The 71,342-nt window shown below is 40.0% G+C and overlaps 3 protein-coding genes across 7 annotated transcripts; 2 read left to right on the top strand and 1 right to left on the bottom strand.

The window, feature by feature from the left end:
- The first annotated feature begins 13,172 nt into the window (after positions 1–13,172).
- Positions 13,173–17,127, top strand: CIMIP1 (ciliary microtubule inner protein 1). Its single transcript, XM_059862506.1, has 4 exons — positions 13,173–13,456; positions 14,014–14,095; positions 14,820–14,918; positions 16,740–17,127. Exons 1-4 carry the CDS (start codon positions 13,419–13,421, stop codon positions 16,866–16,868), a joined length of 348 nt encoding a protein of 115 aa, XP_059718489.1. The 5' UTR covers positions 13,173–13,418; the 3' UTR covers positions 16,869–17,127.
- An 11,770-nt stretch (positions 17,128–28,897) lies between these two features.
- Positions 28,898–50,557, bottom strand: LOC132335685 (serine/threonine-protein phosphatase 4 regulatory subunit 1-like). 3 transcript variants are annotated; one of them, XM_059862502.1, is made up of 21 exons: positions 50,376–50,534; positions 50,236–50,280; positions 46,416–46,459; positions 45,608–45,740; positions 45,175–45,281; positions 44,431–44,573; positions 43,752–43,898; positions 42,083–42,190; positions 40,894–40,959; positions 40,164–40,322; positions 39,508–39,701; positions 38,740–39,173; positions 37,834–38,066; positions 37,188–37,280; positions 36,491–36,676; positions 36,051–36,212; positions 35,357–35,457; positions 34,133–34,253; positions 33,497–33,631; positions 32,682–32,823; positions 28,898–31,992 (listed from the first exon to the last, which is right to left on the bottom strand). In XM_059862502.1, exons 4-21 carry the CDS (start codon positions 45,703–45,705, stop codon positions 31,838–31,840), a joined length of 2,784 nt encoding a protein of 927 aa, XP_059718485.1. In that variant the 5' UTR covers positions 45,706–45,740; positions 46,416–46,459; positions 50,236–50,280; positions 50,376–50,534; the 3' UTR covers positions 28,898–31,837. The 3 variants fall into 3 exon arrangements, with proteins under 3 accessions (XP_059718485.1, XP_059718482.1, XP_059718484.1); XM_059862499.1 differs by lacking the exon at positions 46,416–46,459 and having other exon boundaries at positions 50,376–50,557; XM_059862501.1 differs by lacking the exons at positions 46,416–46,459; positions 50,236–50,280 and having other exon boundaries at positions 50,376–50,557.
- Positions 50,558–50,617: 60 nt separating this feature from the next.
- RAB22A (RAB22A, member RAS oncogene family) lies at positions 50,618–68,558 on the top strand. 3 transcript variants are annotated; one of them, XM_059862505.1, is made up of 8 exons: positions 50,632–50,753; positions 51,271–51,491; positions 52,582–52,661; positions 54,799–54,880; positions 58,843–58,914; positions 59,040–59,146; positions 60,934–61,043; positions 62,395–68,558. In XM_059862505.1, exons 2-8 carry the CDS (start codon positions 51,462–51,464, stop codon positions 62,490–62,492), a joined length of 579 nt encoding a protein of 192 aa, XP_059718488.1. In that variant the 5' UTR covers positions 50,632–50,753; positions 51,271–51,461; the 3' UTR covers positions 62,493–68,558. The 3 variants fall into 3 exon arrangements, with proteins under 3 accessions (XP_059718486.1, XP_059718488.1, XP_059718487.1); XM_059862503.1 differs by lacking the exon at positions 51,271–51,491 and having other exon boundaries at positions 50,618–50,753; XM_059862504.1 differs by lacking the exon at positions 50,632–50,753 and having other exon boundaries at positions 50,998–51,491.
- Positions 68,559–71,342: the final 2,784 nt, after the last annotated feature.

The following is a 71,342-nucleotide window of genomic DNA, read 5'->3' as shown; positions in this document are numbered from 1 at the left end:
TTTCTTAAGGTCTTCCATGTATGCAGAAGTCATGATGCTTAAAATGCTCAGGTTAAAATGTTACAATAAAGCAACATTTGTTTATTTCACTCAATATGGTTTTAGGACCTGATTTGAATTTGCAAACTGAATTTACTCCATCACCACAAAGCAAATTTCATAAAAGTGAGAAGTTTGTTCTTCCTGTTTTCCATTCTTCTCATGCTTATTATTTGCAGCACCCTGAGATCTGAACAAATTGAGCTTCATCAGAAAATTTCCACTTTGCAGAGCAGCTTTTCTGCCCCCCTCAGGGAACACTAATGTGAAAATGTGTTTTCCTCCAACTTTTTTCCTGTGCAGAAAAGTTAGATTTGAGCCTCCACACCAAAATGTGATGAGTAGGAATGGAATAAATGGGTCAGGTTTCAAGAGATGTCTAGCTGCAGTGATATTTGAGGCTCAGGAATGTAACCTGGCAGACAAGCTGTCATTGGAAAAACATGGAAGATCTCAGCATATTAAGTAAAAGTCTTACCACAACTCTGTCTGCAGCCTTCCCTTGCCTCACCTGCAGCTAACGAAACATAGTGAATTATAATAACCTCAGCAGTTTCATGACTGTAATTAAACCTCCAAATTATGTGACAAACCCAGAGTAAAAAGACTTCTAAATTCTGCAGAGCTTTGTGTGCTTATGTGACATAAGCAAATTTCAAGGCCTTATGGGTTTGTGCTGAGTCTGAAATTCAAGCACACAAGCCTTTCGTGCAGAATCAGATGAAAACTTCGCTTCTCCACTTGCACTTTACTCTGAGCCTGGGTCCACTAGAAGCTACAAATGATAGCAAAATTTGGGGGTGGGAAGTGATACAAAAGGAATGAATTTACATAACACAGGAACTGAAGGCAACATCTGCATGAGCCCCTGCAAAGCCCAAATGCCAAACAGTCAGCATGTGCTGAGAAACACAAAATATTAATGACACTACGACAAAGCTCATACACTACAGCTCAGGAACAGGACTCCTACTGGTCATGTTTGTATTTGATTTTTAAAAAGTAAGAGCATGCACCACAGATGTCGGGAATTCTGCAGCTCTGATTTGACTTGGAAAGCCATGATACAAACTGATAAGTGAATTCCCCAAGAGTGACTGTCCCACAGAGACTTTTTCATCTTTCAAGACCTATCACACTTCATGGGACTACACTGTGTAATGTAACAATGTGATGTGTCTGAATACAAATCACTGTCTTCCTGCTGAACTTGTAAAGAAATAAAAAACAGACCTTGCCTTCCTTTTTCTTTGGTACATATTCTGAAGGAAAATCGTAAGACAGTGTCTGAAGTCAAAGGAGTGACAAAACTTCTCTGCCAGCATCCAAATCACCAAGGATACAAATGTTTCATTTGTCTCTCTGTACAAACAAGGTGGGCTGTTTTCATTTATTAATGCCAGCATAGATCTCTTTCACTGCAACACTCTCACATGGCTCATCAGATGCACGCTCTACTTCAAAAACTCTCTTCTGATGTTTAATACTGATGTCTCTGCAGACAGCTCTCATTGCATCAATTAGGAAAGGAACAACAAAGCATCTCTCAAATTACAGTATAAGGAGTCTTAATGTATATTAAAGGTAGTCTTGTGTAATGAGCCAGTGTCAATGTAAACTGAGTCCCTGGAACAGCAGAAAACAGCAGACCAAAAGGAGGGGGCAAAGAACTGGAGACAATTACAGGACTTAGCAGCATGGTCCCATGCCAGTGTGCCCAGGGGAAGCAGAGCTGGAAGGTTGTGCAATCAACGTGCTCTCACCACTACAACCTCCAGTACTTCCAGCTGCACAGAAAAAAGAGCTCAGCCATCTCTGAAAACTGAATGCCATCTTACCTCAGATCTGTCACTCTCGAATACTTTACTCATGATTTATATCTTGCTCTTGATTACCATCTTCTTGACAGCAGTGGACAACTTCCTGCTCTTCTATAAAAAAAAACAAACAAAACAAAAACTGAAAAACAACAATGTTTCAGCTGAATAAACCTTCCTCCAACTTCAATAATTGCAAATGAGAGGACAATCTTATCTGAGCCCAATCTTCCAAACTAAAAATATTAACAAAATTTCAATATATCATATTCTTCCTTCAGTCCACAATACCCTTGCAAGCAATCACTCACTCCCTATAGGATTACACCAAGCAACTCTACATGGATATGAAGCCAAACCTCTAATCTCTGCTCTGCTTCCAGGCCTCTCTTTGAAAGGTCATCAGCCCAAAATTTATTATATGGCTTCATCTCAGCCTCTTATGAAAGCCTAATCTCTTAACTGAGCTGCTTGGCTCTTCCCTCTCTACTCAGTTTTCCTGTTTCAAACAAGGACAAGAAAATAACTTGATTTATGCCCACAAAAAGTCACCCAAGAGGCTTCTTATTGTCATTATATGGGTCTAGATGTAACTGGACTGCAGTTTCTGACTGCTTCACAAGAAAATACAACAAAGACTACCTTTTCAAAAAGCAATGTACAGTCAAACTGACTTTATTTGCTCTGGCCCATTTTCTAAAGGCCACTACCAGCCTTTAGGAACACCAGTAATTATGCCAGTGATTTATTTTACACAGTGGGAACAGGATTAAAGGCATTCAAACAAAATTACAAAAACAACTGCCACAGAGAAAGTCTTTAAATTCTGATTTTTTACACCAACCACTGCTTTAAAAAACCACCACTCTTCACCATCTGATACCACACAGAACATTAAGATTCTGTTACTATTACTGTGCTGAAGTATTTTCTTCCGAGGAAAAAGATACTGGTTGCAGAGACAATTTTTGGAAAAACCCCAAATCAGGAAGAGCAGAACATGCCACTTTCACGATCATCTATGATATTTTTCCAACCCTATGACCTTCATTAAAAAGTTTCCTACCCAGCCAAGTGATTAAAGTGATAAAAGGTCATTTAGCACTTTCTAGTCCTTAAAGGCATTTAGTCACACTTTGTGCTGCAGGGTGTTTGTCTTCTCTCAGTGTTTACCACCACGGAGATGGCGACCAGCAGTGTCATGATGGAAGAGTTGTTCATTTCTCTTCCATCAGTTACACTTCAGTACTAAAAGCTTCTACTGGCTGACTCTCTTTTGCTACATGATCACAGTGAAAGAGAAATCTTAATCAAAAGACTTCATGGATTGGGTCAGTCTGACACTCTTATCTTCCACTTGGCACCATGTCTGAGCTGCCTTAGGGCATTTCCAGTCACAGTACCTGTGTTTTGATATATTTTTTACAAATACTGATGCAAAACAAAGTTTATCTTACATTGGTGTTAATTGTCAAATTATTCCCAACAACAGTGTATTACTATAACTACCAAGCTATTGAAAAGAAAATCTCATTTCTTATCACAAAAAAAAAAACAAACCACAAGTGTTTTCCAAATCACCTGGTTCACTGCCAAATTGGACAGCAAAAGTATAAATAAATAATCTTAGAAGCAGAGTAAACTGCTGAGCTTACCTGGCTGCTGGAATAGGGAACTGCCAACATTGTGAGGGCTGGAAGGTTTACTTGTTACTGATTATTACTATTATACATTAACACCCAAATGTTCTCTCTGTCCCCTCACAATTCCTCAAGTCTAAGATTTTACAAAACAGAGGTCAACCCAGAATTCCTCTCCTGAATACCTAAGAAAGTATCAGGTAAATGACAGAAGTAAGGAAATACTGCTATACACTCTCTCTAGAACAGAAATGAAACCTTAAATAATTTAGACAGAATAACACAGCAATTATCCTAAGCTCCAATGAGATCTCAGCTTCCCTGAGGTTGATCCACAGGATCCAGACCCATAATCTACGTGCAAGACAACTTTTCCACTCAGAACACAAATCAGTCATTATTTCCAGGTAAACTTAGAGGGCAAACAGAGCACTCTTCTCTCTGAACATGTCCTTCCCAGATTAAAAAGAAGAACACTAAATGAAACCTAATTCTATCATGAATTTGAAACTGGGGACAGGAAGAAAATTGATCTAGAACACTTTTTTCCTTGATCTTTCCTCTTTTAGGAATTTTACTACTTTTTATATTTTAATTGTTGACTCACAGATTACTTTAAAGCTTATCTAACTATTTTTAAAAAAAAATCTAACTATTTTTTAAAAAAATCCTGTCACTGTAGACTATATGTGGGGCATAAACGTATACACTTTAAACTTGGCTTGGTCAAGCCATCATTCTAATTATGGGGAAAAAAAATTAGGTTTATAAGATCATGGAAGCTGGTAGTTACATGTGCATACTGACTAACCTTTTCTTTTTCCACACAAATTGTTCTATTCCTTGGGGGAAAAAATATTCAACAGATTACTGGAAAAAAAAAAAATTCTAATCCATGCTTGAGTACAAACAGTTTCCTAACAACAACCGCCACTGACATATGCGCACGTACTCTGATACAAAATTGTGATCTCCCAAAAGTTTCTTAAAATTGGCAACACTGCCTCTCCTTACCCAGGACACACTTATCAATTCCAAATCAGATAACTTAGGGCTCAGAGGCAGCACCTGTGTTCTAAGCAGTTTTAAATTTCATCTTTCTCAGACCAGACACTAAATTTATATGATCTATACTCAGCTTGCATGATGTGTTCAATGCTTTTATACAAAAACATCCTTCAATAATGGAGAAATTCTTTTCTCTGAAAGATGGAATTCATCTCAGTTACACAGTTGAATGAATTAGGTACCCTACCTATCAGTGTCCAAAATAAAATAAGGAATTAAAAGCTAATAACTCCTGAACTGGCAACAGCCTTGCAATTTGGTATTTGTTGGAGAGGCAAAATGTACCTGACATTCCAAAGATTCCTAAAATAATCACCCATGATTAACAGTGCTGTGACAAGCACAGAAGGAAGAAAGAGTCAGTAGGATACAAACAGCACCATGTTCATTCATAACAGCATTCAATGTGTTGAGAGAAGGTTTGGGCTTGAAATGAAGGCTCATAGTGGATGTATTCTCACATACAGCAAAGCATGTACAAAAAAACTCTGGAATCATCCAGTTTCTTAACTGGCTTGAATCCTGAAGAATGTAAGTAATTTCCATCACTGCATTTCAAGGCAATTTCCCGTAACACAGACTTCACCTTACAGTTTTCTAGATTATCTTAAAATGCAGAATTTGTAAAAGAAAAATAGCTACCAGAAAATTCGACAGGAAGGAAAGAACTCATACAGAGTAGGGCATTTTAATGTTTTCAGATATTTACATCCTTTTCTATTTGTTGGCTGATTTGAGCTGCAACATTAAACACTTTGGCAGAAGAGAACAGAGAAAACAGCACCTCTCTCATTATTGCTGCCACGCTATGGACCTCACCTCACAAGCATGAAGAATCTCACCCAGATGAAGTTCTGTCACCATAACCAATGACAAAGAAGCCACATCACTCTCACAAATTAAATTGGCTGGAAGAGTAGCAAAGAAGAACAGAGTGCCAAGCATATTTTTGTTTTGCTAAATGAAAGGACGTTCTATCATTTCAGCTAGAACCCATATGTCACTCATACCAAGGGATATCAGTAACACATTTCCTTCTGAAGAAAGAACACAATGAACCAATTAATCAAACCTTAAAGTGAGGATGAAAATTATTACAGCCATTTGTTAAAATACAAAAGGGCATTAAGAAAATAAACAGCAATATCTGCTATGGTTAATACAGTGATATTTTCAGTATCCTAGGCTTGCAGAAAATTGGCACCTCCTTTCTGGGGCTTGAGTGCTTCTGAATGCAGGAGTTTCTTAGCACTCTTTCTGATTCACTAAAAATCAAGACATAAATTTTGTCTCTACCTAACATGAGTAAGGGATAAGACAATTTAAATAAATGTGTCTAATCCTGCACTGACTCAAGTCTTTTTCTAGCACTTTGTGAGGGCATTTTGAAACCCTCCTATTTATGTACTTAGATGACAGGCAGCAGAAGTAGTTTTGAGCCCGCCTAACTACAACCTGAAGCTATGAATTTATTTGAAGCTGGCAGCCTGAATTGTCATCAAGTCAAAGAGGCACCTCCAAGGGGTTGTGAATCCTATGATGGTGGATAGCCCAGAGCAAGTGTCTATTATTAGACACATAAAACAGGCAAGGTAAGCTATACAAAATGCCAGGAAATGGAGAAGCAGCCTCTATTAATAAGTTTACCTAATGTGTTTCACTAATTTAAGAGTCTCAAAGAGGTCCATGACCCATGACATCAAGCCTGGTGTACTACAGAGATGGAAGGAGATGAAAGAGAGAAGAAAACAGCTGTAGAACCACAGCTCCACCTCCTTCCCCATTTCACCAGAAGTGCAGGTGGGGCATGTGTGAGGACTTTCAGTAGATTTTCCTGAAAACCCATAATGTGATAACATTGGCCCAGCAAATTTCACAGACAGAGATACAATCCCTCATTTGAGCAGTGAGTAAATCCTAGTGTGTGATGTCTGGAATCAACAATAGATACACAGATAGGTGAAGCACATCACTGCAGTCATTTCTGATGTACAGCTCTATCACTAGACTTTTTCCTCCAGCAATAAAATAAAACTGAAACATTTACAAAAGTTTTTCTGCCCTTTTCACTGTAATTTAAAATTTTTTCAATGACAGACTGAAAAGCTGTGCTGATTTCATTAACAATTAAATATGTTCCTCTTGAAATCTTTTTTCTCAGCAGTAGTAAAGTAAAACTGAAGTGAACCAAAAAGCATGGTGCTGCTCAAGTAAGTCCTGGGCAGTTCACAGCCCAGAGCAGATAACTTCATTTTATTGCAACACTTTTGTTGACAAACAGAATGAGAATGAATAACCCTTCCACAAGTGAGAGCACTTGTGCCTAGTGTTAGTGCCAACAGCTGGGCAGCTCACAGGAGTACTGCCCTGCCTCTTTGACAAGACCTTCCTCAGAAGGGGCACTTTCTCACAGAGACACCGTTTAGTTCACTCCTGTGAAGTGGTGAGGTATTTCAGACTCACTGAATGGGTCAGGCTACAAAGGACCACACTGAGTCATCTGGTCCTGCTTCTGTCCCAGAGCTCAGTGCAAATAACCAAGAGACTTCAAGATTTTAGCACAGAAAGGTGTTCCATTGGTTTCAGCAGAAAATCCAGGTGAGTGCTAAGGATTCCAGTCCAAAAGAAACTCAAATTAAAGCCCTCATTCCAAACAGTTAAGCATCTGCATTGCCTGCTTGAATGAACAGTACAAGTGACTAAATGAGATTGCTAAATCTAAAGTTATACATGAGCAGAACCTTTGCAAGAACTAACCCCCAAAAACTAAAATTATCAAATTGGAAAAGCAACACTCAATTTCAATTACACAGGACAAAGCACTGGTGGTAATTGGTCTCCTTATTTAAATGGTGTTTACTAAAAACCATTAATTAATAGAACCCTGAGATCACACATAATGTAGCCTGGGTAGAATTTCTGTTTCCACACCATATACACATGAGATTCAAAGTGAAAGGCTTAAAAGCTTAATGCAGTAAAGACAGAAAATATGAAACTTTTCAAATTCTCATTTCTCTGGCCTTTTGCTCACCCCAGTCTCCTATCACTTTTTTTTTTCCTTAAAAGACATTATGTGTTAGGAGAGCAAAGCAGCCTGGGGAGGTGATATTTTACCATTGTCTGTGCCATTAATGCAGTTAAAAAATCCTCAGACTGGAAAAATCAGACAGATGCATCTTCCAGGTTCACATGTGCCAACTCCATCTGTTAAATCATTAAAACACAGGCTTGGCAGATTCTGGAGAAAAACACATTTGTTTTCACTATAAAGAGGAAGAGTAAACTTTCTTTCTGTTCTTACCACTCCCCCCTCCCCCATAATTACTTTAATGTGAAAGTCTGCATGAGTGGGTACTATTTAAGATGCCACCGAAAGAGGTTTTGATTGAATTGGGATGTGTATGTGTCAAATTATATGTCATATTTCAGGTTAGTCAAAGCACTATTAAACCAAGGTCTATAGATACATTAAAGTGCTTAATCATTTACCATTTATTGCATATATCATGTTATACCACCTATTTAAACACTGATTTTCCTTACAGCAATGAACCTTTCAGGTTAGTTTTAAAGGTGCAGTTTGCATAAGGAGCAGCAAATCTGATCAAAGAAAGCTACAAAACCTTGAATGAAGAAATTAATAACAATAAACCTTTTTTCCAAATCTATATTGAAAAAAATATTTCCTACTTTCAGGATAAAGAAAAGCAACAAGATCCTAACCTAAATTTAATATTAACAGCCTATATTTTTCCAATATCAATACTACTGATACTGGGAAAAGATTCATGCTGTTCCCTACTACAGCACTGTACAACCATTTTCACTATGGCAACATTACCTATAGTGCATACATCAAAAAGCTGAGCATTTTGAGTGCAACTAAGTATAAAATAGGATGAACCTAGACACGAGTATGACAGTGTGAATAATTTAAACCCCAAGACCTCCCATGGCTGCTATTAAAACAACAGATTGCTGCTGAATGCATTTCTTTCCCTTTGTATTCTACAACAGAATGGAATTTCATTCTCCTGGCTTGTTACTCTAGGTAAAAGGTATCCTATTTAAAGCAAATGTTTGGAATTTTTGTCTTTTTTGCATTTGCTTACAGTTTTGCAGCTATTTTCTATCTATATGCTTCATCATCTAAATAGATATTTTCTCTGTACTGTTCTTAATGGCAGAGTACAGAAATTGGAAGCTATTGGAGATCAAGGTATCTACCTTTGCAAAATAAATACATTTTCATAAAGAATATTCCATTGCAGTACCCTGAAGTTTCACCAAGTCATCATCCCTGCCATTCTGTGCAGCAGAGCTCATAAAATAGACTGGAAACCGAGATCCCACTTTGTGTTACATAACTGCAACCTTTCCTTCTGTCAAAGTACCTACTGAGGGGCTGTAGGAGCTGCTTCTTTCCCAAGAAGAGGTTGAAACATTTCTTTGACTGGATCTGGAAACAAACATTTCTTTGACTGGAAATTCTCCTGCTTTTGGTCATGGGTGGACTGCACCCTCATGTTTCACCCTCCTCCTCTTCCAAACAACTTCTGAAAAACCTGATGGGACTTATTCCAACCAGCTCTCTCTGCACAGAACTGATGGTGCACTCTGTACTCCACTCCCAACTATGATTCTTTTACTTATGCAGTCCTAGAAGTGTTCTTAGAACCTGGGAAAATTGCAGAACCATTGCTTTGAGTCATCCAACACTTTCCCAAATGTCCTCTTTCACATTACCTACGCACCACTCCCATATGGCTGGGGTCTCTCCAGGGAACTGGCTACAGCTTCTCCACTGGAGATCAACTTCAGTTCAGATTTAGTGGAACAGAAAATTTTTCCTCCAATATTGAGCAACATAATATTTAGATTCTTATCATTTTTATAGTACCAGCATAATTTCAGAGCTGCTCTCAGGCAAGACCAAGCAAGCAGAGTACAACATGAGAGCACCAAGGAGAAAAAAGAAAACACAGGCATATCACAGAACACAAAACAGAAAGGGTACTTAAAGTGCTTCCCAACAAAAAACTGTTATTCCAAGAATGTACTTTCTTTCTAGCAAGTATTTTAATTTATATGCTCAGAGAATGCAGAGGAAAATGTATCCAAAAGAGACAATGACTTCATCATGTGATGGCTACAAATAGAGAAATTTCTACTTATAACAAATACACTCTTAAATTAGAATACAATTAGATGCTGATATCCCTCCACTGCCTGCAATCACCCTCAAGGGAAGCAAAATTGCATGAGACTAACAGAACATTCACTTGTTTTAAAATTTACAGGAGAGTCAAGAAAGTTTCACATGCATTTTACCTCAGAAACAATGTGCTACTTATTCTTCCTAGCAATGATTTTTTACACAGCATTCTGGGATCAAAATGTAATTTTCAACAATAACATATTTTCTGACATTCTCTAAGGAAAAATTGCTGGTTTCTTCCCTCTAAAAGGATTTCGATGGAATAACATCTGTGTTGAGATTATTGTGAATATGTTAAACTGACAGCAAGTCTCTAAGGGGCACTGCTCATTAATGTTCTGTGCATAAAATTAAAACTTGAAATATATTTTCCAATCCTTTTTGAATCATTTAAGCAATTCTCATGCAAAGAAACTATTGTGCAGCAATAATATATTTGCAGAGTAGGCTATGAAAGCTATTAAAATGTCCCAGACCCCCTGCCTTTCAGGCAAAAGGAAAAAAGGAGACGCTTTCTGATTTCAAACATGAGCTGCATTGAAACAAAAAAATACTTTCAAAGACCATGAAGAGTTTGATTTCAGTTTATCCAATGCAGCAAATTTAAAATTGTGTCTTTCTCCTTCATCTTTAATTCATATGGTGCCTAGGTGGTTCTCATAGCAGCAGGAGAGTTTTGTTAAGTGTTGCTCATTGGCATTTACAAGAAATTTCTCCAGTGGCCAAAAGTGGTGGCCATATTCTCTGAAACTGCAGCAGGGCAGCATTCTGCAAACTCCCTGCAACCACAACGGGGGAGCTCTGTGCTCTGAGACAATGCCTGGGACTCGGGGATTTTAATGCAAACACCTTCTCCAGTTTGAAAGTGACAAAGGTCTCCAGGTCCAGAGAACAAATAATTTTGTTTGGAGGGCATGTATACTTCTTCTACCCAGTACAACAGAAATATAAGTGTATCCATGAGGTTTACTGTAAAGCAGTCTCTCATGCAAATCTTTAGTTTGAATAAAAAAGGAATGAATCTGCTCAAAATCAAAAAAGAATCAAGGAATTATTGAATTTTTCAAGCACAGAAATTAAGCTGTAGCTCTAAGTGCCATTTTATGGATTAAAAAAGGAATATATTATCATTGGAAAAACAAACATGCCCTCACTGTTTCAAAAGCCACTAGATAATTACAGCCACAATAAGATGAGAGTTCTAAATTTTGCCACAACATATAATGATTCTAACCAGGCTGTTGGATTACGTTCATAAATGGAAATTCAGGAACTCCAATTAACATGTTCTTGATGTGATAGACTTTAGCAGGGCTTTTTTAAATGCAACCAGTCTGTGTCAATGGGACTTCATTACTTAAATCACAGTAATCATAACAAGGCAGTCTCAGGCTGCCTACATCTGAAATATTATGTAAAAACATTACAAAAAGACACTGAATTTATGCTCAAATACTCCTCTTTTAGACTTCCACACCTGACATTGCAAAGTGTAGAGCAGCAAACACAAAACTGCCAATACCACCTAATATTTTTTTGGTAAATATTTTTAATGCAAAAGCCTAAGCACAGATACACATGGATCTATAAATGGATATATAAACACCTCAGCAGAGAGCATCACTTTCAGAGGTTCTGACATTACTGATGTAGAGGGGAAGACACCAGATTAGAGCAGCTGAAAGAAAATAACAAAGCTGCTCTTCAAATTTCAGATGTGAAGATGAACTTCTGGGTGTGAGGTGCAGGCCTTGAGAAACACAGGGAACACAGACTGGTGCACCCCACTGCAGTTCCCTCAGGGACACCTTCACTCCCCTCCCTCACTGCTGCTAAGTGCCATCAGTGGAGGGCTTTTGTTGCCCTTTTCCACCCCCACAGCCCAGGCAGAGCCCTGCCAGCTCCTCTACAGAGCTGCCAGACATCCAGCCAGAGCCAAAGCACCACGGGAATGCTTGGGACTCACTGTCACACACTGAACTTGAACACAACCAAGTTCTGTTTCCACTGTGTCAATATAAGAAGTTTCATCTCTCATTTCTTCTCGACAAATGCTGGTGCACTTTAAGCCCTGACACTACAGATTTTACTGTTTCATTAACAAATTATCTTTTTCAAGGAAAGCATCAAAGCAATAAGAAAACTCCTGAGATAAATGTGACAAAGCAGCAGGAGTTAATTAAGTAGGACAATGAGTAAGCATTTATGGGTGTGATAGGAGACCCAGCTGATTTAATTGCACGCCTAATTATCAATTAGAGAATCAAGAAATGGCATGTGAGTGAAACATTCCATTTGTTGATACTTTAATGATTTTCAGAGACTCAGAAGAGCAGTATTAATTGCTATTTTAGAACTACAGAAGGCATTTTTATTCTCCTCTTACTCAGACAGACATTCTTAGTACTTTTAAAATAACTAAGAAATGTATATAGTCTTCTTGTACTCAAATATTTTAAGTGCTTTAGGTACTTTGGATTTTTTTAAGAAGTCTAATAATTAAACATTCAAACACTTGCCTCTAAACCACTCAGCTGAAGTCAAAACCTTTCTGCATTTATTTTCTAATAAGGATAATAAGTGCACAGTAGTGTGAGAGTCCCATTAACTATTTCCAGGGTGTTTACACAAGTCAATTTCAAGACAACATGAAAGAGGATGGAAAACCATTTAAACCCAGGAGGGCAAAGAGCCAGCTGGCTACACTCATTGAAATATTTTATCCAGGAAATGCAAGAAAATAAAATTACAAAAAAAAATTAATATATTGGAACACAATGAACCTTTTTCAAGCTGTGAATATATTATGAGCTCTCACACAGAAGCCATAAAGTACGTTGAGATCTTTTTCAGAACTTCTGACATATGCATGTAGATTGTAAAGGACATTTATGAGAAAAAGAGACCCAACAGACACCGTATCACAGGACTGGTGTTGTTTCCCAATGAAATTATCAAAAAACAATTTCGGTGTGTAGGAAGAGGAACCCAGAACAGGACAGCAGACTAAAAAGAAGCTTTCAACCACCTTAACCCAAACGTGCTTTCCTTTCATTTAAAGACACACAAAAAAAATTACCTAACACTTCCTTGGGCCTACTGAGGGGCCTCAAGAAAGCAGGGAGTGGGAATTTTTTGCTTGTGCTTCCCCTGAGAAGTGGCTATGGTGCCACCTAAGAGCTTCCAAAAGACAAGAGAAGGCAATCCCTCCCCTCAAACACTAAATATGCACTTTCCGACATTAATTTATTACGCGTTATGACACGCCCCCTCATTACCTTGGGTCCGCCCCTCCGCCATCTTGTCCCGCCCACACGAGTTCCCGCCCTTTCCGCCCACCTTGTGCCCGCCCACCGGGGCTCCCCCCGCCGCCATCTTGTGCCCGCCTGAGGGGCCTCGAGCAAGCAGCGAGTGGGAATTATCTCCCTTTTTCCCCCTGAGACATGGCTGTGGTGCCACGGGAGAGCTCCCAAAGGACGAGAGAAGGGGATCCTTCCCTTCGGAGGGTGTGTGGGCACCTCCCAACATTCCATCGAACACGTTCCCGCCCCTCCCGCCATCTTGTGCCCGCCCACACGAGTTCCCGCCCCTCCCGCCGCCGTTGCCCCGCAACGCCCGAGCGGCCCCGGCCCGATGGAGCCCACCAACTTCATAGCGAAGGACAACAACTGGTAACAACCCGCCCGGCCCCGGCAGTACCGCTGCTCTGCAGCTGCTGCCGTCCAGCTTCCCCTCCTGGCCCCAGCTCCGCGCTGAAAGAGTTGTGCTGTGTTCAAAGAGCTGTGCGCTGGCTGCAGCGTGCCTTGGTGTCAGAGGCATTTCGATTTGGAGGTGGCTCCAGGGCACCCCTCCTGCCCCGCCGGCCCTGGGGTCGGGGCATCTCGTCAGCCAACACAGTAAATGAGAGTCTATTTGAAAACATCATTGGTGCTTACTTTTCAACCTCCTGCGCTTCTTAACATGATTTTAAAAGCGTTTACATGTGTAAAAGCAGTGTTTACATGCAGTGTTCACTGTTTCACATGCAGTGTTTCCAACGTCTGGACAGTATTTTCCCATTAGCTCGAGTCAGATAACGATAATTTGTTTATACACGTGCTGCTTTGAGATGGAAGTTTAAAGATTCCAGCTAAAGTGCTTTGTGACATCAGTAGTTCGGGTTGGCGTGTTGGGGTTTTTTTTAATGAAAGTTTTCAAAGTAATCTTAAATATTTTTTGTTGGTTTCAGGAAAAACCGTGTTGAAAACGAAAGAGACGCTGCAAAAAGATGGGCTGAGAAATGGGGATTTTTGAAAACACCTCTTGAGGAGGTAAAATTGAATGGCATGTAATACGGCTTATAAGATAAGCAACACATGAAATCTACTTGAGCACAAATTTATCTGGACACAAAATTATGAGAGCACAGAAGACCAGACGTGTACTGAGTATGCTTTACTACACTGACATCCAAGGTAGCAGCTGCCCTACTTTTGAAATGGTTCAGATATTCCAGTTTCTTCTGAATAAAATACATCAAGTGGTAATTTATATGCTGTGCATATTCTGATACATTTCTCTTGAGAAGCATGACTCCTAATAGTGCTAACAAGTACTAGATGCACACTGACAGGAAAATATTTCCCCTTTGTCTCTCCATATGGTATTTTAAAAATCTAGGGGAAAAGGTTCCAGCTAATTAAATTGTCAGTGGGGGAATCTACAACAAATGAAAATATTTGGAGTGATGTCTCTTCTCAGTGATGTTTAGATATTAGAATACAGTAGCACATGATGTTACATTTGCAGTCACAGTGTTTCATTGCTAAAGAACAGGATTGATGCAGCCTCTGCATAGTTAGAAATGAAGTTTGCATGTCTCCTGGAACAAAAAAAAAGTCCAGTAATTTCCAAAGCACTGAAATAAATAATCTGCTTGAGGTGGAAAGAACAGGAAGTTCATCTGCAACAATGAGGGGAATGGTGTGGATTTCACATATTATAGTATATTTCCAAAGATTAAGAGTCCAGTTTTAAAATGTGTTTTGATTTTAGTTGCTTGGACATGAAAAGAAAGAAGCTGCAAAGCCCAAGCTACAGCTTCCAGATCACCTGCAGGTTCGACCTGTGACACCCGTGGAAAAATACATTAAGGTTAGAAAATTAGATTTTAAAATTGCAATACAGCAACATCTGTTTTAAGAAACCACACAAGCTCTGAAAACCAGTTGTCTTATAGAGGGGGGTCTTTAACTAAAGGTCAAAGTAAACTGCATTTGCAAGCCAAACTATGCTTTAAAAGCATTTGCTTAAGACAAGGAATTGCCCTTTGGATATGGTTGTAATTTTTCTGTCTTTATTTAAGAGTCTGCTTTTTGTCAGAGACAATACCACTGTCCTCTTCAGTGCCACAAATTAATTAGAAGCCAGTTCTAATAAGCCAAGTCATAATTCTTTTGTTTTATATGATTTATATGTATATTCAGGGTCTTAAAGCTGTCAAACAGCTGGAGAGTAGAATGTGACTGATGGTTTAATTTATAAATACAGTGTGTCAGGATCACCAGTGAATAGGGTGAGTCCACAGGCAGCTAAAGCAGTGACATTGGGAGAGGAACTTACAAAAGGGGAAGCAGAATATGCTAATGAAAAGGAAGGTTAGTCCACTTAGAGAAGATTAGGGAAATAAAGGAGATTGGAAGTTCTTACTTGCTGAACTAGGTTCCTTTCAAAGGATTCCAAGCGTGGGGAGATAAGGTGTGGAAGTAGTAAAAGCTTTTATTGAGATTAAATGAAAATAAAAATTAGGAGCTAGTGCTGAGTGTGGTAAAGCAATGAAAATGGCACCATTTCTGCCATTGCTCCCACTTGTTCTTCAGTTTTGCCCCAAATCTCCAATCTCAGTCCACTTGCAGTTCCAGTTGAGTCCCAGCCCTGTGAGGGTGTTGGTGCATTAACAAATCCTGCAGATTTCAGCTGCTCCCCAGGCATGCAGAGCCTGGTGCACGTTGGAACAGAGTTTCCATTTCACCTCAGAGCTGGGAGGAAGAGAAGGGCTGGCTGTGATTTAGGTCACCCTTTACATATTCAGAGTGAAGTTTCATACATCCTTTTCAGAACTGTCTTTCTGCACATTTACCTTGTGGTAACAGTCAGATCTGTTCTCTCTAGGTTAGACTAATAAAAGCTCCTGCATAGTGCCCTCCCCCAGACCAAAAGTGGGACATGATTTCCTTCATTATCCTGCTCAGTGGGTGGCACTTTTGGCCATAAAAATTATCTTTTCTGAGGAACTGCTCCACCTAAATATCATAAACATTTTCTAATCTTGGCCAAAGAACAAAGTGAAGCAACTCTGGCAAGAGAACTGAAACATTGTTCTCTTGCTGTGTATTTCTCTGCTAAGTCCCCAGATGCTGAAATGATAGAACGTGCCCAATTGAGATGATTCAGCCAAAGTAAGCACAGCAGTCACTGAACAGACTCTGTTGGCTTTGGTTTTGTTTCCTTTTTAGCTAGATTAGTTGCAGATTAATTTGCTGCTCACTCATCTTTTAAAGTAGAAGGAAGGTAGAATGAATGAGTAGTTCTTGATGTAAAAGCCAGCTTGGTCAGTAATATCTTCGGCATTTGGATTTTAAATTATTATTTCATAGCTGCATTGCTACCAAATATATTACAGCAAGGAGGAAACACTATTTCTCCTGTTTACTGAAGTTAATTTGTTTTAAAGATGATGATGATGATGATCTTCTGCTTGAGCTTTTTCCATACATAATAATAATAATAATAATACAAAAATTCTAATAATGTTAAGCAATTAAAGTCCTTAGGATTGAACCACACTTGGAAAAAAAAATCCAACATACACTACTAAACAATGACTTAGAACACTACAGCACAAAAGGCAATGTTGCAGAAACTTCAACCAAAAACCTTTTCATCATTCAGTTTTGCATGTTACTTTGATTTTAGGTGCTTCCATCTCCTCCAGTACCTAAAACTACCCATGGATTTATTGGCTGGAGATCAGGTGTTCCAGCACTGGCACTTGAACATTATGAAATCCAAAGCTGCAAAGGAGCTGTCCGTAGAATGAAGTGACCATGTGAGTCCTCTGAGTGACATTATGAAATAAAGAGGCACAAAGATCCATCTGCATTCCTAAGGAAATATCCTGGAGTGGACTGTTGGACTGTTGTGCATTTCTCTTCTTTATGTAAAAATCCACAATCATTTTGGTAAAGTGTGAACATTTTCATTTTACTTCATTGAATCTTTGGCATCCAGGCTGCTAACTCTGCTTCAGAGCTTCTGCTTGTAACTTAGAAATAACAATGAATAAACTCAGATAGATCACAGAGCACATACTATTTTTATTATCACTAATAAGATTATAATTTAAAAATATTCATTGGAAATTGGAATGACAGTGCAGGTTTTTATAGGTGTTTCTCCATGAGAACCTCTATTGATAAAATACTCATAAAATATACTGGGTTTGTGTTGGGTGTGCTTTGCAGGTATTTTGTGCAGTTACACACATAAGTAAGTGAATAGTTCCTAGTACAGAAATAAAGTACACAAGGGCCACAGTGACCCAAAATCACTTTGAAAAATCAGTTTTGGTATCAAAACAGGGTTTTTCCATTCAGTATGCAAATGGGTTACAAAGGATTGCTTCAGTTTTGTGTATAGCAATATTTGCACCAACCAGGGAAAGATGCTCAGAGCCAGCAGAGATTGCTCTGGGAGTTACTGGGGCTCCCTCAGTGCCCTGAGTTCACTTTTGCTCTTCATTGTGCACCTGAAGGTTTGCCAGGATTTCTGGAAACCCAGGAGGAGACTCATTGAGCTGCAGCAACTGTTTGCATGATAGAATTCTAACTGACCAAGGTGCTCACACCAGAAGGTTGTTTAACCAAAAAAGAGCCTCCAGGAAATCAACACAGGCAGCTCCCTCTAACTCCTTATCACTTAGAGGGAAAAGGTTTTCCTCTTTAGGCCTGCTGCAGGATCTCCTTTGTGTTCTGCAGCCATCAATATCTACTGCTTGAGTCAGCACTAAGTCCTTGGCATTCACAGCAGTAAGGCAGCAGCCAGTGTTTGTTCTTTCCTTCTTCCCAAGAAATGACTCACAATGATCAACATCCCACCTTTTTTTTTTTTTTTTTACATCCATTTCCAAATGCCCACAAAATAATAATATTTTACTTTTTTCCATACTCTTTACAAATAATGGAGAAGTGAGTCATATCCTTTGGAAAGATTACCCAAGAAGGAGAACACATAGCAGAAGTAACTTCAGACACTTTATTTAAAAACCAGAATAAAGAATAACTTGGAATCAGACTCTGGAAATTGAAGTTAAATTGTAGTTTAGCTACTAACCATAACCTGTGTACACTGTTCTTTGGACAACCAAGATAATTGTAAGAACAATATTTAAATTCAGTGTGCTTTCTTGTCATTGCCAGGTTTGTATGTCTTGCTTATTTTAATCATGTGGTATGTGGTTCTTCAGTTTATTTTGAGGTCATAAGATCTTATTCTTGTCTGATTTATATAAACAGGTATAATGATGATTGATATGTCATTTAGTAGCAATTAAATGACATTAATTCAGGCCAAATAAAAGGGGAATTCCACTGGCTTTTAAAGAGTTATATTAAAGAAACAAAGCACCACATACCCATTGGATGTTTGTATGAAGTGAAATCGAAATCCAGATGAGCATGGTTTGATTCTGAAAACCAAAATAAATTCTTTGTCCAGCATGTACAGTTGGACATTCCTGACTCTTATTCCAATGTCTGAATATTAACTCTGGCCTGACATTAAGGGTTTTGTATTGTACATTCTACCATTTACAGGACCTTTACTGCAGGAGATACTTTGATAGACACTCATTTGGGATGTGCAAAGAATATAATCTAAAATTTTAAGTAATTTCTTTATCATAAATCTGTCAGTTGTCCCATGTATTCAGGGTTTTGGTGTTATGTGAAACTACAAACCTGACTATTTTTTTCTCAACACTTCTAACATTTTACATGAAAAAAAATTTGTAGAAGTTGCAGCTGACAAAGGACTGCCCAATCATCTGCCCCAGTTATGAATCCTAAAGATCATTACAGAATTATTGTATCACCTTGTTATGTTTGAAACCTGGCCATTAATTTGTGGAAATTAACCTATTTATTGGAGCCAGGTTGGGTACATAAACGCCACTGCACACTGTAATATATCACATGTCTCCAAGGTCAGGACAGTGTCAGTAAACTCTTCATACACCAGAAAATGCTTCAAAACAAAATTAAATCACTTCAAAAGTGCAACAAAAGTCTAAACAATTTTAACTCTGTATAAAAGTGTTAGACCTGTGTTTCTGTGCAAGTCAGAGCAGAACCAAAATATAAGAACAGATGGAAGTGTATTTAGATGCCTTTGATGCTCCAACCAATATTTCATTTGGTCTTCTGCAAAGCTTCTGGGGAGCACAGGGAGCTGCAGAGCAACTCCTTGGTTGACAAAAACTTCTCAGAAAGCTGAAGCCATCTGGCCTTTAGTGTTGCTTTCAGGTAAACTTTGCTAACAGACTCATTTTACAGAAGAGCTGTGGATGGCCTTTCAGAACTGCACACACAGAAATGTTACTGGATCTGATAGCCAGGCACCAGTGCCAGAGGTGGAAACAGGTCAGCCCCACATCTGCCACCAAGCACCCTGCAGGTGCTCTTCTGGGTGTGTGATGAAATAACAGCAAAGGCTTAAATGGCAGCTGTATTTAAGGTGATAAAGAATGAACTCAAAATTATCTTTTTCACATTTAACAAACAACAAAATTGGGGGACAAAAACCTGGTGTTTTGCTTCACAATGTGTTCTTTTCTGTGCTGTTAGAACTGGCACAGAACTGGCACTTGCTATTTATAATTTCATTAATATAAGATACTTTACCAGGAGCTCAGAGTCAAAAGATTGCTATTTATTTAAAATGCATTTTGCAGAGAATTAAGTTTTTTTATTAGATCATAGTTGCTGGTGATTCTGAGTAAGTAGCACTGCTGAGGTTGCGATCACCCTACAGGAGTTGCTGTACATTTGGAAAGAACCAAAGTGAAAAGCAGCCACAGCCTGTGCACAGACAAGTGATCCAGTGCCTAAAAGGGTGCTTGGAGAATAAACCTCAGTGCTCTGCATGAGACATCTCTGTAGTGACATCTGTGACATCCCAATGACACTCAGTGCAGTCCTAAGCCTGAGCAACAAACTCCTGTTTCCAGCTCATTCTATTAACTGCCTGAGGTAACTTTAGTTCTGAGATTGCTTCCTTACAAAACAGAGAATGTAGATTACATTATTATAATTTTCAGAGACATAAGGCTCCCCATTCACACACATCATTTTCCTCCTTGTACAAGGTAGCAAAGTGGCAAACATTGATCTAACAGAGTCACTGGCAACCAGACCAGAAACCTCTGCTTCCCTGTGAAGCCCAGCCCAGCCCAGCCACTATCTCCTTGCTTTAGGTTCCTCAGTGTTGTGTTTTGTTCCCCTTGAAGCTAAGCCCTTGTAGCAAGACAGATAAGGGCTGCTCACAGACTATTACCTTCTTCCTGACTCCTGTGGTTTTCACATCCCATCAAATTGTCATTTAGCTGAAAGCATGTCAGACCATTTCACAGGACCACACTGGAGTAACTTTAACTGTACTGGAAATTGCTGCTGTTGTGCTGTGAAACTGATTGGCTTGGAAGTGAACAAAACATCGTTCCTCAGTCATACATGGAAAGACTAATGGTATTGAGAAATAATTTTAAAACATAACAATTCTGTAAACCTCCTGTGTCCTGTTTTAGGTGAGCTGCAGTCTGCAGTTCCAGAGGAGATCTAGCTGAAATTTGGAAGTGATGGGTCAATACAATGTGCTTTTATTAATGGAAATTAACACCTTTACACCTTGTGGTCACAAGTTGCGTATTTGGCCCAAGTGACTCTGAATTTAGCCCCTTCCCTCATATTTTCCCCCTCACTGCTTTATTTGCCTCACTAAAGAAGTGAAATAAACTAAAAATTCACAAATATTGAAATAAGCCTGCAGATTTCAAAGCACAAAAACAGATGCAACCATGAAGAGATAAACAGAACAAAGAATCTTCACTCCCCCACCACTTTCAGTTTGCTGGCTCCATTGGCTGGCTGCAATATCAGATGCAATATCAGATTTGCAGGTACCAGAGTGGGATTAAATGTGGACACAACTCTTGTTAATCTAAGTTTTTAACAGCTCTAATAACAGGATAATTTAGAGTTCCAGTACAGGGCTGAAGAAGTGGCCATTTTCTCTGCTTCCTTGATAAAGGGCTCTTTATTCAGTCCATTTTCCTGACTGCTTTCCCAAAAGATCATAAATGTGGAGAGCAGCCGTGCACCCAAACGAGCCATGGCAGCCCTCGCCCCCAGCCCCTGCACGCACATTTCTGATTTCTGTCTGCGGCTTTCCCAGCGATGCCTCCAGGCTGCCGAGTGACACCCGGCTAATCCGCGATGCTCCAGCCCGACCCGAGCCTGACAATGCCTTCTCACTTCCCGCAGCCCCTCCTCCTCCTCCCGAAGTGAGAGACGGGCAAAGCTTTTATTCCTCACCGGGGAGCAAGACGAGCCCAGCTCTTCTCGTGAATCTCCTCTGCTCGCTGACACGCGTCAGACACAACATTCTCATCCTTAAAAGCTGGAGCAAAACAAAAACAAAGCAAGAGCCCAAAAACCCCCAGTGAGCTCCAGCCCCTGTCTGGAAAAAATAAACAGCCATTATGGTCCTCTTGCCAGAGCCCAGCCATGTCCTTTGTTTCCTGAAAGCTGTGTGATTTCTCTGCTCCCATCACGTGCCTTACAGATTCCATCTTGGCACTGCACTGGTTAAAGATCAAACCCCACATATTTACAGTCTCTCAGGAGAAGCGAGATCCAACTGACTGACACGTGAGGAAGCATGAAGGGACAAGGTTTATGGGCTCACTTGGGCATGGAGACCTTCTCCCTCACCTCATTTCCTCCCTGGCTGTAGTCACAGGCCAAGCTGGGAGCTCTCTGTGGCAGCAAACCAGCCCTTGCTGCTTAAGGGCAAGGCCTGAGAAGTCAGGCTGGCTCTGCTGCTTCTGCACTGGACAATGGAGTGCAGGGGCACTGGTGCTGCTGGGTCAGAGAACTCTGCTCCAGGAGATGGGCCCTGAATATTTAAAGTAGGAAAATTCACTTTAACCTACAACTTTTGGGAGTGTTGAGCCAGGTGCCAGGTAAAGGGAACACACTGCAGTGCACACTGGACAACAGCCTGGCTCCCAAAGAGTGCTGCTGATGCTTTTGTTCTCCCAGAAGCTGTCCCTGCAATAATTCCAGTTACTTATGTGCAGATGAGAAAAGCTCTTGCCATAGATTTGACCAAACCAGGTCTCTCACTATGTTTGTTTGCCCTTCTGCTTGTTTAAAGTAGGAGTGCTGAGCAAATCAGTATTTTACTGGGATAGCCACAAGCAATGGACAGCTTGAGCCTTACTCCTTCACCTTGGGCCAGAGCTGTTTAACTTGAGAGGGAACCACCTTCTGCAAACTCAACAAATCTCAGTGAAAACGCCCTGCAGGCATAGATGCAGAATTCTACACTTAAAGGACTCACAAAGGAGAAAGAATTTCCTAAATCTGCTTTCCATTTCCTTTCATTTGCACTGTTGGAGTCACTGCTAATCCATCCCTACCTGGACGCAGTGACAGGCAGGACCTGGCTGGTTCTGCTGGGCAGCCAGACCCTGGCACTCCCTGTGCCCCTCTCAGCTCACTGGTCCTGCTGGGGTTGACCAGCTGTTGAGGGTTTCTGGAACACACAAAACACCAAATTACATAAATACTGCAATCTTTTGGAATGTATTTTACATTCATCTCACGTGTGTGTTTGGCAGTGTTGGTGGACTTGTTTTGAAGCTGAATAAAGCACATGCAGAATGGTCATGGATGTGTAAAAGCATCCAAATATGAGAATGGCCCTTCAAACCTAGTGAGCCAAATCTTTATCTTTTGAAGAAGGGCTCTATAATGAAGATTTATCCAGTTCTATTGTGGAAAAGTAGATAAATACAACATTGTCTTGTAGGCCTCCTGAACAGTCCCCTTAAGGGCAGATTGCAAAGTTTATCCTGTAGCTCAGGTTCCAAACTGTTGGTTTATTCACCTGGTCTTGCCCAAACCCCATGAGACATAAAAATACAAAGTCTTACAAGACTCTAGTCCCCGTTCAGGTCTCTCACAACACTAACAAAACAAACAAGCTTCACTTTCTCTCCTGATGACTACAGCCTTCCCTGAAAAATTACAGCTTTATTATGCATAATTCAATTTCATCAACTGCTTTTCTTTATTGTCCCTCCTAATTATGCACACATATACTTGTTATTTATTGCAATACATAAATTATGCCCCAAGCATAGCACAGACGTACAGACACATTTCTTATGCAAGAAGAATGGAAAAATCAGTTAGGCCAATTAGGAATTTATTTACTCCCCTGTCCCATTCTGGATTTGTAGGTGTTTGTACAGATTCAGAAACCACATCTGAATTCAGCCTGAATTCTCCCTTTGGTCGTTACAAGGGCATTAATTACCTGCATTCCATAATGTATCACACCAACTTTAAATGCTTTTTTATTTCTGAAAAACAAGGCCAGATGCACAGAAGTTTTAATGCTTCTGTCAGCCTAATGTTGACAACACAGTAACTCAGTTTGTTGCCTGATTTTGGCTGAGAGGCTCAGGTCAGCAGTGTTTGATGTGCCACATGCATTACTTTTAAACTCTGGTCATGATTCAGGACTGCAGTCCAAATTCAGACTTTAAATGATACACCACAGGATCCTTGCTCTCCACAAAGCTACAGAGGGAGCTTGGGCAATGAGATCTTATCTTTAGACTTCAAAGGTATTGTCTGAAATGAGTCCCTGTGGATAAACCCCTTCAGGGCAGGACTTGCTCCTCCTGAGCCCACTTTGACTGTGCTGACCACTCACCTTCCCTGCAAGAACATCTGCATACAACCAAAGTAAGCCCAAAATGTCAGGTTTTTACCAGCACATATGGAACCACCTATGGAATACAATTAATCTCAAGGGTACATTCTCTCTGCAAGGTGTCAGGATAGCACAGAGTCCAGAGGCATTTGTGTCAGTGAAGAATGTGATGCCTGCAGGTCTCCCTTCTCCCCCAGAGAGGACTTGAGAGCCCCCTGTAATGGATGTTTATTTGTCTGTGGCATCGATTTGTTAATTTGTTACTAATCATTAATCAGCATCTGGTGCTCAGACAGCACAAGGGGTCACACAATCAGCCATGCAGTGTCACCCACTGCCCTGCCAGGCCTCTCCAGAACCCGCAGATGCTAAAACACCAAACTTTCATTTCATGAAGTAAATGCCAACACTGCTTTGCAGTCCTTGGATTAGCCCAGCCATGGAAGCTCTCCTACCCAGCCAGGGAGCACTCCCCTCATGTCCCTGAGGTCACAATTTGGCTAAACATATGCAGAACATGCTTGGCTCATTACACATGTGCATATCCAATCCACACTCAGCAGCAAGGGAACAGAAGACAATATATGGCAAAATACTGGAACTGCACTTCAAAGATCAGGATGCAATTCCAGGGACTCCCAGGGTGACTTTGGCCACAAAAGTCACCTCCCCTGCTTCAGCTCCCATCTGTAAAAAGCAAAATAACCATCCCTCATTTTTACTTCATCCATCTTTGCAATTTAAACTGAGTTCTTTGTAGTGGTGTCTCTTTTTTCAAAATACATCCAGCTCCCAGTACACAATGTCCTCCTCAGAACAGCCTTATGAAAATGCATCCAAAAAATAAAATAAAAAGAACCATATCATCAAGAACATCCACTGATGAGATAAGACCACCAGCATAACAATGCAGTGAACAGCTGTAATCTGTGGGAGGATTATTTCTCTTTGCCATAAATGCCATCTATTTTTCAAGACAAGCTCTTCTCTTTCATAGATCAGGGAACTCAGTATCTGCAGAGAACTTCCCTTCCCACCAGTGTGGTGTTTAAAGGCTCACAGTAATTTGTGACATTAATTAGAAGATGTCACATCTTAATGACAAATATTAGTACTACTCTGCTTGATTAACATAATTTATTTCTTCATTGGACATTTTATTCCAGATGAGCTGCTTTTCATCCATCCATATTTGCTGGGGGAAAAAATGCATCCTGACATGCAATGTTAATGTGCCCTCTGAGCTGACCTCTTATCTCTTAACTTTTCATCCTCACCCTCCCATTCTCTGCAGTGCCTGGAATGAGCTTCAGCAGCAGCTCTTGGTCAAGACTCTCACACACTGGACCCCTGCCAAGGCTTTTGGGGTGTTTAGCACTGACTAAAGGTCTATTCCTATGACATACACATTTAAATTTAGCACTAAACTGGTGGGGAAGAAAAGAGAAAAATATGTAAAATGCCACTTTCTGACAAGCAGAAAATTAGAATTCATTCCCCTGAGAATTAAATGGACTTTTCTGCTTCCAGTCACTAACTATGACAAGGTTAACATTTTTCAGTCTAATGACTAAGGACATTAAGTGTGCATGTGAATAAGAAATAAAATTACTGGAGGGTATTAGCTAAGTGTGTGACAACAGCCCAAGCTGACAACAGAACTCTGAGGCTGCAGATTGTAGGCAACACTGATCCTTTGCTGTGGAGAACCAGTGGATATCACAACATGGAGGGCATCCTTCTGTCCTTATTACTGTAACAACATCAAAATCACAGCAAGAGCCACGTCTGGCTGGGGGGAGAGCTCATCTCAAAGGGCATCCAGCACATTCCCAGTATCCCAGGCAGGGGCACCATGTCAATCAGAGGCCACAAACCCCTGAAAATACTCCAAAAAGAAAAATCCCAAGTGCATCTCTTACTTCCCCAAGGATTCTTTCCCCACTCCTGATTTAATTCTGATATGACATGAGGATTAGGGTAGGAGATTAAGTTGTTATTTGTGACTTGCCTTAGATTCTGTCCTTCCCAGTTGTGTTTTCTCTGTAGCTCCTCACTGTCTTACTCAGCTGTGCCTTCCAGACAATAAAGGATTTCATGGGATGCAGCATGGAGAGCTCAAAGGAAGAGAGAAGTCTCTGTGTTATTGATATGCCCTTAATGATAGACATTAAGATACTGGAAATTATGGACTATTGGAAATCTTCCAGGATATATGTAAAACTGGGGCACTAAAAGGTAAAACAGGAAAATTATATTTTCAAATATCTAATTTCTTCAGTGAAAAATAAGTGTAAAAGGTCAAGTTAGAGAAAGCCCTTTTAAACAGGGACAATTAATATGGATTTTATCAGAACAATAAAAGCTGTGAGGACATTGACAGAATTCAACACAGAGCTCTCCTTTTATTCTTTCTGCCTTTGATTTGGTTTCAAAAGCTGCTGGGCCACAACTGAGAAAAATCCAAAGCTTACAATTTAGGAAATAAATGAAACATTTAAAAAAATTAAAATAGACATTAGGACTAAAAAGGAGGAAAGAAAACCAGAAGAAAACAAGTACTTTCAAAACCACAGAATCTACCTCTAGATTAGCCAACTGGAAGGATTCACCAATTTCTCTTTGCTTTCCTGTGGCTGTCAGGGTGCTCATCAGCCCAAAACAATGCTTTTTTTATCTTTTCTAGTCTGAAATCAGTGTGATGAACTGTAAGGCAGCTCTGTACCAGACCGTGTTTGCTGTAACATCAAAAGCTGGATTCTCCTCTCTTCATGTACAAAGCAGCAGACATCTCAGCCTCTGGAAGGTTTGTGCTTTGCCAGAGCAGTGTGAGAGGATTCCTGCATGTTTGACACCAATGACAAGAGCTGCACCTGCCCTCCCACAAGCTCTGATCCACATTCCACACCACTCTCACTCTGCACTCTCATTACTTTTGGTCCTTGGTCTCATTACCTCAGTTATTCCCTACAATAAACTGCATGAGCTACTTTCCCTGCCTGTAATCCTGATAAATCCAAATCATTTGGAATGAGTTTGTTTTGTTCCTCTTCCCCTCCACCTTCCCCAGCCTCATTTCATATCATCAGCATATTTCAGGCACTTTTGAAATTACATCCTGCTCGAGGTCACTGCACTCATTTTAATTCCAACCCCCCAGCACATCAGTGCTTTAACTCCCTTCTGATTTATTTATACTGTTTATTATCAGAGCCCAATTCAATCAATAAAAGCTGGAATTCAAACACATGCACACGTTTGAATTATGCATACAAACACTCATCAGGGGACAGAAGACAACTGCTACGGTCTAGATCATTCCTCTAACATATGGCAGCTCATGGGTAAGGGGGCTCAGAGCCATCAATTTTTATACCTTGACTTCTGCTTGACCCTAGTGGTTGTGTGGCTACTGGAGACCAAATGAATTGAAACAGCATCAGAAATTCCATGGAAGAGGCTTGGCCAAGGGATCTCTGCATTTCTTATCCCAAGCCACTAGAACTGTATTTATGGGCTTTCTGAGCTGACAGTTCCTTTATTAGCTCCTGTACACACAGGAATTCCAGAAAAACACCAGCAACCCACACCAGACAGTGATGTCCAGCAAATGCTGCAAACAGAACAGTGTACAGAGAACTGGAACCTAAAGGGAAACCAAAGCACAAACCTCAATTGCAGCCTGGCTTAGGCATCAAACCAACCTAAACAGGCTGCTGGAAGCAGAGTAGGAAATTAATAACTTTTGGCTCCCCTCTGCAAACCACCACCCTCCCCAAACCTTACTGGTCAGCAGATCCTCAGGCACAGCTCACTGCTGGCTTCTGCTTGCCTTTGAACACAGTTGGTGGTTACAACCCAACACTGCAAATTCAGAAAATGAAGGCAGAGAATGTGTGGACATGCTACAGACAACCTTTGGAATTGTGTGCCCCAGTTCATCTGCAGTTCCATTTCTCTCAGTCCTTTACCATCTCCTCACTGCTCTTCCCTCCCCATCCTCTCCCTGCCATGGATCCTTAGCAGTCATCCCTCATAAGCAATCATCCTCCCTGCTAATCACTCTTCTGAAAAGCTGTTTCTATTTTTCCTTACTGCTCCAAGCTCTTGTGCCACAGCAGAGCAGCACATGGAGGCATGGCCTGAGTGCTGAGGGCTAAATCACAGCCCCTCTGCCCCTCCTCATGAATTTGACACTGACAAAATTCCCTCCTGAATCTTCTCTGGCCTAGAGTTATGTGAATTCCAGGAGTCTCTTTGAAATCCCGTTTTAATATTTCACAATTTATGCACAGAGTATTTCAGCTTTTCTATCAATACATTTCTGCTTGGTAACTCCCAGTTTGAATACTGATTGTGTTTTGCATAAATTAACTAAATTGCAGCCCTTCTGTTTCATTGGTACTTTTTGTCTGCTTCCATCAGGAACAATGTCAGGGAGATTGCAAGCTGACTACAATTCTCTTTCCTAAGCAACAGGAAAACATGCAAGAGCCCAATCAGCACCAGTTTCCTGATGTCTGTTGGGCTTTATAAGCTGAATTGTCCTCTGGCATTTAACAATTTCTGTTCATTTGGTTCACTTTAAGAAGGGAATGTAACAATTGCCACAGTGTTCTGAGCCTCTGGTGTCTATTGATAAATATGGAACAGGTGTAACAACAGCTTCTCTTTCTTTCTCCTTAAAAATTCCCTGAGCTGAAAAGTTGTTTGTGCAATGCCAAAACAAGAACAGGTCTCTGCTCCCAAGTTCCAACACTCAGCTTCCACAGGGAGATGTGCAACAGACTGGAGTTCACAGGTGACACAAGACCAGCCGTGGTGTGAAGCTGCCAAGAACACAAAACTCTGCTCTGGTGCTGCCTGAGCCTGGAAGGAGGCTCCCTGCAATTCCAGATCCCCACAGGCAGGGGAAGGTTCCAGCAATTGATGGCACGTTTTAAAGATTCTTTTACTACACAGCACAAAGAATTCCACACTCAGCCCTGGTCTGACAGCCAACAGTGCTTGCACCTGGACAGGTTTCATTAAGCAAGAAATGCACTCCCACAACAAAAATCAGTTACCACCAGTTGGTTTATAAAACAGTCACAGGATTTATTGAGATAAATACAAATAGAAAGTTACATAGATTCTTTATTCTGACAAATGAATGACACTTCCAGAGTGTCCCCACTTAACTGGGCTCTAAACACCACGGTGTAGTGACACAGCTGCCACATGCTCATCCCACCAGGACCACAAGTGAGGCTCAAACCTAAGCAACATGACCAACATGCTTTGGATCACAAGTGCTGGATCATTCCCTACAGCATCCCAGCAATATTGCACCAACTACTGTTATTGTCATGTTCCTTAGCTAGAAATGCTGAGAAGACTGCTGCTGTGAAAGTGGATGGACTACCTAACTTTGCTCCACCTGGCTTTTTAAATACATATTTTTGCATAATTTAAACAACCCAGAGAACTGCACGTGAACACACTCATTGCATACATTTGTCTAGACAAGACGTAAAGTGCAGCCTTTTAGTCATGCTGAAATCATTTCTAGTTTAAAACTAAACCAAAAGGACAAACTTGCAGAGGGTAAATCTGGGTAACAGACCTGCACATTGTCTACAAAAAACCCACCCCAGAACTATGCTGGCCCCCATGAGGACATGCAACTGTGGAGGTGTAACAGGAGGTTTTAAACACTCGACTGAAATCGCCTCGCTCCAAACCGACCTGAATTTGGGAGCCAGAGAGGTACCAGAATATTGTTAACAAACAAAGGACTTGGTTCAGCCTTTTATGAACTTTTATAGCTGGTGGCTTACCCTTTACACACATCCTAGTTAAAAACTCCTACTGAACACTAACCAAACATGCTAAACCCTATGGAAGCTTGTGTTTTCCAGTGGATTATTGCAAGTCAAGGTAATTATTGAAGGTGATCTGACAAACAGCAACCTGGGTTGGGTTAACGTTCAAGGTATTTAATTTATATACAGTATATTTCAAACATACTTACATATACACACACTTAAAAAAATCTGTTCAGTGCCGAGAAATTTAATGAACTGATAATAAAAAACAGAAGTGAAACCTTGTCAGAAAGGCCTTAGAAAATCTGAACTGTTAGAAAATATCAGTATAATGCCAGCATTAGAAAAAGATATTAGAACTAGAAAAAATTAACTTGAGGGGTCTTTTTGTTAGGAAATTGCAATCATAAAAAGTCTGTACTGAAGAAGCATTTGTTTTAAATTATAAAAAAAATGTAAAAAATTAAATGTAGAATATTGCAGAGTTTACACTTTGCTGCAATAGCAGTGGTATATTTCTGCCTGCAACTTCCAAAGAGCATTTTGTGACCCTACAAGAAAACAATTTGCTACAAATACTGTACATATTATAATACATGACTGGTTAACTCATACAAAAGTGAGCCCTCCCAAAATACAGAACCTGGCTGAGGAACCTACTCACTGTATTGCCACATTCACACAAAACCAAAACTGGTATTCTGTGAAAACCTTCCCCCATGTGAGCTACTTACTATGGAACAAGAAATAAGGGTGAATATTTACACAGGTCTGCTGAGGGAAAAGGACTCTGCTCTCAGAAAGAAAGTAACTGTTATCACATGAAACCATTTCTTTAGTATTTAAGCATTAGTTTTTGAGCAGGACAAAGTTTCAATCCACAATTAAAAAAAACTTTTTTTTTTCCAGGACCCACATTATTGCAGATTTGGGATCCAAAAGAAGACAGGGTCCAGCAGAATTATAAGCTTTATAATTTTTCTGAGGCTACTGAATTTGACTCACACAATTCTGCTCTTTCTTCCAAGCCCCTGTTCCAACAGACAGGAGACATCCCACATCACCTTACATGTCTGACTTGGTGTTTGCCCCAGACCTTGCCCTACAACCCACAGAGGTTCAGAGCAAACTGTGGCACCACCTTTCCCCAGAACATTTCCCCACTGGGGTTTTGCAGAATTTAGAGCTCCTTTGTTGCTTAGGAAAAGCTGTTTGGGGTTTAACCACTGGGCAGGTTAAAAGGTGTTTGTTAAATGAGGTGTGCATGTAGAACAGACAGACTCAAGCCTGTATCTCTGTAATACCCTTGTACAGCTCCAGCTCCTGTTGCAGAACTGCATCTCTCAACTCAAGTGACCTTTGCTGGGGCAGAAGGAGGAATTTTCCACTTAGGAATTCTCCAGCCTGCCTGCTCCTGGGACAGGCAGCAGCAACAAAACCTGACCTGTGAACACCTGCAAGGGCAGTCAGAAATGTTGCTATTATGATCTGTTAACATTGTAAGGGTATAGCTTAGAAGGAACAAATTAATAGAAACCTCACAATATACAAAGAATCTTGAGCTCTCTGTGCATTGAAAAATATCACACAAAATGACCAACCAATGCTTAATTCTAGCAGTGTAACTACTTTAAAAAATGAAATTATTTTTGAACTATTCCCACTGATACAGAATTATGTTCTTCATTATTTTTTGTTACAATTCCAAACTATTCACATATATACACTTTTTTTTTTTCAAATAAATGCAGTAGGTGGAACAATACGAAGATTTATGATAAAAGTGAGGAAATAACTCCAGGAAAGTTTGCTATAATCAGGTTTTAAGATTTAGCAATCTTTTAAAGCTTATAGCAAACTTGTACTAATGGAAATATTTTGTTAAAAAAAATGAAATGTAAATTCCAATTAGGCTTAAACACAGTGTGGTGTAAGATTTTACAGACAATACTGAAGTGCAGGTGAGGTCAGAGTTATCACCTCCATTTATAAAGGGAAAACCAAAAGGAAGGAATTATTCACAGGAATCAAACACACTGCTGTAGATGGAACAAGGTCATGAAATGAAGACTCTAACATTTCTCAACACCCCCTTTCCTGCTCAAATAGGTAACAAAACCCACCTTATCTGTCCTCATTACTCACACTAACAGAAACAAGGTGAAAAACCATCCTGCTGTTCAGCCTTCACTGCACAACAACTCCTTAGTTTTGTTTTTCAATGGTGATATTGTCCATGTTATCCTGTTTCAGTTTTATGGTGGCAAAGAAAGACACATCTTGATCTCTGTCGGACTGCAGGGCTAGAATGGTCTCTTCTGCAGCTTCTAGATGAGGATTGCCAACACTTTTAAAATAAGCTGAAATAAGGGGAGAAAAAAAGAATTTTAATCAAATCCAAAGGAATAAACCTTAGAGCATAAGTAGTGCAGAAATACAGAGAATGCCAAAACCATCTGGGGCAGCTTATCCAGCTTAAAGTCTCCTTACAGAAACTACAGGAAACTAAGGAAGCTGACAGAGAAAGAGAAATATGCTGCTTCTGATTCATCTTATTAGGTACTTAAATACTTCTAAGATAAACTTTTTTGCCAAGCCCTAAATAGAAATGTATCAATGAGCAACAAGAACTGCTACTGTACAATGCATTACAAACCCTTCTCCATACTTTATTCTGAAAAAAAGATAGGAGATTTCTGTGCTTCTTCCTCTGAATAATCAGAGGGCAGCACACAAATTACATTTGAAGAAGGGCCCAGATTGGTGCTCAGGAGGAAGGCTGGGTCCCAAGGGCAGAGCTGCCTCGGGCGCGGTTGGCGGGGCCGCACTGCCCCCGTGTGGGGCCGCTCCGCACCTGCAGCAGCGGCCAAGGCAGCGCCCCGCGCTCCGAGGCTGCAAAGACACTCGAGTACTCTCAAATCTGAATTTAAATCCTAGATTACAGGGCGTGACTCTGTGTTACAGCCTTGCACCGAGTGAGCTACAAGAGCTGCTCTGCCAGAGGAGAGCCCAAGGTGCTGGATCTTTCCAAGGAAATGAAGGACCACACCTTTCTCCAGCAATGTCTGCCTGAGAGCCTTGGCGAGCAGGACCCTGACGTTTGGCACAGGATCTGATGCAAGGCTTAGAAGGCTGGGGAGTAAGTGTTCAACAAACTGGTCCACAGGCATGCACTCCTCTTCTACTACAGCCTATGAGACAAACACACAACAGAAAAAGCAAGATTAATGTTAAAAATACACTATTTGCCATTCCTTTCATTGCTTTCCACCTTGTCCTTCATTTGGCCTGTTAAAAAAAGCTCTGAATGAGAACACCTCACCCTGTATCTCACCATTTTGAATTTCAGCCAAAGATGGGCCAGGAAGAGCAGATTAATTTCTTTCAAGAATATTTTAAGAAATGCTGCTCTCTTGCCTGTCATCACCCTTTCCCTTTTAATGTTCAACCCTTGCTCTTCACTGCTACCCAAATAAGCATTTTTGGTTTGGAGGGGGTGAGTGGTGGCAATAAAGAGGGAAATAGTTCCTGGCATCCAGCCCCCGTTGGTGTTGTGAAGAGCTCTTGTGATCCTTTAGCCTAACATTTGTTTAATCCTTGGCCATGCATCTCTGTTTGGGATTTAACTCTTGGCTTTGCCACTGGGATACCAGATAGTCCAAGGACCAGCTGTGGCAGCTGGAAGCACAGACCCAGACAGGGATCCAGCCTGGAGTGGAACAGCCTGATGCCAGCACTGAGACCACACTGACTCTGACCAAACCAAAAATAACCAAAAAACTGAGTCAAATTTCAGTTTTGCCCACACTGCTGCAAGACCCCAGAATTAATGAACACAGAGAAACAGAGAGAGAACATTCCAACCTGACAAATGAAGGCAAAGGCTTGTCTCCCAACCCACTTGGAGCAGTGGCGAAACCGCACTACGAGCTCATTGATGAAATTTAATCCCAGGGCATTGGCACTGTTTGCATAGAACTTCTGTAGTATTGCTACAACCTGAGAGCCAAAGGAATGGGAAAAGGAGGGGAACAAAAAGAAGAAATGAAACTTCAGCTTCTGCCCTTAGACTTAAAAAGACAATTTCATTTGAATTCTACAATGGACACTGTATTCAATGTAGTCAGCTCTGCTTGTAGGCTTCATAACAAATTAAATTAACTTGGAGGAAAGATCAGTAGTTGGTTGTTCTGTGTTTGTTGTGGGCTTTTTTTTTTGCCCAGAACTGGGGGAAGGTTTTCCAAAACACATATACTGCCTTTAATTCACTTCAAAGGATTTCTCATTCACATATAACCACAGAGAAAAATTTCAGTACCTGTGGCAGTCTGACAACCCAAAATATTTTATAAACTTTCCACTTCACTTTTTTCCATATTGATTCCTGTGTTTATCAAAACATCCCTATTCACCCTACTGATTGAAAATACAATGATTTCAGGTACCCTCTCCAGGACCATTTTCCTGCTCTCCTGCCAGGAAGTGAACTAAATCCCCTACCAGTTTGAAGGAGATCCACCGAACTTCTGAAACTTTATCGGAGCACAGAGTTAGTGCAATGTGCCTTAAGTAGTCATAGACATCATTGGGATTGTAGAGCTCCAGGATCAGGATCAGCTGCCTGGAACACAAAGGAAACCATTAACTGTACCAAGTGCAGCACCAGCCTGCTGCCATTCACCAGCTCTTACAGGTGGGGAAGGAGCACCAAAGCACCAGGGTTACTACAGAGCCCTTGAGCAGTTTGATCTTCTCTTCACTTGTTACAGGTACAGGCTTTAACTCATCAAGGAGGCCCAGAGAAACTGTGATCCAAACTACACCAGTGTACCAACATTATCCAAAAGAATAAGCAAAAGCTACAAACAGAAGCATGAGAAGCCTTTTTCAGCTTCAAACCAATACCCTGTACATTCTTGCAAAGCAAACACTGAATATTTACCTCAGTGGAGAAATCTACATTTCAGAAAATTCCTATCACAGAACCACACAGAACTCATTCCAGCCACAGAACCAGCAGCCACACAGAGCCCAGGCAGTGGCAGCTCCCCAGCAGGGCTCAGGGAGCTGCTGTGTAACTTCTGTACCACTGTGAGTTTGTTGTGCCAAACTACAAAGGGAGAGCAAGTCCTCAACAGGCCAAACACAGCAACAAAATAAATATAAGTGTCAGACTTTGTCTGCAAACTATGGCTACAATGGTGCTGCAAATTTCTACAGGGCTTGTAGAAAAACAACTATGGGATGTTAATCTACTTCTGTTATATACCCAGTCTTATAGAAGGACCAAAAGAAAAACCAACTACTTTTTTAAGAACTGTTTTTTCTTTCCTACACATTAAAACCATTACTTTTTACATGCATTTCACTAATTTTTGCAAGAGAGTCTTGAACTAATAAATTTTCACTGAATAGTATCTATCAGATCGTCATGTTTCATCAGCTGCAAGTGAACCAGATCCCCATTTTAGTAAATCACAGGCATTTAAATTTTACTCACACATTACAAGACAACTTGTGGGGAAAAAAAAAAAAAACAACCCAAAAAAACCCAAACATCCTCAACTCCCCCCAGATAACCCTAACAGCCAGTGGCTTTTTCCTTCCTAAAGAAAGGTTGTAAACTTTTAGCTTCTAATCAAGATGTGCTAACTTCTGAATGTAATTACTTATTTCCAAGTTAGTAATACAGGTTAAAAATCAGAAGTTAACAAAATTACATACTCTGCCAGCTCGTAACGAAACCTCCAGTTCCTGCTGTTATCAGTCACCACAAATTCTTGCAGCTGGTAAAGATACTCTCGCCTTTTGTCTGCATGAAGTAGCTAAAGGAAAAACATTACTGGTATAAAACTGATAAAACTTCAGACTTGCAGTTCTCTGGTGTGTCACTATTCACACCTGTGTGCATTTTCCTACTTGAAAGCAAGTGACTAATGACAAGGTGCTTCCTAAAAACTGTGCACAGTCAGCTGAGTGCCTGGACACACACAAGTGGCATCCAAAGTACAAGAAGTCATCCCTTTAGCAACACCCAAAGCACCCTCTCTGGATATGAGAGTGAGTAACCAAAAGCTGAGGATCTGTGTGCATTCCACAGCAGCCCACCAGGATTTGCTCTCTTCTCTCCCAGCCCCAAACACAAATTGCTACTGGGCCAATTTTCCCAGTTTATAACAGCCAGCAGCATTTACAACCATATTTACAAAGGGTTTTCAGCTTGGTGTTTTGTTGGGATATGGAGAAAAGAGAAGTGAGGCACATTAAAAGAAGGAAAAGAGGCACAAACACAAAATGGTAGCATGGTGAAAAACTAAATGTTGATTAGATACTGAGACATGCACAGCTCATTCAAAAACTCTTCATACAATGGAGACAGAAAAAATTTTATGTTGAGAAATTTATTACATTTTCCTACCTTCAGAAAGTCATAGAGATGTTTGAGGACACCGATACGCACTTCATCCAGGTCTTTCAAGAAGCCATTGAAAATTGGCACCAGATCAGCAGCTGTTAACTGATCCCCCAGGATCACAGCCAGCTCGTGGATGGAGAAAGCCAGAGTGCGCCGCACCTTCCACTGCAAATGGGCCAGCAAGGGAACCATGAGGCACCATGACTACAATAAACAAGCTTTTGAACTACCCCTGTGTGAGGACTGAGAGAGCAGGACAAACAGGGCTAGCAGAAAGTGTTAATCATATTTATGAAGTCTGCTTTATATCTGGAATTTTATATTTTTAGTGCACGCTTATTCCTCTGTATGAAATTATGTGATCTTATAACTACAGTACAGACTTAAGAAAAAATCTCCTCCTCAAAATTCTGATTTTTTGTAACAAAACTTTCTTTTCTTACCTGTACATCTGAAGCCAGTGTCTCATAGGTGTCCTTGAGGCAGTGCCAGTTCTGCCTGCCCAGTGTCAGGGCCACCCCGGGCAGGCTGTAGGCACAGTGCTTGGCAATCTCAGTGTCAACAGTCTGGGCCCGAGCAGGGTCAGTCATGGACAGGTACTGGTCCAGCAAAGGCTGAGGAATGATGTCCTACAGACAGACACACTTCCATTTAAGAGCAGAAAGAAAATACAGCTGCTGTATTATTTATGCTGTAAAATACAGCAGCTGCTACAGTTCTACCAAAGAGCCAGCACCAAAACACAAGAGACACGACACCCCTTGTGTGTGTTACCCTCTCCAAGGGTACCTGACTCCAATGGTTATTTATCCTCTCATTAGGACAGAGCAGTCAGCAAGGAACAGTCATTACAGCTTTATCAACACCCTGCATCCACCAAGCTAAAAGTTCCTTCTATGGTGATGCCAAACAGTGAATCAGTGACAGCAGGACAGTCAGTGCCCACCTTGGTTGCACAAGTTGCCTCTAAGGCACCAAAAAGGCAACAGAATGTTCCTAATTTTCCCATCTAAAACAGGGATCTCCTTGAATTCTGGAGCATTCCTCCACATTCTGCAACTGATCCATTGCAGAAGGTATCACTGCATTAAGGGTAAGATGAATTACTCCACAAAATCCATTAGATGCCATTTTAATCACCTGTAATTTTGACTTGTCATCTTCAAATGGTGGATTATTTTCTTGCTCTTTCCTCAAAAAGACACTGGTTCCTCTTTGTTGTTCCTCTGAGTCCTGTAAAAGAAGGTACCAGGTAGTGAAATGAAGGTGCTGTTTGGGCTATTTCAAAGCATCACAGTGCAAAACAACGGAGCTCAGATTCAGAACAGCCCTGCACAGGCAGAGCCTTGTTCAGTGTGTTAATGCAAGTACAAAAAGACAACAATTGCACACTGAGGCAAACAGACTGTACCAGCAAGAAGGCCAGCAGTAGTTAAGATTTACTTCTAAAGAAAGCAATCTAACATCTCAAACCCAACATTCATACACATTTTGGATGGTTACTTTTAAATAGTTTTTATTCTTGAAATTAATTTAAATTATATTCAACAGAATTTAATCAGAAAAAAAAACTTCCACAAGACTACTGCAAAACTTTACCTCCTGGGTCATTTGTGTGCAAACAGAAATTATAACCTTTAATGGCTTTTCTTTTGTTAATTAGAGTAAGTAGAATATGATAGCTTTGGTCTAGTAATGTTCAAAGGCTTTGGATCAAAAGTGGTTCAGTTATGCCAGGACTACATAACCCCACACAGCTCAGACATGGAGCACAACGTGTACTTACCGTGCTTTTCAGCACATTGGTGCTTGACTGGTCACTGATGTCATCCTGGGAGGCAGGAGATGAAAGAGTGTCCCCCTGCACCTGGTTGCAGGCAGCATCTGAAACCACTCTTTCATCCAAAATCATTTTGTTCTGAAGATTGTCACCACTTTCTTCCATTTTTTTGGCGTCACAGTCACCAACAGAATCAAACTGAGCAGCTCTGAGAGCAGCAGACAACACTTGGACCTGAGCTGTATAAAGCAAAAGCTGGTTATTTAGCCTCCTTTCTGCATTTAAAGGCATTAAACTTGTAATTAACTCATCTGAAAAGATAAAAGGTAGCCCAGTAGGAGCTGCACACAAATGCTGTATTAGCAAACATTTGCTCTTGGAAAGAAAAGGCATTTTTACTGCAGAGCACTCAAGAGTCTTGGTGAAAACAAGAAACTGAGCTGACTATGGATGATAAGGATTTGGTCCATGAAGCACAGATCCCACTATCAGGCCAATACCCTCTCAATGCTTTTGACAAAGGGCCTGTTTCAGATGGGTAAGGAGGAAGAACTTGAAATTAGGGCCATTCTCAGCCAGTATTAGATAAATTCAGTTTGTAACATGCAGCACTGTCACTAAACCCACAATAGCTACAATACTCAAAACCTGTTAAAACTGTCTTTAAGAAGCTGCTTTCCCTTTTGTAGTTATATCGATTTATTTTTCATGCAAACAGAAGCCAGGAACATTTTCTCAGCTGCTCTAGAAATAATTTAGGTCTTACGAAAAAAGCTGTTCTACTATAATTGACTACTCAAGGTAGGTTCATCATCCTATGAAGATCTAGCTAATTAAAATGCAGTCAAGTGTTTTGTAAAGGCCAGAAAACCTGCTTAGAGAAAACACAATTTTACTGTCACAGGGTCTCACCTTGAACATCTGGATCATCTATGTGCTCCTGTAAGCTTTCTAGAACCTTTTTTATTTCATTGCTAGCAACACAGTTATTACATGGCACAGAGCAGGCATTGTTGTGCTTCTCAGCCTTGAACTGCAGCAACTCCAGGTCCTGACTTATGTCGGGCAGAGGAGGGCGCCAGTACAGGAACGTGTTAAACACGTCCTCGGCAGACGGCAGCCCTGAGCTCAGCCCCGGAAAACTGCTCTCCTTCGTGCCTTCAGTGGCACCAGCAGCAGTTTTGTCACCCTGACACAAGCCAGACACATCTTCTCCAGGGCTGGCACAACAATCTGAACTTTCTTCCCATGAATTTTTATTTAGGTCCTCAGAGAGCTTTGTATGAACTTCTGCTGAAGTCTCCTCAGTCGATGATTCCGGTTTGATTTCCATTGGTTGTTCTGGGCTAGAAACAAAGTTATTGAAAGTAAATTTTAAGTACTCTGTAACAAGAAGTTTTCAGTTAAATACTTCATAAAAGACAGCAGCAACAACAGAAGCTTTTCTCTAAAGAAAGACAGAATTTGTTACCACTATGCTTTGCTTCACCAGTTTTCCCTTTGCCCTCCTGTGAAACCAAAGTGAGTTTTTCAGCAATGTGGTTACACTCAAAATGGGTGATCTCAGTCTTCAGACCTTTTCTGGAACTGCATTCTCAAACTGAATTTTTAGCTTTGACAAGCAACAAAACCCCCTTTTTTTAACCCCTTCCACTACATCACACCTTTCCCAGGATTTACCTGGACAATGCAGCATTTGCACTGGAAGACATCACAGTGGTATTGTTGCTTGGCTGACAGGAATTGGAATTCACATCTTGTGCTGGTGGTCGGATACTCAGCGTCCCATCTTCTCGAATGTAAAGACCAGCACTTGAAGGGTTTGCAAAGGTAGAAATAAATGGGCCAAGAGACTGAAAAGCAGCCTGACGAACCTGTGGTGGTGTGAGAGCAACAGTCAGGCTCCATGCAACTCTCACAGAGTTGAAAAATCTAATTTTGGTGCAATTTTCAGTAAGAACCAATTGGTTCTTAATACAACAGCTTCATTTAATACCAAATATAACCAGTTACCAAATAAATAACACCTAAGCAAAGGGTGATACACCTAAGCATATATCTACAATCATTGTACAGAAATCTTCTGGAAGTTATAAATTTGAAGGACATCTGTTTACTTCAACTCATTTAACACAAGCAACCTTTTCTCAGAAGAGTATTTACACTTACAAACTGTTGAGAGAGAGGACACGTAAGAAACTATCTCATTGGAGATTAGGTTTTAGCACATTAAGCTCTAGTCTCAGCAAATGCACTTCAGAGCACTACTAAACTTGCCCATTATTTGTTTAGGATCTGCCTGGGAGGAGGCATCCATTCCAGAGGGGGTTACTCACCCATCTGCAGGTGTCACTGATCAGGCTGATGAACAGTGGGGACAGTTTGCTCCTGCGAACTTCTGGGGACGTGGTGTAAGACACTGCCATAAAGCATTCAGCACAAGCCTTCCTCATTCCCCACACACTATCAGAACACAGCTCAAAGAACTTGGGAATCTGCCAAAAATAAGCCAATCCAAGACTAATTAAAGACTAAACAAAGACTGCAGCAATATCAAAGTATTTGTTTGAAAACTGGAGACAATAAGTAAAGAACAGATGAAACAGGGACAGGTTAAATGCATACACTAATTAAAGGAATTGGAAAAAAACCCATCTGTCTCTCACTTATTCCATTAGGAATGTGTGTACAACTATTTGCAGAAAGAAAGAATTATTAATGGCCTATTTTCCCTGAAATCTTAATTGATTTGATGATCTAGTTCAGGGAAAAATGAAAGCGGTAATTCTACAGTGTGTGTATACATAAACATATGTGTATATACACATACACATATATATATAATCTGCTGTCAATTACATTGTTAAACACATTTTGCAAAGCAAGAACTTTGCATTTCTCTTAATTCCAAGTTTTGCTGTGTAATTGCAACCACAGCCTTAGCCAAATCAATTAAAAAATGCATGCACACTGATTAATTTATAGAGAAGACAATAAAGGAACTCATTATTAAACTTTCTGAACTGAGAAATACAGGTCTTGCAAATTGATTTGGTTTTTACATACCAGCAGTCTTTCAGTGGCTTCTTGCCCAACTGCATTACAAATGTCACCAAAATTAGCTGCACAAATCTAAGAAATAAAAAGTCATTAATAACGCTGTGTCTCTTTCAAGGGCATTAGTCTGATTATCAACTCCACCATGCATTATTTATCCCATCAAACAACTGCACATGTTTTGACTCTTCCAATTTCAGGCCTGTAACTGCATCATGTAATATTAACTCATCCAAACAAAGACTCATTGGAGCAAGTGTCCATACACCACATGCCTCTGGGATCAATAGTAATAAAGGTTTCTGCATGAGGAGCCTCATCTGCTCCAGTAACCACCAGAAGGGACAATAAACCCACATGAAAGTTTAAATCACTTTGAGCAGCAGCTGTCAAACCCAAAGCAGGCCAGAACATGATACCAGGGTCAGGACTTAGGTGTACTGACAGCACTATCCTGGCTCAAGGTGGCTTAAGTGCTTTGCTGAAGCAAAGTTTAATCAAGGTCTCGAGTTCATGCCATTTACAGGCCATTACAGAAGCTCTAATTAAGGCAAAAGGGACATCCCCTCAGGCTGGAAAAAGATGTTGGCAAAATCTGAAATCATTTAAGATAGAGCTGTGTTCACACACATTTTAGTCACTCTCTGTGCTTATTTAGAAGGCAGTAAAAGCAGCTCAAATTCCAGAAAGTGCAGCTTATGTTGCAGACCAAGCTGAAGCTTGGTGTGACCCTTAAGTCTAGACAAGTATTTTGATACTTCTTATGCTACAAGTTTCCTTTTGTACTCAAACATGAATTAAAGTAAGTCTTACACTTTGGGAATTTCTCCTTTCAATAATAACAGATTTCTTTCTAAAGAAAGGAAGTTCATAACTTTTAAATTTTGAAATAAGATGCTAGAAATTATAAAAGTTGCTACTATCCTATAAACAAGCACAGCAGCTTACAAGAAAACATTGTGCAAAACTATTAAATGTGCAAGACCAGTTTAACTACTGGACCCAACCTACTGGCCAAAGTCTATTACCTGTTTCTTTACTGAACCACAGAAACTAGAACCATGTCAATAAATCAAAACTTCTCTTCCAGATGCTTTGAAAGTCCATCAGCTAGAGTTATGACTAAATTATGCAGGAAAGCATTTGAACAGCAGTACAAACTCATTTTCAGGTGGTTTAGGGCTGGACACACACCAACCTTTCGGACTTGAAACAATTTCCCATCACTGCACAGTTCACAGAAACGAGGAAGCAGCATGTGCTCAACTGTTGTTCTGCTCAACATAGAAGCCATTTTACAGATTATCTGAAAATCAGGAAAGAAATATGAGTAAGGAGAAGAAAATTATAAACCTTTTAAGCACAGCTAAACATTCCTCCTAAAAATTACCTCTGAGAGCAAGACTGATTACAATCAAATAGATGAAACTGCTACACATTATTTGTAATTCCATACACCTGTTTTATGTAAAGCACAAGCACAGCTTTACTTTAAATCATTCTATGCCAGAACATAACATTTCTGCATTTATTTCCTTGTCTTTATCTGCTTAAATAGACTCTTTACTAATAGATTTGTTTTCAAGGTGTTTGCAATGTGGCAAACACTGGCATTTTGTATGAAGACAAAAGTTCCATTGCACTAGGATCCTATAAAAACCACTCTTGAAGCATATTAGAAATATCCCAAGCTTCAGCATGCAAGAAAGTGATTGGTCTTTAACAGCTCAGATACTTTAAAACATGCACAGTCCCAGCTCTGTAGGCTCAGATACCACAATAAAATAGAAGTTTGCCATACAGCAGGAGACAAAAAAAGGGAGTGCGAGAAAAACAAGTTATTTATGTGAACCACTTTACACTTTATGATGCCCAGGAATTTTAGGAATTAACAGTGTATATTTAAAGGAAGTAAGCAACACACTCCTTAATTCAGCTTTCTCTGAGGAACCATCAGTTTCCTCTACCAACACAAACCATCTTTCTGCTGTGAAAATCATGTGCTTTGGATTGGGTGTTTCCTTTCAGCTCCCACTTTCTGGGAGAAGTTGCTGTAATTCTTGTATTTGCAAAAGGGGAAAGCAAGGGGCTCTGATGCACCAGGGTTTTAATGCTTATACAAACATCATCAGATTACAGTCCTCATCTTTCTGGTTTTATTTTTCAAAAAATATTGAAGATTTCTACCTTCACAAAAAATAATCTTTATTCCTTGCTTGCCTTTGTAATAGAATGCTAAACAACTAAGGAAGAGACCATTCAAGGACTTTCCTACAAATTTTCAAACTCCTAAAAGGCATCTGGTGCTCAGATGTCATCCTGGAAAATTGCCTAAGCAATTCCCAACTCCCAAACAAGGAAGAGGAAAATCTAGCTGGTAAAATATTTTACAGGTCAAGTGTCAGATATCCATGCTGAAATGTAATTACACACCAGCCCTTTCCTGTGGAGTCAACTGATTTCTTGAAAGTCACCAGGCAATGTTTTTTTCAGAACACTTCAGAACAGAGATCAGGTCACTTTTCTACAACATTACTGTGAAACCTGGTAAAGCAAACGTAAAGAACACTCTGGGGAATGTAACAATCCTAACAAGAATTTTAAAAAAGGCTGCCAAGGATCAATTGTCTTTTAAAGCCATTCAGATATATTTTGACATTATTTAGCATCCTGAAGGATAAAGATGGTCTCTTTAAATCTGATATTTTCAAAAATTCAGAATAAAAATTAAAGACTTGTTTTGTTAAAATAAAAATCCAAATAGCTTACTGAATAAACACAAAGTTTGATGGCTTCCTTTTTTTAATGTCAGCATTATTCCTGGAACTTAACATAAATTTATAGTGGTGATTAAGTTATCGACTTACATTGACAGCTTCCACCTTGTACTCATCATCACTGTCAGGAGCAGAGAGATCCAGCAGAATTGGACACACCTTATTTTCAATGTCACTCTGTGCCACCAGATCTTGTTCCAGCAGTATCAGCAGTGCTTCCTGGCCTGCCTTTCTGACCTATAAACAAACACACAAAACCAGTTTGTCACTATAAAAACAACATTTACAGATACAAGAACAACAAAAGCCTCTATCCTTTGAATGATCACACAGGTATAAGCTAAAATAAAAACAAACCCAGAAAAAAAAGTCTTAGTTTTATTATCATAAGGAATTAGTAACAAATACTGAAGTTTAATATAATCATTAGATGACATTTCATCACATTCTGAAAATAAAACAAAAGATGAAGTAGAAGACAGGGTTTTCAAGTCATGACTCCTGTAACAGATTCTGTCCGTGTGCTGTCCGGCAAATCGTGAAGTCTCCCATTATCTGCTAAGGGAAGTATTAAAAACAAAAACCAAAAATACAAAAAAAAAAAAAAAATCAAACCTCCCTAGCATAATGTACTGAAACCAATAAACACTACATAAAAGCCAGATATCAACCAGTGTGGAATTTCTTCTTATCTCTTTCTCATGCCTTAAATTCACCGAACCACACAGAATTTTCCAAGGATTCAATTCCTGTTGTCTGTTTTTCCTACCTGATTGTTAACATCTGTGAGGTACCTCACTACTATGGGCATAAGGTATTCAAAAAATGCTGCTGGGAATTTTGGTCGACTTTCTTGTAGAAAGATGGCAATAGGAGGAATCTGTTCCATCAGCTCTGTGCGAACAGTTGGCTCTGGAAATACAAGTCAGATTACATTGGTAAATATGACATGAAGATCAGGTAGCTTAAAAAAAAGGTGGCATTTTTCTTTATGTTTTCACAACAGAGGAAAATTAAAATAACCCAAACATAGAAATAGAATCACTGAGATTGCCTGTTCTTAAAGGAAAGCTGAATAAAACAGAATAGCCTTACATACATCATCACAGTTCAGAGACTTGGGATCAGTTCCCAAATCAATCCAATAAAAAGAGATCACAAGCTGGAAAATCCAGTCACCATGAATGTATGCACAAGAACTATTAAAACACACAACTGCTCTGTGTCACTTACACCAGATATAACAAATCAAATGCAACAAATTTATTGAAAAATGTTGCTTTGGGCCCTATACTAAGAATAGGCCTTTCATTTAACATTTACCATACAAAATATTTCAAAAACAAGAGATAAAAATGAATCTGTTTTCATTGACAGATCTTCCTGCTAGATGATTCAACTTCCTTCATTCATTCATTGCTTTCTCAAAATCGGAAGTCAGCATTTCCTATGTTGCAATTTACCTAAAATAACTTACACAAACTAAAAAACAAACAAAAGCAAACTTTCAAACCTGCATCTTCAGAGAGCCTGACCACTATTTCCATTACAGTCAGAAAGTCTTCTTCATTGTTACTGAAATCTCGAAAGACATCCAGAAGACCCCGGGCAATAATTTGCCTGTGGAGTGAACACAACAATTGCCTCAATATCCAGCCAGTGACACTTAGATGGGATGCAAAGGGAAGTCATCAAATGTAAATGGCACCATAAAACAGATCAAGCTGTTCTCTGAACATTCCACATACCAACAAAATCAAGATGGAATCGAGAGATTTGATAACCAAGATTGAAAAATCTCTTTTCATGGAAGTGTTTTACAAGTTATTCAAATAGAAATAACACCAGGCATGTATTTGGGAGAGCAATGAAAAATACAGCAACATCTAAACATGCACAGTGCACTCAGACTCAGGCACCGCCAAGTGTGCCTGCTGTGCCCTTACCTGTTGAATACATTATCACTGAAGGCATATTTCTCTAGACGAGCCAGTGGAGTTAAGTTATCCTGTCCAGGAATATCCAGGAATGCTGTTATCCTCATGCTATCACAGTCTGGTCCATAATCTTCAAAGCCAACTTGAAAGACATGAAAAGTAACCCAAAAAAAAAAAAAAAAAAATTCAAGAGTCAGAGATGTTACAATGTAAAATACAAGAAACCAGTAACTATTTCTTTAAAAGAAAAGTAATTGCACATCACTGCAAACAGCTTACAAAATTATTTTAAATTGTATCTAATGAAGTTGAGTACAACACTTGCAATACAGATGTGTAAATTCAAGCTTTAAAATTTAACTGTCAAAATCCTTGGCTTTAAACACACTTTACTTTGCCCTTTCAGTGGAGGATCCACATGCATTGATTTAAGAGGGCTCAGCTGACACAATTGCACTTCACAAACGACCCACACATTCAAAAGAAAAGTCCCATTAGAAGAAACTGTAATTTCAATAATCACAGCAAATTTCAAACTGTATTGCTTTAAACCAGCAAATTCTTATGTCTGCTTCAAAGTTCCTGAGGTACATTTTTCTCACTGTAGTTACTGGGTCCCACATATTTAAATCAAAGAGACTTTGGGAAAAAAACTTCAACTTCACAGTACTTATGAATGTGCTGGGAGCTCCCTGCTGCATTTATCAACTATGGACTTTTTTCTGTGTGAACCCAGTCTTCTCTGAATCTTTTTTGTATTTGCAGCTTCAGATTTTTATCCAAATATTACTACATCAACTGTTACAATGTGCCTTACCAAGTCTAAGAGTCACCACCACAGACCACAGGCAGGAGGTATGACTGTGAAAAGGAAAGGGAATGGGAGAACTTTGTTGCAAACTTATTTGAATCCTTCATCCCTACAACCAAGTGAAATCATGTACCTGCAATACAAATCTTTCACATAAATGCTCTTATTTAAGCACTGGATACAGGAACTCCACAGAAAGAGTTGCACTGGAGTAGTTAATATTGCTGCTCTGGGTTTACAGCTGTCCCAAGCACTCCTAGAGCCAGGCACATTTCTTTCACACAAATAGAGCAACTGGGATCACACTTAAGTAAATGCAAATTCTGCCAGCACAGCTTCTCACATGCATGAAGTATCTCACAAACCAGCACATGTGCTGACAGTGACAACCACTGAAGACAAGAAGCCACTTCTTTGGTCTAAACTCCATTAATATCTATTATAAATCACTTTTTATGTTAAAAAAACTCTCTGTTCCAAGCCTCAGTTTTTTCCCAACATTTCCTATGTAAAACTCTGCTTTCCAATTATTCAGCAAAAGTCAAAACATTCTCAGAAATACAGCTCAGTATAAGAGGAAGTCATCTGAACATACTTGGAGAAAAATGCTGTATCTGGGTCTCCAGGGGGAAAAAAGCAGATTGGTTTAAGGTCTCCAAGGAACCCAGGTGAGTTAAAATACTTTTTGCAGACAATGTGCTCAACAATTTCAACAGACTTCAAACAAACAGAACTGTAGGATTAGATTAAACATTGACATTTCAAATGTGCACACAGATACTACAAGTGAACCCACAGCCACACAATAGGAAACAGATGCTAATTATTCCCAGCTTTTTTAAATGATGACATATTGCACTGACGCCCTTATTTCCCCTCCACTGGTCATTATTATTTCTCATGCCTGCTCCTTACACAAGAGTCTGTCTAGTTCAAAACATTTTTCTGCACAAGTGTAAACAATTTACAGAGCCCAGGTCTGTCTGGGATAAATCTGCCCCAGGACTTCCCCCCAGTCAAGGCATCTGAAGAGGGAACATCCAGATTTGCTGCTTCAGAAGAAACTTGCTGTGTCCCTGACAGCTCAGGGGGAGTTACACAGTGTCTGTAGCATTGCAGATATCCCTTCTGAGATTGCAACAAACTCTGGCCATCCTTAATCTATGCAATTATAGTGTGTGTATTTGAAATTCCACACAGACCAGACACTTAGTAGCTGATTTTTGAGGTTAGTCACTTGTTACACAAAGAAAGACTGATTAGAATCAATACCCTTGTCATTAGCTTTGCCTAGTTCCCACCTGTCCCTAATTAGAAACATTTTAACAATTAAAGCTATTAGTTCAGTTCAGAATTCCTACAAATTCAAACAACAATGAAATAAATCCCAGTTCTAACTTTCACTACAATACCACACCTGGGACTAATTTTGTAAACATGATGTACATGTTTAATTTTACTGCACAGAGCAGCTCCATTATTCATTTAAAGTACTTAAGCACACACCAGTGCTTCCAAGAGCAGAGAGAAAACAGAGCACCACTACTTATGCTCAGGATTGAGAGTTAAATACCTGAAATTTTTTCCATACACTCTCACTACACATAAGTAAGGAATAATCATGGCAGAATCCATTTTGTCTCCTCTCAAGAATTTTAGTTTTCTTCTTCCATAAAATAGGACACCATGGATTCTCACAAGTTTCAGAATACACCAAGTACTATAAAGCAAACCCCAAATACTGAACTAGTATTTCTTATCTAATGTTCCTTCACAGGTACATCTATTATTCAGTATTTTTCCCCTCTAACTAGATCAAACAAGTGAGCTTGAAATCTGTTCACCTATAAACAGAAATAAATGTGACAGTTTTCACAGCTGAACTTGAGTTCACTGTGCTTAAAAGCTGCTCAGAGGTGTGAGAAACTCAGGGTCACAGGACCTAGTGGAGCAATTCAATGTCATCACCCAGTGTCACTATTCAGATTTCACAGCACAAACCAGTAAATACCAGCACCCAGCACAAGAGTTTAATCAGCTCAATAAGGTAATTTTCCCTCCTGGTGTTTGTAGAAGGAAAACCAAATTATTTATATACTTTCTTATTAATTACACAAAGGGCATAAATAAGCTAATACTTTCTTCCAGATGACCCATTACCTTATGAAAAACAAGTTTTAAGCTGCACTTGAATTTAGCTAGATTTTACTACAGCTTTTTCCCACATTCAGAGTAAGTCCTTAGATTTCCTGTTTCAACACCATTGATCTTCAGTGTGCATGACATTATTTCACCAGCTTACTTAAGCAAGTAAGGATCCAGTTCCAGTGATTTATTTCACTGAGGCTTTCCTAAAACACATCCTGAACTCTCTGCTAGCCTAGTCTCTGCACAACAGTATCTTAGTCATGGGACACCTGAACTCTGCTACAATAGAGAGCTTTTGATTCCATAATTCTAAAGGTAATGTCAAATTAATTTACATAAAGAATATTTTTAAATCACATAATTCAATTTTCATAAAGCTCTAAAAGGAACATTTATTTACATGCTCATCCTGGAATGGATAGCTTCTTTTATGAATTACCACTTAAGGCAAAACTGTCTTTATCTGGACATTTTTATTCACTCGAGTTTTGCCTTACAAGCATCAAGCTTCTTAATCAACTTAGCAGACAAATCTGTTACAGTCTAAACAGAACAGCCAAGGAGTAAAGGACAACAAACACTCCCAGGGATGGTCCAAGGTCAAAACTCATAAGAAAACGACTTTGAAGTTTGCATTTATTTCTGCTTCTCACACTTTACATATTGCTACCTACTAGGGAAAAGCAGAAATCTCAAAGACTGAGAGCAACATCCAACAGAATACCACAGAACCAGCTCCTCCCACAGAGGCAACGTCCCTGCACATCTTCCAAACGAAAGACTTTAGATCCCAGTTGTATTCAAACATTTCCCCTGGTGTACTTGAAACCACCTTTCTCATGCTTAGCTGGGAAGGTGGGCGGGATGGATCCACCTGTTTCACTTTTCCAAGCGGTATCAAACAATAAAAGTCTTGTGAGAAACAAAGTTTCACACAAGAAACAAACACAACATCTTTCTTTTTTAATAGAAAAATCAATCCAAAGTGTTGAGGAAGCCACCCACAGAGAGAGGGTGGGGTGAGAGCGAGCTGCTTTCTAAGGCACCAGAAGTTCGTATCACTGTTAGTCAAAGCTTTATCACCTGAAGTCACAGCGCTTAGCAGGCTGGGTCACGTCTGACAGGTGTCCAGCTCGTCTGGAACACAGCCCTGGACTACACGGGTGTGTGATGGAGCCGTTCCCTGCTCTGGGACCGGGGCACGGTACTGAACCCAAACCCACCGGTTTGTGCCATCCAACCGGAGCACAAACGGAGATCTTCCCTTCATCCCGAGGCGCGCTCGCAGCAGATCCCCGGGATGCAGGAGCAGCGGAAAACGCGTCCTCACAGCCTCTGCAGCTTTGGAAAGTGTCATTGCTCAGCTGAGCAATCCCTGGGCTAAGTATCCTAATGTCCACTGACAACAGGAGCGGGGCTGATCCCCTCGTCCCCCCGTGCGCCTTTCCCAGGCTCGGGCGCTGCCGGAGCTGCTGATTACACCAAGCCCAGCGGCCACTGGAACCAGCGGGGATGGTCCCAGCGCCTCGGGACCCTTCACCTGCCAGAACTGCCACAAAATCCTCCCCTCGCCCTCACCGGGGTGAAAATGCGGAGAGGGAAAGAGGGCGACAGGAGGACCCCGGGGTGGGAGCGCGGGCCTGAACAGGGAGCGGAAAAATAAAAAACAGTTACTCACAATCATCTAAGTCATCCTGCAAATCCACAAAATACAAAGGGATCCCTACAAACAAAAAACAGAAGAGAGATACCAGGGGGTTGGTTTCGGAGGGACGGCGGCAGCCCCGGCTGTGCCGCCCGCCCGCCGGCCCCACTTACCGGCCATCTTGGAATGGACATGGGCGAGGAGGAGGAGCGGGAGGGCACAGGGAGGAGCCGCGGGTGCTTCCTGTCGCCGGGTCAGCCCCGAAACGCCACCGGGTGAAGGAGCAGCGGCGGCGGGGGTCGAGTGGTCCCTCAGCACCCAAGGGGGACAACAGCGAGCGGGGGGTACGGGCGGGGACTCCAGCGGCCGCCCAAGATGGCGGCGCGTCCGCGCAGCCTGAGGAGGAGCGCGGTGTGCGGGTAACCGGGGCGGGCGGGGGGCGGCCGCCGCGGGGACGGCGATGATCGTGCTGGGCCGCGTCTCAGGCGCTCGCTGAAGGCGCTGCCTGCCCGGCCATGGCTCTGAGGGAGCTGAAAGTTTGCCTTCTGGGGGTAAGTGCTGGGCGGCGGGAGAGAGGGTGGGAGCGGAATGAGAGGCTGGCTGGAAAAGCTCTGTGGTGGCGGGGAGCCTCTTGTCAGAGCACTGGGAAGCCTCCGGTGATGGCGGAGAATCCCTGTCAGAGACTGGAATGGCTCTGTGGCGATGGCGGAAAGCTTTCAGAGCCCGGAGAACCTCTGCCAGAGCCCGGAGAGGTGCCGAGCGTGGGGCGCTCTCCCCGGGCGCTGCCTGGCCCTCGCCCCGTCCCTCTGAGGGGAGCGGGCGGACGCGTCTTCCCCTCTGCAAGGGAGGCGTCTGGCAGGGGTCAATATCGCTCCTTTTACTGCCCTGTTCTCCTTTTTAAAAAATAAGAGAGGAAGCATGAATATCCAATGCCTGCTTCCCTCTTCCTCCCAGGCCCTTTCGGGTTTGGAGTCCCCAGAATAAATAAGCACCTGAAATCAAACTGGTGGGAGAGAGGGAGGGGCCTGAACTTAAATTGTAGGAACATATGGAGGAAAAATCTTGCAGGTGGTGGAAGGAGGAGACGTGGAGCGAAGTGAAGTTTAAAAATTTGAAGGGTATGAAGCTGCTTGTTGGCTTGGTTTGGTTGGAGAGCCCCACAGTGAACAGGTGGAGGTGTCACCACCGGCATCGAAACCCTCTGTTCAGAGTTGATTTCTGCTTTTAAATGGCCACCTTGCCCTTCAGAGAGGAAGATTATGTGTTTGCGTGCCCTTCGTGTTGTGAAGGTATTTGGGGTAACTACTGTTTGTGTTCGCCTGGCCTGAGAGACCTTTTGTCACAGAAGAAAAGGAGAATAAGCACCCAGGAAAACTTGTCCTTGAATTCCCTGAGCCAGGAACCACATCTGTGTTTATCTTTCTAAGATTTGCTCTGATTAATGAGACTGCAAACAGTGTAAGATACAGAGCTATGATAATGTGCTTTTTGTCGAGAGGAAAATAGCTTGGTAAGATGAACATAGTTGTACATAGTGTACCCAAATTACTGAAGTATTCAGGAGGTTTGGGGAAAAAAGCATGAATGATGTAAAATTTTATTTTCAGTGAAGCAATTCCTCAGGGGTTTATTTCTTAAAGGTTTTATGACTCAGGAAATGTAAAGCAAAAAGTTTGTCTTCACACATCTTAAATAAAATTCAATTTCAAATGTCCAGCTTCTACTGAGAAGCATTTTATCACTAAAAGTTTAATTTCACTTCTAAATGGGACTTCTCTATATCTTTTGCTTTTTAACCATGGAGTCGATGGTGCAAAGATACACAATCCAGAGTTTTCATGGTTTGTTTCCTCTTTCACCATTTTTAGCACTGTGGAGTTGCATTAGTAACATGTTTCAGGTGTGTCACAGAAGAAATTTCAAGTCTTTCATTAAGCAGGGTGGGACAGCATTAGTCAGAGGTTGAATGCATGTGTCACACTTGTATAATTTCATGTTCTCCACTGGTCCTCTATCCTGGTAAGCTGTACTCAATTGCTGTGTGTTTTACCAAAAGTGATCTTTTCCCACTGCTGTTCCATTGGAAGGTGTGCATAGCTTTGTAAAAAAAGCCCAAAGTTTGAGTAATAGTAAGTGTAAATGCAGATTTTTGTGGTTCTTCAAAAAAAACTTGACAATTTTGTTTAGAAGACTGTAGCTCGTTACAGACCTTTCATTTTCTACTAACTTATTGTAATACCTGTAGTATTTCACAACTTCTCTGAGATTCTCTGCAGGATTGTGTTACTCAGTGCAGTGTACTGCAGGATTTGAGGACAAAAAGAATCCTCTGTCTGTAGTAATTAATACCACTGTTAATTGTTTCTGTTCTTTTCTTAGGACACTGGTGTGGGCAAATCAAGTATTGTGTGGAGATTTGTTGAAGATAGTTTTGATCCCAACATCAACCCAACAATAGGGTAAGAAACTAAATGAATTAAATGTGATTTTTGCAAGAATAAAATGAAATTACCTGAATAGATCACTTGGGAGTTCTTCGTGTGTGGCAGCTGAATGTGGTAATAAACATAACTGCAGCCTTAATTAAACTTGTGAGCTACCTCAGGACACGTAGGAGTGCTCTCAGCACTCCTGCAGCTTCCATTTTCATATGTAAGGTCTGGACCTATTTTTATATTGTTAATCTAAGCTAACAATGAATAAATTACACTACAGATGCTTCTTCTAAAGGAGCAGCATGCTTTTCTCCTGCACAACCCTTAAATTTCAAATTCTAATCATTATGCAACTCCATGGTTTCCAATTCATTTTTTTTAAGACTCAAGTACTCTAAGTCTCCTAGGTTTTTGAGGGTGGTTAACATACTAATTCAGGTAGGTCTTGCCATTAATTAGTTAAATTGTTACACATCTGTATGCAATGCACACACAAATCTAACTGATGAAACTGTTTTTGCAGTTGGTCTCATAGGTAAGGGGGATATTTGAAATTTGAGCCTCAGAGTAGCAACATTATTGATCTCAAATCTTTGAATGGATACAAGGAAGGGCAAGCATCAGGAATTCTTGGAGTGGTTAGATCTTTTTATTACTTTTGCTGTCTTTTTTTTTTTTTTTTGGCAAGTGTCTTTTGAGCTGCTTTGATCAGAATCAATTTTTGGCTTAGGGGAGGACAGGCTTTGCTTGATGCCAAGAGGTGTGTGGGAGTGTCAGCACAACTTCCTGTCTCAGGTGTGGTGTCACACAGCCTCTGCTACAGCTTCTACCAAAAAAGATCCTGCTGATAAAGATCAGCTGTGTCTCATCCTGCCCTTCTGAAAAATTGGGGTCTCTGTGATCTCTCTTTTTTCTTACACGCCCCCCCCCCCTTTTTTTGAGTATAAGTACAGACATTGAACTGCAAAATGTTCTGTAGAAGTGTACTTTTGTTTAAATTTCTCTGTTGACAGAGGTTTATTGACAGTACTGAGATCATTGTAGCTGCTTGAAGTGACAGACTGAAAATCTATCTTTTACCAGCCTTAAAATCATTCACTGCTCTGAAGACTGGTTATTTTGCTAATTTGCTATATAAAAGAATCAAAACTTGCCCAAATGTAGGGATTATGTAAAGCTCCAACAAGATACACAGTCTAAAAACTTAAAGTAAATTAATTTTTACCTTTTCTTATGCCTTGCTTTTAGTTCCCAATTGAGAATAGTAGGTGGAAAGGACAAAGTAAGGATTAGAAGAGCTTTTTGAGTATCTTGCAAAACTAAAGCTGAGAATGTTTCAACTTTATTCCCTGGGTCTTTGAGTTCATGAGATACAATCTTGTTTCCTGTCCTGTGTTCATTCCTCTTAGAATCAGCTGAGCAATCACACTTTGTTGTTGTCAGTGTTCATTGCTCAATTTCTGATATGGGCAGCTGCAGAAGCCTTGTCAGAATTCTGCAACTTTTCTCCCCTCAGGATGGTGAGGGCAGATTTAACCAGGTTATACTTCTAGGTATTGCAGAATATTCATTATAGCATCAAAAAGGAATATCAAACAAGTTATAGTGCCTACTTGGCTGGAAGAAGCAGCTGGGAAATTTAATAACAAAACCGACGTTATTTCTACCAGAAGTCATCAAGGATAACTCCAGTTTGGAGGGTTTTGTTGACCCAGTTGTCAAAGGATTTTGAGAAGCATTTAGCCTCTTGTCGAGTACCACTGGGGATGGTTTAGTTGTGATGTGAATTACAGAAACACAACTTTTCAGTTCAGATTGACTGTACAGGGATGTTTTGGTTTATAGAACCAAGTAAGATAAATTCAGTGAGAATCTATGCTTTAGGAAGCTGTTTCCATATTGACCAGAGAATTCAGATTTGATGCATAATTTGCAGCAGTCTTAAAGGAAGTGAAAGTCTCTGCTGTGCTTTACAAGAGATATCCTATCACTTTGGTTTTTTCACTCATTGCAGAAATACATCAGCTAATTGATGGTGTTGAAATGCAATTAGGCTCACTTTTATTGGAATGTGAACTTTCTTGAAAGCTCATGCTGGTAACGAATGTTCTAAGGATGTATTTATATTCTCAAAAAGCATGAACTGTGTCTTTTTTTTCAGAGCCTCATTTATGACCAAGACTGTACAGTATCAAAATGAGCTGCATAAATTCCTGATTTGGGATACAGCTGGACAGGAGCGGGTCAGTAAAATTAATATTTGGGGAGAAAGTTTGGGCCAGAGCTTGGGTTGTTTTCAACTCTGCCCCTGGAAGTCACAAAGTGATCTGGTTTTACAAACATGTATTAGAACACTTGTTTCTGTGCAGATTCCTATCAAGATGTGGGTGCTGTAGATATGTTTTTATTTTTCATTGATGTCATGATTTAAGTGTAAAGGTAAGGAAGATTACCTAAGAGGAGTTTATGAAACAATAGTCTGGATTTAGGTTCACCGAAAGGGAATGGTCTTTCCACAGCAAACCAGGCTGGTGTGGAGGGAAGCCAGCAGCTCTCTCTAGTACCATTTCTAGCTGAGTTTTAAACCTTCAACTGCAATATTTGCAGTCAGTGCAGCAACACAAGAATCAAAGTGAGATGAATTACCATGTTTGATAGTATAAGTAAGGCCTTGATTCTGGAAAAATATACAACTGCTAACACATTCTGTTTGCTTCACTGTTGGGATTGTAAATGTGAGTAGGATGTAGATTTAGGCTTTCCAAAGCTGAGTTTCAAGCAGCCTTACAGGTGATAACTACTGTTTTATTCTTTTGTAAAGTTTTACTGATCAAATCTGATGGTGTTAGAAGCCGTGTGAGGAATCTCTTTTGAAATTTAAGTTTTAATTTGGTAGTTTGGGGTTTTGATCTCTGCAGCATGCATAGTTCTGAGGGGAGGCAACAAAAGCTTTGAAGAAAATGACTAATCAGATGAAATCCCAGCTAATTTATTTACATGATTTTTACTTGGAATTAAAAGGAAGACTTTGCTAGGGAACTTGCTTGCTTATGGATTACTAGTAAGAGTGGTAGAAATTCCAGTAGCTGTATTAACAGTGCTTATTCTTGCTGTTTTTTGACTGCAAGTGAACTACTGGCAGCTGCCAATTACTCAAAATGAGTTTATTTAGGATGTGAGGTAACTGGGACAAAGGCTGGCTTATAACTTTAGGATAACAATTGGCAAATACAGCTGTGCTGCTTTTCAGGATTGGCTTGAGAAACAGCCCAAACAAAAAAAACAAACCAACAAAACAACCCCCCCAATAATAACAAACAAAACAAACACTTTGTAAAGCCTCAGTCATCCCTATCCACAGGCACTTGACCTTTAGGATTCCTGGTGGAACTGAGTTGCCAGCTTTTTGGCTTGATAACAGCCTTGATGGCTAGGAAGTAACTCAAGTGTATTTGTATTGTGATTTAGTGCTGTCAGTTTTGAATGACAATTTATTTCCTTCCAACAGCACCATATAAAGCAAACTGGAGTTGTCAGGGATGTTTCCCAGGAATATGTCCAATGGTATCTGTGTTATCAAAAATATCCTGAGCCCTTCCTTTCCCAGCAGTCAGTCAGCATTTGCTGTAAATACTTTGTCTTAAGTGAACATCGTAGCCCATTCTGGAATGTTATTGCTCCAAAGTGATATTCTGAGAGGTAGAGTATGAATTTTTAGAGGTTGGTACTCTTAAATGAAAAGCTTTATAAACATGCCTGCCACTATTTGGCAGGAAACATCCATTACGTTTTAGCATTCCATCCTGTTCACTTTAACTGTGCAAGCAATGGGAGGACCCTGTAATTTGGCTTCAGCACATCTAATCTGAGGAAGCATCTCTGTACATGACCAGCATGTTCTTGGTCTATTTTTGGACTCTCAGAGACACCTCTTTAATTTTCTTCCATAAAATTGCTCGATATCTTTATGGAATCAAAAAAGGAAAGGTGTCTTACCAGAACTCTGACCCAGGAGCTGTGACACCTATGAAGTTTATATTCCACACCTGAGAGAAGTCACTTGAGACCCCAATATAACCAAGGAAATCAGTGAAACGTGAGCAGGGTTGTTTACTCTGAAATGATTCAGTATCCTCACAAAGGTTCCTTTCTCCAGAGCAGGACAGCATTGTCACTGCTGTCACAAATGGGCTGTACACCTGCCTGGCCCTGAAATCTGTAGCACAGTTTTCTGGTCATGCAACATATCTGCCAATGAATTATGGAAGGGATTCCCTCTGTGGAATAGATCTGGAATACTAAAAATGTCCACACCATTCTTGGAACTGAAATGTCTCTGCTGAGCTATGATGTGGAATGCATGGAATTCACAGTCCTGGCTTCTTGAGGAGTATTTGCTGTTTCCCATTTCAAAAGCCCAGCTGCAAATAGTGCTGCACTGCCCTGGGCACCCCCCTGCTCTCAGTGGCTTTGGGGTGGCTGGATAGCCTTGTTCCAGAGCTGGAAATGTGCACCAAGTCGTGCACACACCTCATTTACACACATACCTTATTCCTTCTCTTATTTCTTCTACAGTAAGTTTAATTGATAGGAGGTCACTTGCAGTAATTAGGATTTTTGCCTTCTTACCTAACAGTTTTGGGTTTCTCTGCATAGTTACATTAAGCATAATTACATTAACAATTCTCTCAAAACACAAATTGGAGGCTGGGGGGCAATCTGAAGTCTTTGGGAAAGTTGCAAAAGGAAAATCCAGTGTTTCTGGTAACATCTGTTTTGTTAATATATTTTATCTGCTGACTGTTCTTAGGTGGAAAAAAGTATCTAAGTGTTAGCAGACAGGAAATGAGAGTAATACAAAATCAGCAAGTGAAAGTTGGTTTATTCCCAATGTAAATAGTGAAATAATCAAAAAGCCAGGTTGCAACCAGTCCAAGTGGTGGTTTACCAAATATGTTTCCCTTTATATTTTAGTACTTAGAAGGAAGAGAGGGATTATGTCCCAATGTGAACTGAATGCCTGCCCATGTTTCCCTTTCCCACTATTAAATATTTTTATATTCTGAACTTTGCATTCAAAATCCTATTTTCAAAACAGAACTTTAGAGCCAAATGTAAATGGTCTGGAATTCTGCTTTATAGCAAGATTTTTATGATTTATTATATTGCTCTCAGTTGAACAGTACTAAGCAAAAGGAAATTGGTATTTTATTAGAAATGAATAAGCCTTTATGAAAAACTGTATCCAATTCATTATTTTTGCCCTGAGTAATAAGATGCACAAAAGCTCTAAATCATAATGCTTACATGAAACCAATACATGCAGTTTACTCTGCACTTTGAAGGAGAGTTCTGGTTGCTAGATTAGTTGTCTTGGCTTTTTTAAAGTTGGCAGAATATCCCACTGTTCTTAAGAATGCGTCATTGATATTTTTGATGCAACTTGATTGTGTACTTTATCACTTTATTTTAGCACCAGATTCATAAGGTTCTGTCCACTCAAAGGCACAGGCCCTGCAAAGCAAATAGACCTGCTGTAAATTTAATTTCTGAAAATTACAAGAAAATTACTGCAGCCTTTTATGTAGTGTGTTCCTTAAAGCTCTGCTTCTAACAGGGCACATAGCTGTGGGCTTTTGCAGTTTTTTGGTTTAAACATGCTTCTAAGTTTGAGGGGAAAACTGAAGCAAAATCCTTAAAGCCCTAAGTTAGATTCTGAAGAAATCAACATTTCTAGCATTTAAGACTGATGATTGATCCATGGGGCTAGAAGTTGACAGCAGCTTCTGAACATTTCAGATCAAAATTAATATATGCTAGTTTTCTTAACATTTTTGTCTTAGTCAAAGTTGACCTTGCTTCTCCCTGCATTTTTGCCCTTGTTTGGTGTTTAAAGTCGAGCACATGCATGTTTGTGTAGACAGTCTGTTAAGGGAGAGGTTCTAATCTAGGCAAAATAAGATCAAGTTTGCCTTCCTGCTGTTTGCAGTAGGTGCTGCTGAGCTCCCCACGATTTATTGCCTGTCCTTAGGAGAACAATGCCTTCCTGGGAGACTATGTGCTCTACTGCACAGACTAGTTGGAACTGTAAAGGAAAGTTTTTCACTGCTGTGATCTTGGTTTTCCCTTTTTTCAACAGTAATACTAATGATAGTGAGGTTCTGGAGGTCAGTGGAAGATCAGGTTTATGTTTGTTTTCTTCCAGTTTCGTGCTTTAGCCCCAATGTATTACCGAGGGTCAGCAGCAGCCATTATAGTGTATGACATCACAAAAGAGGTAAGAAACTTGATCTTGACCCAGCATTATAATTCTGGGGTTTTTATTTGTGTCTTGGGCCAGTTCTGACTCTTAATTTCTTAATTCCTTCCATCTTCTTTCTTTTTTTTTTTCCCCCACATTAGGAAACTTTCTCAACGCTAAAGAACTGGGTTAAAGAGCTTCGCCAGCATGGACCTCCCAACATTGTTGTAGCTATTGCAGGAAATAAGTGTGATCTTAATGATGTCAGGTAAATAGCTGCAGTCAATTTTAAGGGTTTTCCTTAAGCCCTAGCATTAAATATTTTAAGATTTTAGAGCAGCTGAAAGGTATAGAACAATTTAAGCTGTTCTGCTGTAGTGTTGTAGTTTCACATGGGGTTTGAGCTGTTTCTGCTGTCAGAGGACATGGGGTTTGAGCTGCTTCTGCTGTCAGAATATGTGGTTAGTCTGCCCTTGGATGGTCTCACCCACTTCCTCCCCTGTGCTGGTGTGAGTACACGTGCGATTGGGCAGTAAATTGGGCTGTAAAATGGATCCAGATTAAAACTAACCCTTAAAAAAAAAAAAAAAAACCTGATCCAAGTATATTTATCTTTCTCACACCATGAACACTTGTTGGCATAACAGTGTGGGGATAGCAGAGTTAGGAATGAGCAGTTTACAGGGAGACAGGATTACCTTTTCTGGTGGCAGTGCCAAGTTACACAAACCTAAACTGCCTGTGAAGCTATAGTGTAATAGAAGCTGTTTACCTCACTTTACAAGAAGTGCCCCTGTCAGTCTGTAGCACCTCATTTTCTTAGGAAAAATACCAAGCCTGTTGGAAAGCATTGTGCAGGTTTTTCTAACTTGCTTGTTCAGGTGCCTTCCTTCCCTGCTTAAATATTGGGGTGGAATTGGCTGTGGCCAAAATAGTTGCAGGGAGCGGGAAAAGCTCTAGAGAAACTTTATGAACAGCCAAACTTTCAGGAAGGCATGTACTAAAAACAAAAGAAGGCCTTTTTTATTGATGTCCTGGTTAAGTAAGCCAAAATTCAGAAAGAAGGTGTGTGTAAACTTCTTGGGTTTAGGTTTTGCTGGAAAAGGCACTACAGCTGGTGTCTCAAAGGAGACAGCTGGTTATATGTTTAAAGAACCACTGCAAAAGTTGCTCTCAGTATGGTTTTACAAATTGTTAATACCTAGAAGTTATCTAGTGAGCTCTAATAACTTTCATTAGAAGTAGCATGTCTTTTGAAGGAAATAGAGTGTAAAATTATTTAGAGCAGAATTCACATCTCACGTGCTCAGCTGGCATCGTAAGTGTAAACATTGCTCTTCAAGCTAATGAGGAAGATTCCTTGTACTATAGTCAGAGGCAATATTTGAGTCACTGTTAGAAGTCTGTGCTCTTGATATCCTAAAGCCCCTCATTACTGATGGTAGCCTGTGTTGTAGAAATTGTACATGAAGTGATAAAACATAAAGTCCAGACCTCCCTACAGCTACTGGGGTTTGTAATTTTCATTTTGTTTAAGGAAAGATACAAAATCATCGACTTGCCTTCTTTGGGGTGTAGAATAACTTGTACATCTCTGTGTGCTCAGTATAAAAATATTCCTTTTTTATTCATGCAAAGTAAATGCTGTGCTGATGATTTGTGCAGTGTAGGGAGATACTTTGGTTTTGTAAATAGTCATAAGAAATGCACAGCGTGATTGGAAATAATGCTTTGGACGTAGAAAGCTGGTGGGGTGAATTACACACCAGAAGGATTAATTTCAGGCCTAAGCTTAGAGCACTCCAGACAAAATCACTGCCGAGTTGTCAGATGGATTAAGGCCTTGGGTAGTTCATGACTGTGCTCATACCTCAAGGCAGGGAGACAGAGTAAGGAATGAGCATCAGCTTCAGCTTGAGGGAGCACTGTGATGCTAAACAGGTAAAATATTCATTATAGGAGACACTTAAAAACTTTATTTGTCCCTTAAGGTTTTGAGTAATGGGGTTCTTTTGCATTCATGAATTTTTCTTTGTTTTCTTTCTTTTTTCCCAGAGAAGTCATGGAAAAAGATGCTAAAGACTATGCAGATTCCATTCATGCAATATTTGTAGAGACAAGTGCGAAAAATGCAATAAACATTAATGAACTCTTTATAGAAATTAGTAAGTATTTAAACAGTTTAATTAGTAAGTATTTAAACAATACTTTCTTCTGTAATAAACTTGAGTAGAAATTTGATTTCTCTATTACTCTTTGTGCTGTTTGGGTGAAAATTTACAGACTTTATACTAAAGTCAGTACAATCTGACATGACTACAAACTGCAAAATGAGCTGCATGAATTTCTGGTCACCTAATGACCTCTAAACATTCCTTCTAGAGGTTTTCAGCATACTGTGATGCTGCTGGATAAATAGCAGGCCGGGTACTCCTGTCAGAAGTCAGTGTCATCTTACCATGTCTGTTATTGAATGTTCCAATTAGTACTTCCAAGGTTATGGAAGAGGAAGGAAATGTCATGAGGATGATCCAGACTTTATACATCTGAGAAAAGAAATTAAGTGCTTGTACTTAAGCTAAAAAAATGTATTTTTAAAAATACAAAAATTCATAAATGCCAGACTACTGCATGGGGAATAGCAACTACTGTATGTAAATTTTCCTCAAGTATGTTTGTAGTACCTTGGGGTTTTTTTATATTAAATTGCAAATCTTTTCTGTCCCATTTGTGGTGAGGACAACAATGATACTTTTTATATGTGTGAATAAAAAGCAGACAGTATTCCAAAGTGAATTCTGCGCAATATTATTTGGAGGATATGTGTCAAGTAGCAGCACCAATGTGCAGGTGTGACAGCCTGTTTGTGAAAAGAGTATTAACTAGGGAAAAAAATAGTCTATAGAAGGGAAAAAAATAGTCTATAGAAGCAGCTGAATCTTTTGAAGCTGATGTCAAAACTATGTGCTGTAGATTGGCTTCCTGATTTATTGACTTAATAGTTGCTCTCTAAAATTGATCTTGAATAAATTATGGGGGGGAAAAAAATGATAAATCCTCCTCAGAAGAGAATGCTCAACCAGGAACAGTCCATTTTAAAGACTGATGAGATGAGTAAAGCAGCTCTCTCTACAAGCACTCCTTTGTTAAGCCCGATGCAGGTAATCTGTGGAAATCCAGGTCAAGACGGTTGTTCTCAAGCTATTCCAGATGGTATTGCATCCTGCAAAGTATTCTCCAAGTGCTTTTACAGCTTAGCTGTCCAGGTCTGGATGAATCTGAAGTGTAACTGCTGCTAAATTGACTTCAAACTGCCTCTGCTGTCCTTTTGTGCAGCCGTCCCTCTTACAGACATAACACAGACTGTTGCTGCCATCCTGCTGGGCAGGAATGTCATCCCTAGTGACCTACAGCTAATTGAAGGCACGTTTTTGTATACAGAGCATACCCCGGATGCTTAGAATTAGTTTCAAGTCTAACATTTCCTATATATTCCTTTTTCCTGCCTCCTTGTAGGTCGCAGAATTCCATCCACTGACACCAACCCCGCGTCCAGTGGGAAGGGCTTCAAACTTCGACGACAGCCATCGGTGACAAAGCGCAGCTGCTGTTGACTGACCCCTTAGAAAGTCAAACTTTATACAGTAGGTGGTCTTGGAAGTTAATAGTTGACGTTGGGTTTATATATCAGTCTTAGATCTTTATCTGCTGGTGTTCATACGCCCGGGGTCCCCAAGAAGGGACCGGCTCATCGGACACCTGTGCGCGCGCAGAAAGGACTGCAGTGGTCAGGGCAGCCTGCTGGCTTCCACGGCGTGCAGTGTCTCTTGCATTCTAAGGGAATCCATCTTCACTTCTTTGGCCTTGCTTGATCGGAAGGTGACTACGTGGATGGTAGAAATGTTTTCATAGTTTTGTAAACAAGGTTTTGGGAGGTTTTTTGTAAAAAGGGAAATGAGCACTTTTGTGGGAGATTGGGTTAGGAGGAGTCTGGAAGTTAGATGTCATTTCTTCCTTTTCTTCAGTGAGCCTTATTTTAAATTTTGGTGTAGCTACTCCAAAGTATGATGGGTCAGTTGATATGAGATGGCTACAGAATAAGCAACTGAAGACAAATAGTAGGCAAATCAGTCCATCCAGTCCCCAAATCCCATTTGCACTTTTTATTTAAGGATGATCTGCACTGGGGGTGGGGACAAAAGCAACAGATCTTAAACCACAGACAATCTTCTTTTTCATGCTGACTGTAATCACTTTAAGGCAAACTGGTATGCTTACAGGCATCTTTTTGTTGTTACAAGTTTTTTTTATATCAAGATATTGGTTAAAGAAAATTACTTGTAGATCTGACTAAATGAAATCGTTACTGACTAAAAAGAGATGCTGTAAACAGATGCTGCCAGTGATTCTGATAAGACCTACAAGGTTTTGGGGAAAGCTTTTTATTGCTTGGCATGTGTAAAGTGTTCATATTATATTTATGAGACCAGTGTTTAAAGTGTTATAAATTATGTAAAAACAGTAAAAAATAATAGAGTCTTCTACACTCCTTCTATTCCACACCTATGGATCAACTCTTGGGGAATCTCCATCAGGGTTTTTTTCCTGCATTTTAGGTATTGTCACTGTGAGTTCATCCAGAGGCAGATGAAATTATTTCTCTTTCAATGACATTTGAAAGGGCCAATAGAACATCCTGTTGGGGCAGCACGAGGTCTGTCTGTTGAACAAGCTTTCATCTGGGGTGCACCCAGTCTTTCCTATTTTAGGCACAAAAATACACATAGGAAATAACCTTAAGACATGTGGTAATGTAGATCATTACCTCTTGGTTCCTGGGGTTTTTCATCTGTGAGGGTTTTTAGCAAATCAGTGTTTAGCTTATTCTGTATGGGTTGTAGTAGGCTTTCAATGAAACTATAGGTTGACCATACCTGTTTGTGCTATTTTATTTATTTTTACTTTTTGTTTCTTACCAGCACTAGTGAGAAACTTTTATACTTTTGAAGAAAAAGAGCTTAATAGACTTGAGTATATACTAAAATATGCTGGTTAGCTTTAGTATCCAACTGAGCTCATGATGATGCTTATTCTTTTTTTTTTCAATCTGGTTTTCTATCATCTCAAGTATTTTCTCTGAAGGAAATTGTAAGAAATGAAAGGACTTGTACTTCACATTCATTTGTGTTACTGAAAATTCTTGGCGAGCTGGAGCAGAACAGGCAAACTGGTGCATTGAGGTTTTTGGACAGGTCAGTGAGTTTAGTGATATTTGGTGACTACATTTTTGTCATGCCTTTTCTTTACCCTGCCTGCATTGCCAATTCTGCCTTCTTTGCCATAGGCCCACAGGCTCCATGCTTCTAGAGAGCCCAAGAAATCCAACTTCATGGGTATGCACCCTACTCTTTCTGCAGTTCTGATCTTGAATTGCTGCAGGTAAAGTGTAACAGCCAGTGTTCCAGATTGTCCAAACTGCCAGCCCTGGAGTGAGGCTGCTTCTTAATATTTGACTATTTAAAAAGACAGACAGTTGATGTAAGTTCTTCTGAGTCCAGATAAGTGTTTATTGATCACTGGCCCTGCTGAACGCTGGAATGCAATCTTCCCTGCATGAGATGCACATGCTCATTGTTTCATTTTTGGTAGAGAAAAGTGGTTTCTTTTGTATTAATAATTTGTTAGGTCAGCTGCTTTGATCTTGCACTAGGCTTGCTGGAATTGATTATATTTTGTCCTAACATAGCTTCTCTATTTGGAGATACATTGGTATTGGAGTGTTTGGAGTGCAGATTATCAACCATTCCAGCCAAATTTTTAATAACTTTTTTCCTGGTAAATTGTTAAAAAAGCTCAGGATTAAAGTTTTATTCCACCCTGTCTTTCTGTCTAATGAGTGGAGCTCATCAGAGAGACTCAACTTTCAGATACTGTCAAAGGGGATTACACAATCTCAGAATGGTTCAGGTTGAAAGGGACCACAGTGAGTAATCTGGTTCAACCTCCCTGCTCAAGCAGGGTCATCCCAGAGCACATTGCACAGATTAATTTCTGCAGAACATGTTTGAAAGGGCAAAGTGTCATGTATGTAAAAATGTAATGAGGTGTATGTTATATCATTGATCAAGAGCATTTTAAGCTGAAAAAGTATGACTATTGCAACTTCTGAACACCTCCAGTCCTTTCTCATGAAAGTTATAGAATTGAACAAAAATTAAATTTGATAAATATTTCATTCTTAAGCTTTGGAGGAACATGAATGTGCTCTCCAGGTTTTGGAAGGTATCTTACCTGACCCTCTCTTGAAACAGTCACTTAGCTGACTTGCCAGGTTCTCAATCTGTGCTGCAGGTAGTTTTGCAGGATATTTTATACACGTGCTGAAAACTGGTATATCAAGTACCCAACTAGGTGAAATTTGGAAGCTGACATTTAAGCATTTAGTAATCATACTACTGAAAATTGTTATAGGTGCTTTGAAAAGTTTTAAGACAATTCTAACAACTTTTGCTGTTACTGTGAAGGTAAAGACTTTATTTTAGGTCCCACAAATCGCTGCACTCCAGATCCCTGCTGACATCAGTGAGACCCTTCCTTTAAGATCAGACAGTTAATGGTTTAGAGGGATGTTTTATGCAGACTGGAGTCTTTGATGTGTTGCTTTACATTTAATGCTACCAGCCTGCTCAAGAAGGATTGCTTACTTGCTTGGGAAGAGAGTAAGAGGAGAAGAGACAGGACCTACTTATTGATTTGGAAGTCTAATCCTTCAACCTGGTTGAGGGAGAGCTACAATCTTGGTTAAAGCTTCATTTTGATTATCAAAAAGTAATTCATGGTGAAAATCTTGAATGGTTTAAAAGTTGGCCTCAGCAAGATTTTTTTTTTTCACTGTTAAGGTTAAATTATTCCTTCACACTAGTGTTTAGTTCCAGTATAACACATTACTAGTTGGAAAAGGAAGCTTTAGCAGTGATGTTTGAATTACTTGCTTGTGAAACAGTCTTTAGTGTGTGTTAAGGATGATGTAGGCTATTTGTGGTGAGCTGTGTCAGCAATCTGCACAGGAATGGATGATTTACAGGACAGAAGCTGTCAGAACTGGAGTGTGGAGCTGCTCACCCTGGAGTGAACCTCACTCAGCAGCAATAGCCACAGACAAGCAGGGCAAAATCATCTCCAAAACGAGGAGAGCCTGCATAATTCACTGGCTTCAACTTCTACACTGACTGCTCATTTTGTAAAAAGGCTTCACGTATCACTCCTGAGTAGTTACAGCCTCTAAAAATGGCTTTTTGGTTCATAGCTGAGAGAAAAGGACAAACTTTCCTAACTTTCTAGCAGGGAGTCATTGTACAGCCACCTGAGAGGGTTTGTACATCACAAGTCAGTTACTCAAAGCAGAAGAATTGTATACTTGGAATTAAGTCTCTAAAAATCTGAAAAAAAAATCTGTATAGAAAACTGTTGGTGTTTCCTGTTCAGATCCCATCTCTGGTAATAGATCACAGCCTAGTGATGGTAGGTGACAGAAGATTTACAGAACTATGATGATGGTGTGAATTACCAATGTAAGATGGAAATACAGGTTCTAGTATTAAAATAGTCATGTTAGCTTTCCTCTGAGTCATATGGCTCCAGCTTGTCAAAAGGAATATGCTTGAAAATGCATTTTTGTATATCATACAAAAATTCAGGTGCCAAAACGTAGTTCCCTAAAATTATCCTAGGCCTTCTGACACTAATGTTTGTTTCTGAAAAATCCCTTTTGATATTCTGGAGGTCTCAAAAGTCTGAATGCAAACCACTTCTTGCTCAGCTACTGTCAAAAATGCATGACTTGGAAAGAATTGAAGAAGTATTACCAGACTTTATCCCTAAAGTGTCACAGATACAAATCTTTCAAGGATATAAGACTATCCTGAAATCCAAGAATACTGATGAGCTTAGCCTCTGACATGTCAAAATGTTCTTATGTTCTTCTTTTCTTCCTTCCACCCAACCCTGAATTTTTAACATAGTCTTGTTAGAGTGTACATGCTCTAAAGAGCTATTCACAAATACTTAGAAAAGTTCTAATGGCTGAGAATTACTCCCTATTTTACATGAAGAATCGAGGCAGTAGGATGAGTTTTCTTGGTGTAGAATCAAGACTTCTTAAAAGAAACAATTTTGCTGTTCCTGTTACATCAACCTGTAAATTGATATTCCTAAATTTTTGCTTAAACACTAAGTATAAATTTTATTTAAGGAGCTAATTACCTTTGTAAAGATTTTCTTTTAAGAAGGTTGGGGTTTTCTTTGCTTTGCTCGTGTTGATGTTTTCACATACGTATTGTTGAACAAACCAACTTTTTCAAATGTTGAAGGACACAGACCACTCTTCTGTCATACTCTTCATCCCTGTGGGTGTAATATTCCATCCAGTTGTTGCACTTGAATATTCTGTAACTCTGACACCTTGATAGATTCACTGCTACTATCTTGCCTCACTGTTACTCACATTACAGTATGTAATTCCTATTAAATCCATTATGTTTTCTTGGCAATTTGTTCTTTGTTTCCTTATGGGATTTAGACAAGGATAGGTGGTGAGTGTCTCTTTTACCACAAAGTTCTAGAAGTATTTGTCACGGCAGCAAATATTTGTGAGCAAAAGGATAATTCATTACCACAGCCTTATGAAACTGTCACAGCAGCTGAGACCTGGGCCATGACTGTATTTTACCACGTAATGAAGGCTAAAAGCACATTCACCTGGAGGAGCAAGTTATTGTCAGCCTCTAGTCCACTCTTCTGTATTTTAAGTTTATTTCTTGGACTTCCTCTTTCTGAAATTGTGTATCCAACACTGACTCTGTGATGGCAGTTAATTGATTTAAGGCACAGAAATGGATTGCATTTCTGTAGCTAAGATGCTTAAGACTTCCTGGCAAACTTCCCATTTGTATCCCCCACACTGAGGACAATGAAGAAAAGAAAGGTTTTTTTCTGTATGAGAAATTGCATTTGTGTGTTCAGGATACAAAAATAACCTGATATGCATAGAGCTCTTGCAGCGTAGTAAATGTTTGCCTGTAAAATGTGTAAAGGTTAACCTTTGTATCAGCAATTCTTGTCACTCATAACAACATTCTGCCTTTTCATTCTAGGATGGGTTAACCTGTTACAAGGGTTGAAAGGTCTGTGCCTTTTTACTATATTATCTCTTACTAAAACCAACTTAAGCCGCTCAAAGTTACGGAGCACTTGCAGCACTGTAAACTGCACAAATTCCCACCCATTGCTTCACTGCATGAAGTGTAGTCAGATTACTAGTGATGAAATATTGTAGTGATGAATTCCCAAGCTTATGAATGTTTTGAGACTTTTTTTAGTCTTCTCTTGGGCTGGTCCTGAGAGCGTGTACAGGTTTGTCTGTATTGTTGGTTTGTAGATGCTAATGAGGAAAACCAGGCTTTTGTTCTCTCCCTTTTGTTTGAGTCGTTACACTCCCATATAGTGCATAGAATGCAAATAAAGAAATGTTGATTTGACATAATGTAAACAGCCTTTTCAGCCTAAGCATTCATAATAAACTTTTGTAGTGTAATAACATGCTAAATCACTACCAGTCTGATGTATTGTGCAAAAAAAAAAAAGGTGTAAACATTTTATTAATAAAATGCTTTGTTTATAAATATGCTGGCTTGTTTATAAGTGGTTCCAAAATTCTCCACATCTTAAAAAATAGTCTCTGTAGCAATATAATTATAGAAGAGGAATGTAAGCAATAGCTTACATGTACAAATGACTGGAATAGCTGTTTTCCAGAAGTCCTGACTACTGGTGTGCAGAAACTGGAGCTTTGCCCTGGTCTGTGTACACACAGACAAGGGCAGAAGATCCTGTGCAAAGAAGGGATGGGGCAAACAGCAGAGAGAATGCAGCTTTTGTGTAACACTTCCTTTCTTTGCAGCACCATGCCTGAGAAACTGCAGGCCACACACAGGCTTGTCAAGCAGGGCAAGGCCTGACAAATTCTATCAGGGCCAAGTTACTTAATACATTGTTTTTACCTTAGACTGCATGAAATGCACAGTTCTCAACTGCTTAGGCCAGGTTTCTGTCCATCAAAACTGTAAAGTGCTTTTAATATCTGCATAGTATGGTGGGCCTGTTGTGCTGGGAAGGGATTTTCTCTTGTTTGTTAATACAGCCAGCTGATTGGTAGCTTGCTTTTTTTAAACCACTGCTCTGGTGCTTATGTAGTTCTCAAAAATATGGATTTGGCTGCAGTTAACTCGCTTGTCTTACATGATGCTTAAAAGATGTGGTTTGGTTGCTTTAATCTGGGATGCATATCTAACCTGTTGAGATAAGGGCAGCCTTCAAAAGCTGAATAAACATGAAGTCCTGTTTCTGAACTGCTCTTTCACATGAAAAGGTTGGGTACAAGTTTTTACTAAGCAAGTGGTTGCAGTTCCTATGCAGGAAACACATACCATGTCATCTTTTGTTTAACAGAGACCTGGAATAATTTAAATTTTTTGTTACCTGCAGTTTTGAAGTTATGCTCTTAGATGTGAACAAACTGCTTTTGAATAGTGTCAGATGGGTTTGTCTAAGATGGCATGAATGTGCATCAGGGAGAGCATAAGAAAGGTAGACACAAGGAATATGCTGGAATAGAGAGAAAAAAACATTTGCATGTGTTTGCACAGGGAATCTGAGAACCACCTGGTTTGCACACACACAATGAGAATGTTTCACTTTCACAGCTTCCTAGGTAGAAGTTTTGCAACCAATGAACTTGTTCTTTAAAATTGTTTCAGTACAAAGCTTTCAGGTGCTGTCCAGCATTTCCCTGCAGTGTTCATCCCAATCTTCTCCTGGTAATCAAAAACCCTTGCTTTTAAAAGGCTCGAAGTTGCCTTTTAGTCTTGTGGCTGAATTGTCCCCAGTGAGAGCTGTCTGTGGAATGGGGATGGGGTATTGCAGGTGGCCTTCGTGCACACCCAGTTCAGCGAATCTAATGTACACACATTATTTACATGCAACAAAAACCTGACAACCTACATTCATTAGACTTCATAAATTTTCAACTTAAACAATGCTGTGCTTTATAAAACCTTCAGCCTGGCTGAAAACGTGGACTAGTCCTTCAAATACAAACGGGTACTTTCAGAGCTTCCAATTAGGGCAAGGTGATACATCTTGGCAACTCCTTTAAGAGGTGGATCATAACGCTTCAGGGATTTCTTTGTACTTCTTTCAGGAAAAGTAGAACTCGGAAAGGTCTGGGCAGCAACACTTAATGGTTGTTTACTTTAGGGCTTTTATTATGCATGACTATATGCTTTGTAAAGCTTTCTCTCCTACTCCTCGCCCGTTAGCTTGCAAATAACTTACTGATATGTATAAAGCTTGTCTTTTCTACTAATTACTGCTCCAAGACTGCCTGGCTTACAGAGAGAATCTGTTAATAAAATAAAAGTTAAGAGATTAGGTAAAAGAAGGTAACCTTCCCACAGTACCAGCCAAGAAAGCTGCAAAGTATGAAGTCAATTCTCTCCTGACTTGAGATCTAAAATGTTATGACATAACCTGTAGTTCAGGCTAAAAATTATGCCCCCCCCCCATCCCCCCAAGGAACAAAAATAATAAGACCATCTAAATCTAGTTTCCTGGAAAACAAAATGCACCCTTTATGATGTTATGTGACCATTCTTTCCCCAAAAGAGAAGGAATTTAAAGAACAAGAGCAGTATTTGAGTGTATTGCCCTGCAGTGCTGAAGCTTTAAAAAATGAGTCCCATTATCCTGGCTGGAAGGAGTTGGCAGGTTTCACTTGTATCATGCAAAACTAAGAGTTTTGTACTAAATACAGGTATGGGTTTGGTTTGGTTTGGTTTGGCATGGAACGAAAGATGACAGAGAACAAAAAAGATGAAATAGGATGGGAGGTGGTAAAGCACATGAGCAGAAGAACAGGGATTGTGGTGGACAGGAGCAGCTGAAGGTGTGGTATAGACACTGCAGATGTGCTCAGAGCAGTGAATGCCACTGTCCTGCTCAGGGGTGTTAATTTTAACACACACATCACTTATTTGATATTGCTTTTAGTGCCAGAAAGAGAACAACACTCTTGTAATTCTAGATCTTTTTAGCCACCTTATGCATTTTTGGCATTTATTAAGTCTAATAACGTGATACAAAGAATTTGTGTGAGGGAAAGGTGCACTGCATCATGTAGATTATACTGGTGTGAGAAATGAATTTTCCTTGGAATCTTTTTATTTCTGCAAATGGCATCTCCTCCTGAAGTCCAATATGTAGAAAGTCCAGTATGTATAAAGTCCAATTAATACTTTTTAGTGTACCTAAATTACCAGTTTTTAAAACCAGCATACTTCTGCTGTTAAGAGGGGCATCCCAAACTCCTGCCTCTGACAGGTTACAGGAATGCTTTATAAATTCTTAGG

This window comes from Haemorhous mexicanus, chromosome 18 (genome assembly GCF_027477595.1).
Source record: "Haemorhous mexicanus isolate bHaeMex1 chromosome 18, bHaeMex1.pri, whole genome shotgun sequence".
NCBI classification, from domain to species: Eukaryota; Metazoa; Chordata; class Aves; order Passeriformes; family Fringillidae; genus Haemorhous; species Haemorhous mexicanus.
The sequence above is the reverse complement of the archived record's forward strand: the minus strand, read 5'-3'. Positions and strand labels throughout refer to the sequence as shown.

Coding starts and splice junctions, on each gene's coding strand:
- LOC132335685 (XM_059862499.1), bottom strand. Junction 40,960..42,082: donor AATTGTTTCAAGTCCGAAAG/GTTGGTGTGTGT, acceptor TTTATTTCTTAG/ATTTGTGCAGCTAATTTTGG. Junction 36,677..37,187: donor ATGACAAGTCAAAATTACAG/GTGATTAAAATG, acceptor GTCTGTCTGTAG/GACATCATTCCTCAGCCTTT.
- RAB22A (XM_059862503.1), top strand. CDS start 50,718: ATGGCTCTGAGGGAGCTGAAAGTTTGCCTTCTGGGG. Junction 58,915..59,039: donor TGTATGACATCACAAAAGAG/GTAAGAAACTTG, acceptor CCCCCACATTAG/GAAACTTTCTCAACGCTAAA. Junction 61,044..62,394: donor TGAACTCTTTATAGAAATTA/GTAAGTATTTAA, acceptor GCCTCCTTGTAG/GTCGCAGAATTCCATCCACT.
- CIMIP1 (XM_059862506.1), top strand. CDS start 13,419: ATGGAGCCCACCAACTTCATAGCGAAGGACAACAACTG. Junction 13,457..14,013: donor ATAGCGAAGGACAACAACTG/GTAACAACCCGC, acceptor TGTTGGTTTCAG/GAAAAACCGTGTTGAAAACG. Junction 14,919..16,739: donor CCGTGGAAAAATACATTAAG/GTTAGAAAATTA, acceptor CTTTGATTTTAG/GTGCTTCCATCTCCTCCAGT.